At 44.9% G+C, this 54,611-nt stretch overlaps 1 protein-coding gene and 1 non-coding gene across 2 annotated transcripts; one reads left to right on the top strand and one right to left on the bottom strand.

The window, feature by feature from the left end:
• Positions 1-22,572: 22,572 nt before the first annotated feature.
• On the bottom strand, positions 22,573-35,114 carry Kpna2 (karyopherin subunit alpha 2). The gene is made up of 11 exons (XM_085695969.2): positions 34,958-35,114; positions 33,404-33,519; positions 32,852-32,989; positions 28,504-28,592; positions 27,782-28,050; positions 27,339-27,433; positions 26,982-27,245; positions 26,574-26,807; positions 26,067-26,249; positions 23,392-23,541; positions 22,573-22,908 (listed from the first exon to the last, which is right to left on the bottom strand). Exons 2-11 carry the CDS (start codon positions 33,476-33,478, stop codon positions 22,816-22,818), a joined length of 1,590 nt encoding a protein of 529 aa, XP_085552095.2. The 5' UTR covers positions 33,479-33,519; positions 34,958-35,114; the 3' UTR covers positions 22,573-22,815.
• Positions 35,115-53,274: 18,160 nt separating this feature from the next.
• Trnar-ccg (transfer RNA arginine (anticodon CCG)) lies at positions 53,275-53,347 on the top strand. The gene has a single exon. It is a non-coding gene; the product is annotated as a tRNA-Arg (tRNA).
• Positions 53,348-54,611: the final 1,264 nt, after the last annotated feature.

Here is a 54,611-nt window from a genome sequence, read left to right as displayed (position 1 = left end):
TTTTACTTCGTTATTCTTTCCATGCCAAGTAGTCAAAATACAAAGTGTATTTTTGTTTTGTTTTGTTTTTTCCCAGACAGGGTTTCTCTGTGTGACAGCTTTGTAGACCACACTGACCTCGAACTCACAGAGGTCCTCCTGCCTCTGCCTCCGAATGCTGGGATTAAAGGCGTGCGCCACCACCACTACCCAGCCCAACTGTGCATTTTTTAAAGATTGATGCTATTGTTGTTTATTTGTGTCTGTGTGGGTATGTGCGCATGAGTGCAGACACCCTCAGAGGGCAGAAGAAAGCATCAGATCCCCAGGAGTTGCAGTTATAGGCAGCTGTGAACGTGGGTGCTCGGAACTGAACTTGAGTCCCCCGCAAGAGCAATACATACTCTTAACTCCTGAGCCTTCTCTCCACCTCCCCAAAGTGTAACTTGAACTTACAGAACATCCAGTTTGGACCCACCACATCTCATGTGCACACATAACTGTGACTACTGACCTGTACACAAACATTTTCCAGGTAGAACAAGGGGCAAGTTGTGGAGTCAGTGCTCCGTTACCTTGCTTTCAAACCTCGGTGAAAAATGATTTAATATGTTGAATTTATCTCCTAGTCTTGGAAGGTTCTAATAAAACAGTGTTCATAGTCCACTTGTTTATGGTATGGAGTTTTTGGAAGACTTAAGTGAAATTATGTGAAATTGGGACCAGAGAGATGGCTCAGTGGTGAAGAGCACTGACTGCTCTTCCAGAGGACCCAGGTTCGATTCCCAGCACCCACATGGCAGCTCACACCTGTCTGTAACTTGAGTTCCAGTGAACCTAACTCCCTCATACAGACATGCATGTAGACCAAACACCAATTTGCATGAAATAAAAACAAATAACATTTTTAAAAATTATGTGAGCCGGGCAGTGGTGGCACACACCTTTAATCCCAGCACTAGGGAGGCAGAGGCAGGTAGAACTCTTTGAGTTTGAGGCCAGCGTAGTCTAAAAGAGCTAGTTCCAGGACAGGCTCCAAAGCTACAGAGAAACCCTGTCTTGAAAAAAAAAATATTTAAAACTATAGGGCTTGTACCACTGTGATATCCACTGACTCTATTTACCAACATGGATGTAATACATTTAAAAAATATATAATGGTAAGACTAAGGCAGTCGCTTCATTGGTAGGGAGCTTGCCTAGCATGCATGAAGTCCTAAATTCAATCCCCAGTGCTGCAAAAAACTGGACATGGTGACTTATGCCTGTAACCCCAGCACTGGGGAGGTGGAGGAAGGAGGAGCAGAAGCTCAAGGTCATTTCAGCTATACAGTAAGTTCAACCACAAACTATAATGTTAGATATTAATAGATGAATAGATGAAGGGTGCATGTATACATATATAGCAAAATTCTATCTTAAACAAATCAACAATAACAACAATAACCAAAAGCAAGGCTAAATCAGTTTTGTAGGCTCGGGATGCTGTAGTCCCACGATAGAGCACTTGTTTATGTATGAGGCCAGAGCACAAGTCTAACACTCTCAAAAATATACAAATAAACAAATGGAAAAGAACATTTATGCACATGCTAAGGGTGAGAAAGAAGCCACAATACCACTATGTATGCAAGCATCTACAGAAAACCCCACAGTAGTGGCTGGAGGGATGGCTCAGTGGCTAAGAGCTCTGGTTGATCTTGCAGATAACCCAGCACTGGTTCTCCATATCCACATGGTAGCTCACAACCATCTTTAACTCCAGTTCCATGGGCTCCAACGCTCTCTTCTGGCCTCCGAGGGCATCAAGCATGCATGCAGTGCACACACCAAGGAGCAAGCAAAACACTCATAAACACAGATGAACCTTAAAAAAACAGCAGCAGCAAACCTACAGCAGTCTTCTCCAGGTGGACACCCCAACGTCACATGCCCCCGATACAGCTGCGGGAGCCTGAAGGACACACAGTCACCATCACTCTGCATACAATCTTCTTCCAGGCTATCAGATGCTAGTTCTCAGAGGAAGAAGCATGGTGGGAGCTATCTCGCTTATGAATTTAGTTTGCAGGGGTGGGGCCGTTAAAGAGCTTGGACCGTTTCCTGGCGGTGCACACTGAGCCAGCCTGGAAGCCTCAGGCCCCAGCCCGGCTGACCAGGAGCCAGAGTCAGCTTCGTCCCACGCTTCCTGTCGAGTCCAAGCAGCCTGAGTTTCCTGGTGACCCTTCGCTGCACCCAGCTGATTCAAAGGCCTGGCAGGACCTGGTGCCAACCTGAAAATCAGAGGCAGCCTGGTTTCACTCAGATCCCTAAGCCCACAGGCTAGTACTCAGCTGCTACATGTGAAAGTGAAAACCAAGCCTGTGGGGGACCAGGATGGGAAGCTCCTTCCAGGTCACCGCAGATGACGCTCCATCTTAAGGGAGCTGACTTCACCAAAGTTCATCAAAACAGAAAACAAACAAAAAGCAAACAAACAAACAAAAAAAGGCAAGTGGCGGGAATGAAAAATGGTGCAACCATCGTCTACCCGTGCCTTATTTGTTGAGATAGGGTCTCGTGGAGCCCAGGCTAGCCCCAAGGTTGTTATATAATGACCTTGAATTTCTAATCCTCCTGCCTCAGCCTCCCAAGTGCTGTGTTTTCAAGCCAGTGCCACCACACCCAGTGACACAGCCCTCCGAGAAAAGAGTTCGATGGTTTCTTACACAGTTAAGCATGCACTTCCCATTAATGACACTCCTGGGTATTTATGTCACAGGATAAAAACATGTTCATTTACAAAAGCTTAGCCAGGTATGGTGGTGGCGTGGGCTCGTAGCTCCCTCTCCTAGGAAGGCTGAGGAAAAGGGGATCCACTGAGCCCACGAGCTTGAAACCAACCTGGACAACACAGTGAAACCCTCTCTCAAAAATATAAAATATAGAGTTAGAGAGCTGTCTCAGGGGTTAAGGGTTCTTCTTATTGTTGTGAAAGACCTGGGTTCGATTCTCAGCTACCATGGGGAGGCTCACCACCTCTTCAGATACCAAGCACACATGCGGTGCACAGTTGTAAACAAAAAAATAAATCTTAAAAAATATTTTTCGATATACATACATGCATTTTATTTTACATGTATATTGTATGTATATAGATGTTTCAAATATCTTTTGGTATACATACATGTATATTCATTTTCCATGTATATTGTATGTATATAGCTGAATTCGTGATGATAAATCCCAGAACATCGAACACTGAGGCAGGATTCCTGTGGGACCACGGTGAGTCTGAGGCACGCCAGGTTTGGGAGGGGACTGTGACTAACTAGTGACAGGAGTCTCTCAGTGGTGGTTGCTTAGATCTATGCCTGTGACAGTTTCATAGCATGTCACCGCCCTAACAATGACACAAAGAGTGGTGGTTTGGTGAGCACTGGTAAACTCCACACATAGCTCCCTCCACCCAACTCCAGGAACTGAACCGCAGGCCTGAGGATGCTGGCTCTGCCACTGAGCTACACTACCCCAGGGCAGCTCTCCGCCTGTGATGCCCCATCCTCATTAGTTTTTACTGTCAACTAAACACAGCCTAGAGTCACCTGGAAGAGGGACCTTCTATTGAGGAACTGCTCATATCAGATGGGCCCATATCTGTGTCTGTAAAAGACTGTCTTTTTTTTTTTTTTTTTTTTTTTAAAGACAGGGTTTCTCTGTATAGCCCTGGCTGTTCTGGAACTCACTCTGTAGACCAGGCTGGCCTCGAAGTCAGAGATCCCCTTCCTCTGCCTCCCAAGTGCTAGGATAAAAGGCGTGCGCCACCACTGCCTGGCCCAAGTTGCTTTTTGTAAGAATGTTTGCTCACAGCAGCAGTAAGTGGCATACACACCATACATGTTATTGACACTAGTCTTGTGAATACACAATTCTAGCCCCATTTTCTAGACAACGAAATGTTCAGAGAATCTAAGTAGACACGGTTGGACACACCGCGGTAAGCGGTGAAGCTGGAACTTCAGTTAAACCCGTCTGACCCCGGCGATTCTGGCCCTTTCTCACCCCACCTTCTACTACAGTCCCAACCTGCAAAGACCGGAGACTCCATGCTTCCTGTGAGAGGTCACCAGTGGCCCTGATGTCACCTCATACCACAGCTGAGACTTCCCCACTTCTCCTCCCACCATGCCCGGACCAAATAGCAGCTGCCCAGGGCCCAAGATAAACACAACGATCTGGTCTTGGAAGAGATGCTAAGAACTAACCGAAGGGTGAGAATTAACAGGTGGGGTGGTGCACATCTGTAACCCCAGCATTTGGGAGGGAGAAGCAGGCCACTGGGAGTTCATGGCCATCTGTCGTAGAACACCCACCCTGGATTACGCGAGAGCCTGTCTCAAAAATAGGGAGCAAGAGAGTGAGTTCCAGGTCAGCCAGGGTTACATAGTAAGAGACTCTGTCTCAAAAAAATAAACAGGAAAAAAAAAAGATGAAGAGGAAATGGGAACTGGAGATGTGGCTCAACGGTGAAGAGCCTGTACCGTTCGGTTCCCGGCACCCGTGTTGGTCAGCTCACGACTACCTGTACCTCCAGCTCCGGGGGATCCAATGACTCTAGTCTCCATGGGCACCAGCACTCATGTGCACATAGACTCACACACATGTACATAATTTGAAATAATAAAAACAGAAAGGGGGCTGGGATGTTATTCGGTGGAGTGCTTGCCTGGCATGCGCAAGATCCTGGTACAGGAAAAAAAAATAGTTGGACAACAGATGAGGCATTGAAGAACAAATGACAGACAGGCTCAGTTAGGACCAGAAGTCCCTTCTGAAGAACCTGAGACAGAGTTTGGGACCATTCTTCCTCATTCCCGTGGTAGTAGAGCCGGCTTTCTCATGGCCGGCAGTAGAGTGCGAGAGTCAACTACAAACTCGATCTGGAGTCGATCTGGAGCCTAGAAGTCGGTCAGGGAAGAGGCTTAATGTTTGCTGAAGGAATAAATATTCCTCAAGCTGTAGACTCAAGCTCTTTAAAATGCCGGGCAGACAGCAGCGATGAGGACTGGAGCAGAATGAGCAGCTATGTCCGAGCTAAGGGGAAAGCGGGCCGCTTATTGCTACATCTGATCTTTCCAGAGAAGCCGAAATCTGGATTTTTTTTTATGAGGCGCTCTTGATTTTTTTCACGTTGTGAACTAATTTTTAAAAATTCTTTTAATTAAGTGAGGACCAAATGAAACACATATGCTGGCTGAATGCAGCTCGGAGGACAAGGCTCAGAACTTCAACTTTGAAACTGCAGGATGGTCCGGAGTTTCAGATGCTTCGGGAATGGTGGGGCTTGTTTTTACCTGCTAGGCAGAGAAATCCACAACCTCTAAAGGAGACCCAGGTTCTCCAGCAGCCATGAGCCAGCTCCATCTGGATGTTCCCTTACCAGAGATCGCATCCAGTGATGCCCAAGGAGCCGTCAGGAAGTCTGAAGGTTGGAGCCATGGTGATGTGACTTACAGAACTCGGGGGCGGGGGGATGGATGTGTCTCTTTTTGAATGATCAGATTACTGTCATGCTGGTGCTAGAGGCACAAAGACCAGACAACCCCTAACGGGCAAAAGACGGTCCTACCAGCAGTCATATTGCAAGGCTTACTGAAGCCCTGATGTGGAGGTAAGAAGTCTCCACCTCTCACCCTCTAAACAGCATGGGCGACCTTTCAACCCTCCCTGGCTACCACGTTGTCTCTCGCCGACTGAAGAAAGCTCAGAGTGGCCCAGGTTCAAATCTCACCCCTCCCACGGCTGTGTGACCTCAGTCAGATGCCAGCTCTGGAATCCCACGTTCCCTGGCATCAAATATGGCTAATAGATACTGTTGCGCAATGAGACAGGGAATTCATCCCAGTCCTGACCTAAGAATCTGCTTTCCCAGTCTAATCGGGAGAGGACACCAGAAAAGAAAGGCAATCTCACTGACTCGGAGGAGACCTGACCACTCGATAAAACACAGTGACTGGGTCCTGGTTCCGATACCCGAGTGGGAAAGGAGGACGCTGGAGAGGGTCTAAGATGTAGCGTGCACATTGTGGGGAGCCAGCCTGCTTGCTCATCTGTAACCCAGAGCTTGAGAAGTGGCGGCAGGGGGATCTGGAGTTCAAGATGACTCTTGGCTACAGGATAAGCTGGAGGGTAGTCCAGGGGTCGGGAAAAAGACGGAGAGAGACGGGAGACGGGGAGAGACGGGAGACAGGGAGAGACGGAGACGGAGAGAGACGGGAGACGGGGAGAGACGGAGACGGGGAGAGACGGGAGACGGGGAGAGACGGAGACGGAGAGAGACGGGAGACGGAGAGAGATAGGAGACGGGGAGAGACAGAGAGAGACGGGGAAAATGGAACCAGAGTTCACTATGTGAAGCAAAATAATCCAGGTTCAGAAAGACAAATATCACTTTTTCTCACACATTCAGAATCTAGATTTAAAAGCAAAGAGGGTGGGGGGAGAAAAAGGGTCTATTAGCGGGGAGAAAAGGGATGAAGGAGTAGGGAGGAAAAGGGTAACTGGCAAGCTTATATGATCAAAATTCATTATTTATGGGAAACCGAAGAGGCTGGCAACCTGGGTTCAATGTGTGGAACCCACAGTCGAGGGAAAGAACTGGCGAGCCTGGCATGGTGGCACACCTTTAGCCCCAGCACTCGGGAGGCAGAAGCAGGCAGATCTCTGTGAGTTTGAGGCCAGCCTGGCCTGCAGAGTGAGTTCCAGGGACACCCTGTCAAAAAAAAAAAAAAAAAAAAGTAAAGAAGTTATCCTTTAACCTCCATGTTCACATCATGTCATGCTACACACACACACCACATCATTCACAAACACACATCACTTACATGAAAAAATTGGGGAGAAAAGTTAAGATCGCACACATATATACACACACAAATACATATACTCCATTTCTTGATGTTAGAATTTGAACTCAGGGCCTTTTGAATGCTAAGTGTGCACTCCACCACTAAGGTTCCCCTGGCTCTCCCCATTATCTTATTTTTTGAGATAGAATCTTGCAAAGTTGCCCATTCTAATCTTGAACTTGCAATTCTGCTTCAGCCTCCTGAGTTTCTGGGAATATAGGTATGCACCCCTGCAAATAATATCCACCATCTATCATCCACCTATCTACCCACCTACCTATCATCTCTCTATCACCTACCTACCTACTATTTACCTATCTCTATCTACGTCTATCTCTGTCCTTGATCTTTTTTTATGTGCACTGGTGTTTTGCCTGCATGTAGTCTGTGTAAGAGTGTTGGATCCTGGAGTTACAGATACTTGTGAGCCACCATGTGGGTGCTGAGAATGGAACCCTGGTCCTCTGGAAAAGCAGTCAGTGCTTTTAACCACTGAACCATCTCTCCAGCCTTGTCCTTGGTTTTTTTAAGCTGAAATTCTCTATTCCTTTTCAACTGTTTTTGAGATGTATTTGTCTTTATTTTATGGGTATAAATACTTTGCCTGCTTGTGCATCTGGTGTACTATGTGTGTGCCTGACGCCCAAGGAGGCCAGAAGAAGGTGTCAGAGCCCCTGAAACTAGAGTTACACATGGTTGAAAGCCACCATGTGGGTGCTGGGAGCGAAACAGTAAGTGCTCTTAACCACGGAGCTGTCCCTCCAAGCAGGGTCTCGCTACATAACCCCAGCTAGCCTGAACTTGCTAGGCAGACCAGACTGATTTCACAGAGATCTCCCTGCCTCTGTCAAACCCTGTGATTACAGGCTGTTGCCAACATGCCTGGTTTTATAGTCAATTTTTGTTTGTTTTTGTTTTTCCAGCAGGATTTCTTTGTGTAGCTCTGGCTGTCCTGGAACTCACTCTGTAGACCAGGCTGTCCTGGAACTCACAGAGATCCACCTGCCTCTGCCTCCCAAATGCTGGGACTAAAAAACCTCCCAGCTCAATTTTTTTTCTTTTTAAGAGTCTCTATATGTAGCCCTGCTGGCCTGGAATTCTCAATATAAACCAGGCTGGCATCGAACTCATGGCAATCCTCCAGACTCAGCCTCCTGGGATTACCAGTGTGACCCATAACACCCCGCTTCCCCCTAGAACTGTTAAAAATAAAACAGCAATACAGGTATGAAGGCCTGTGCACACGCGCATGCGTCCACACCTCTGTCGGCTCTGGCCCGGGCTGCTGAGGACAGACACCAGTTCATCTCAACAGCCGTGAGCACATTCCGCCCCCGGGACTGACTTCCAAACACCATTTTCACCAAACAGAACCAGGGTCCTTGGAGAGAACTGGTTGATTCCGTGGCCAGGACAGGAAAAAGACGGAGTAGCCTGGAACAACTTGAAGTAGAAAAGTCCAGGAATGATAGGTCATGGCAGAGTTGGCCTAGCAACCAGCTTGAACAGGTTTCCACTGGCCAAAACGGGAAGAACTCAGTTGCTAAAGTAAACAGTGAGAGTAACGGGGTTATAGCCCCACGGAATCCACGGGGCCCCTCAGACTTCAGTCTCCCGCTCAAGAGCGCAGGGTGAGGCGGAGCCACCAGTGACAGAGACTCAGCTTTCGTTCTGCTCTGGGGTCTTCATTTATTTTTTTTAAGATGTCATTAGTGGAAAGGACTTGATACACGGACCAAGCTAGTGTCCCGAAAGTTCCTAGACAGACCTTTCAGGACATACGAACTTTGGACCTTTGTCCAGTGTCTTTTCCAGCTTCCCCACTAGGGGAAAGGGAGATGCAGAGGTGTCTGTGAGGACCAGCTGTGAGCAAGAGGCGGACAGAGGGCTAGGGGAGGCCGGTCAGCCACCGCTGCCCCCCCCCACCCCGTGAGCTGTGGCCGGCACTGAGGGCCTCCACCAGAGAGAGGTGCCCCACATCTGGTTCACATTGCGGGGTAAAAACCAAAACAGGTGTGTCCGCTGGAAAAGGCCCAGTGGACTTGGCCAAGTCGTGCAGCTCGGACACCAGGGCCCAGCGTCACCCCTTCCACGGGTCACCAGGCCTGGCTGGCTCCCAAGGGTTTTGCAGAGGGAATGCAATCGAAAAAGAGACGGCTTTTCTGCATAGAACTTCATTATCTCGACCCAGCTCCGCCTAACGTACAAAACAGCTCCATGTGTCATCTGCCCAGACAGGCTGGTTCTTTGACTGGCGGGTGACTCATTTCTGCATGAGGCTGGGGCTGCACACAGCCCGTCCACTGTTGTCTACCCAGAGGGCCTCATCTGGTGTGGCAGGGCAGCTCATGGCTGGGGAGGCTGAGGGAGCTGTCTAAATGTCTCTGAGCCCATTTCCCCAGCAATTAAGGAGCATAATTCCTTCTTTATGGGGCCGTGGGAAGTCTGTTTAAGCGACTGAGCACAAGGCACAGCTATGCCTCAGAAAGCTCTCAGGCACATCTGCCATCCCTACCGGCCACTCGGGCACCAGACCTGTGTCTCCTATTGGCTCTGAAAATTTTTAGGAAGTAACACACACACACAGAGACACACACACACAAAGACCTTTTCTTCCAAGTTTTCTAGCGTCAGCACCATCCCTGGCAGAATTGGGTAGGGGGTGGACGGGTCCAGCTCACCTTGCCAGTCTTGCTGTGTGATTGTAGTAGGCTTTGTTAATCTCTCTGGGGCCTTTTTCTTCTTGCTCCTCCCCCCTCCAGGTGTTCATGGGAATTGAGAGGGCATATATGCCAGAGAGTGGCGCCCTTTGGGGTGAATACTATTCTCCTACCCAGCCTTATACTGAAGACCCAGAGAAAGCTGTTGTTAAGGGAAGCGTGTTGGGACTGCACCTTAAAACCAGCCTAGGCCCTTCAGTAAATCCGGAGCAGACAAACACAAGCTAGGTTGGCTGTGGGAACAGACCAAAGCCCTGGGTTCCCACCTGTCAGCACCCCTGTGGCCTTACTCTCCCAGTCCTCCCTCTCCTTTTGCTGTCATTAGATCTAAAGCAGTGCCACCATCCTCTGGCCAGGCACCAGCTTGTACCGCCTGGGCTCTGCAGAGTATTGGGGAGGGGGGCTCTTCAGGTGGGTGTATGAACGAACCCTTTATCAAAAGTCAAAAACCAGGAACCCCTTATGGATAAGATCCAGGACACTGCTCCCCTGGGGATTTGAGAATATCAGATAGCTTGCTATTCTTCAGCAAAACATCTGGTCTCATAATGGTCTGGGGTGTGTGTGTGTGTGTGTGTGTGTCTGTATGCAAGCAAAGGTCAATGGCCAATGCCAGGATTCTCCCTCAATAGCTACCTACCTTATTTTTTATTATTTTTTTAAAAGCCTTTTGTGGAAAAAGTATCTTGTGTTTGTATACATTGGATATATGTACAGGTATGTTCTGGTCATGCATGATACATATGTGGTGGTCAGAGAATAGTCAGGGCCAGCCGTCACCTTCTACTTGTCTGGTGAAAGGTCTCGTGTCCCCACGGGAGCATGGGGATTACAGCTGTGTGCTTCTCCACACAGCTTTACATGGGTTCTGGGGATTCACACTCAGTTCCCTAAGCTTGCATGGCAAGCACTCTATCCGTTATTCAACCCAACCCTCCCCGACCCTCCATCTTATCTGTGAAAACATTTCCCATCTACGCCTCCCCAGCGCTGCCATTACAGAGGCATACTGTCACATCTAGGTTATTTATTTGGTGTATGTGAGGGTGTGTGTGGGGGTACGTGTATGTTTAGACATGTGGGTACAAGTGTACCTATGCACACCCAGGATCCAGAAAAAGATTCCTCAGAACTGGAGTTACAGGGATTTGCAGACACTCAGCCTGTTACACGGGTGTTGCAATCTCAATTTAGGCCCTCAGGATCCAGCCGTTAGCGCTCTTAACCACTAAGCTGTCTCCAGCCCCAGCCCCAATTTTTTTTATTTTTTATTTATTTATTTATTTTTATTTTTTATTTTTTGGTTTTTCGAGACTGGGTCTCTCTGTAGCTTTTAGAGCCTGTCCTAGAACTAGCTCTTGTAGACCAGGCTGGCCTCGAACTCACAGAGATCCGCCTGCCCGAGTGCTGGGATTAAAGGTACGTGCCACCACCGCCCAGCTACATTCCCAATTTTTACATGGGTGTTAGGGGTCCAACCCAGGTCCTCATGTTTGCAAATAGAGCACTTTACCTGCTGAGCCCTCTCCCTGCCCCGACCTTGATTCTCTCACCTGAAGGAGGGCTTTTTGACATCACTCCCCCTACAGTGTTGCTTAAAGCAACGTGCTTCCCCAGAGGTTGTGCAAAACAGCGTCCAGAACAGAGGGAGGGCTGGTATGTGCTCAGTGGTATGATGCTGGCTATTGCCTTCATCTCTCTGGCCATAGAAATCCCTGTTGATGCTGAGGAGTACGGGTCCCCCCTCTGATTTCCTGGAACCACTAGGGACAGAGATCACCAACCTTGACATCCTCCACGAAAGCAGGAGTACAAGCTGGGTATGGTGGCCCAGAAGGTACCTGCAGGATTCTTAGGAGTTCAAGGTCATCCTCAGCTCAGTGGGGAGTCTGAGGCCAGCCTAAGCTCCCCGGTCTCAGAGAAGCAAAATAAGTAGGCCCCTCACTACCTGCACCCAATATGCTTTTCTGAATGAACCAGACAGTACACCTGAACCACACTCAGGTTCATTTGATGTGGTTGAATCAAATTCCTCTCACCTGACCTCCCAGCTCCCAACACACACACAATGTTTCTGCTCAAAAATATTGTATCAAGCCAGGTGTGTGTGTAATCTCAGCACCCTGGAGGCAGAGGCAGGTAGGTCTCTGGAGGTTCCAGGCCAGCCTGATCTACATAGCACGTTTCAGGCTAGCTATAGTGAGACTTTGTCTCAAAATAAATAGATAAATAGGGGGCCAAAGAAATGGCTCAGAGGGTAAGAGCACTGGCTGTTCTAGGAGAGGACCCAGGTTCAGTTCTGAGCACCCACATGGTCATTCACAGCCTCTGTGACACCAGTTTCAGAGAATCTAATGCCCTTTCCTGGCATCCACGGGCATCAAGCATGCATGGGGGGGCACAGATATACCAGCAAACAAATGGTTATGCATGTAAGATTTTCTTTAAAAAAAAAAAAAAAAGAAAACATTTTTCAGACAGGGTCTCATTATGTAGACCAGGCTGACCTCAGATTGATAAAGATTTGCCTGACTGAGCCTTCTAAATTCTGGAATTAAAGGCATGGCTAACCAAATATATATATTTAAAATTGTATAGAAAAGGTAAACGTCTCTTTCTGCTATCTTGCCTGCTGGGAACAGGACTTCTAATAGGCAAATGTGTCTGGAAGGCCGTGATGCAAGGCCATTTCTGTAAATGAATCCCTAGAACCAAAGAAAGCACATGACTCCTTAAAATTGAAGGTGTTCATGCCCAAGCTGAAACCAAATCCTGTTGGACAAGAGATGTGTTTATATGTCTGAAGCAAAAAACAGCAGCTGGAGAGATGCCTCAGCTAAGAGAGTTTATTGCCCTTGCAGACAACCTGAGCGAGGTTCCCAGCAGCCACGTGGGGTGCTGTACCTTGGATCTGCTGCCACTGGCCTCCCTGGGCCCCTGCGCATATGTGCACACGCTCACACACAAGCATACACAGTAATTTTTTTTCTAAGACAGGGTTTCTTTGTGTAGCCCTGGCTGTCTGAGAACTCATTCTATAGACCAGGCTGGCCTCAAGCTCACAGAGATCCTCCTGCCTTTGCCTCCTGTGTGCTGGGATTAAAGGCGTGCACCACCACTACCCAACATAAAAATAAATCTTCAAAAAGAAAACCCAGAGTGACTCCCTATGACAAACTGGACAGAGCCAGCACTCATATGGTGGCATAAAACAATCTGTGAGTCCAGGTCAGGGGACTCTGGCACCATCTTCTGGCCTCTGTGGGCAAGAGGTACAGTACACACACATGCACGTGGTTCACATACATATATACAGGTAAGCACTCAAGAGTGGTGGTACACACCTTTAATTCCAGCATCCAGAGGCAGAGACAGGTGGATCTCTGTGAGTTCAAGGCCAGCTTACAATCAGGAGAAAGGTAATGGGCCTAGGGAACAGTGGCAAGGTCTGGGTCAAATTCCTACGAAACCTCTCTACAAAGTCCACTGGACACAGAATCTACGTGATAGTGCACCCCAGGGCATTTAAGCTAATAGAAATAGATTTGTTGAGAGAGAAAAGGAAAGGAAGGAAGGAAGGGAGGGAGGGAGGAAAAGGAGGAAGGGAGGGGGGAAAGGAGAGAGGGAGGGTGGGAAGGAAGGAAGGAAGGAAGGAAGGAAGGAAGGAAGGAAGAAGGAAGGGAGGATGAGAAGGAAAGAAGGAAGAAGGGAGGGAAGGAAGGAAGGGAAAAAGAAAGAAAATGGCACTAACACATTGTGTACACCTGTAACCCCAGTACTTTGGAGGTGGAAGCAGGAAAGTCAGGAATCCAATGTTAATCTCAGCTACATAGTGAGTGCAAACTCAAGTTGTCGTGACCCCTCACCCCATGACTTTTTTTTTTTTAAACTTAATACTAATTGAGAGCTGGTGTTACTTATGCCCTCATTAGGAAGCGGGTACGAGTTTTATCTCTAGCTTGCAGAGCTGTGGTGCACAGAGCAGTTAAACAACTTGCTGAAGGCCACACAGCGGTCAGGTGTCCAACCTGAACTGCAACGTCAAAGCAACGGAAGAGTCAGGCTCTGAAGCCCTAAGCTCTACCGCCACCCTGTGGTGATTTTTCTAGTTGCAAGGGAACACAGCGGCTTTTAAACCCTTCCCTAGCTGAGAACACGTAGGATACATGGACAGACAAAACGAATGCATGAATAAAGAAATGAATCTCTAGGGGCTGTGTTCCCCGGCGGCTGACTCTCGACTTAGCCTGGGGTACCTCAAGGGTCAGGAAATGAGGTAGCTCTTGAATCCCTGGCCTCACGTGGAGACTCACACCCGTAACCCCACACTTGGGAATCTGAGGCAGGAGAATCACTGTGATTTCCTGACCAGACTGGGCTACAAAGTGAGAGGTGACACTCCACAATGAACAGCAACAACACAGAGCTTGTAACCCCCAAGCTATTGACATTTCTAGACTGGACAGCTCTTTACTCATAACATGCATTATGGATGTTTAGTGGCCCTGCCCTTCGTGTCACCAAAAATATCTCTGTACTGTGACATGTCCCCTGGGGGAGAAGGAATTTCAAAACCTGCCTTTAGAACCAACCCTTTAGCTGATGACTTTGTGTTTGTTTTTCCTTCTGCCGTCACCTGGAAGCCTGTTCCAACGCTTCAGTGACCCAGTTAGAAACGCCAGTCATCTGAGGCCCACTGGAGGCTGGAGCAACAGAGGAGGCAATTAATTACACATTGCCTAACTCGCATCTTCCCTGCAAGAGCTTTGGGCCTCCGGCTTCCCATCTGGCCACTGTCTGAACTGTTGTTGTGCAGGGTGGCCAGTCTATCTCAGAGCTGGCCGCCTTTTCATAATGGCAGGGTGGACTGTCCAGGCCTAATTAGCTCGGATTTGTAAGGTTCCTTAGGAAGCCAGGGTACAATGGAAGTCTGAGATACCAGGGTTCTCACAGCCACACGCTTAAAGTTAACATTCCCACATAAAGGAGCTGACTGCAGAGAGGGTGTGTGTGTGTGTGTGTGTGTGTAGGGTGAAGGGCCCTTGTGAACTGTGTTTGAGGTCAGAGAGAGACAGAGAGGCAGAGAGACAGAGACAGACAATGACAGAGAAAGAAAGACACAGACTCAAAGACAGAGAGACGCAGAGAGAGATCACTCTTTCCCAGTCCTCTGAAACTCCACCCCCACCCCTGCTCCCAGTCCCTGCAGCAGGAAATTATTTAAAGCATTTCCTGAACAGCTGAAGCACGCTAGAACCTGCCAGCTCTCCACATTAGCTCCAGGAAATGGATGTTGAATCATTTCTATGCAGGAAGAACTGTCTGAGCCCTGTTCCCCATTTTGCCTGAACGGACAGAACAGATCGTCACTTGTGGGAAGTACCCAGGATGGTGGCCTTTTTTTGAGACAGATTATCATGAATCTCAGGCTGGCTTCCTGTTAGTAGTCAAGAATGACCTTGAACTTCTGATCTCTTCTCTCCCCGGGACAGAGGCAGGTGGATCTCTGCGAGTTCGAGGCCATCCTGGTCTACATAGTGAGTCCAGGCCAACCAAAGCCATCATCAGGGGGTAAAAATGATTTCAGTTTCCTCTCTTTTAGGCAGAATTCTCGAACATGTCACAAGAAGAAACTTCTGCCCCATCGTATCTGTAGAGATTTGTTCTCTCCGTGCCTGCCTATATATCTCTCAGTGTTGGGGTTAGCAAGCATTGTGCCCCAGCAAGTGTGACCCCCTCAAGCAAACCTGTACTGGGATGTTGTTGGGACTGAGAGCCACCTGGGAGCCAGCTGTAACCTTAGCTAGAAAATTCCCCCAGTCTAGTTACCACAGCAGAAGCAGGTGAGGGGCAAGAGCAGGGCCAGGAAAGCAGGCAACTCCTTCAGAGAGGGACAGCTCTAGCCCAGGCTGGTGCTGCAATTGCTACACAGAAATCTTTTCCTCCCAGGCAGTGGGACTTGAGTAACTCTGAGGAAGTTACAGCTGCCTCTGAGGGACCTGGCTGTCAGTGGAAGGTTGAGGAACCAGATGCTCACCCCAGTGAGCTTCCCACCCGCCGGGACCTGCACAAGATGGTGGAGAAGTGGGGCAGGGGTGCGGGGGCAGTGCTGAACCTGAAGCCAATCCCCACACCTCCTCTTTCTGGGGAGACAAAGGCAGCTCAGAGCTTTAGTATTTCATCAACCTTTTGGAATGAATGTCAGTTGTCACTCTGACAAAACAACCGAGGTGATTACATTGTACAGAGTTTGTTCTGGCTCATGGTTTGGGGCCTCTGGTAGGGATATTGGATCACAATGGAAGGGGTTGTGATGTGAGGTTCCCCTCTGTATGCTGTGAATACCATTGGTTAATGAATAAAGCTGCTTTGGTCTAAGCAGGGCAGAATTGAGTAAGGGGGAAATTCGAAGCAGACAGAGGAGGAAAGAAGGCAGTCAGGGAGACTCCATGTAGTCACTGGAGAAAAAAGATGCCCATCCTCCGGTACTGCCACCACGAGCCTTGTGGCAAAACATAAAATAATAGGAATGGATTGATTTTTTTTTCAAGACACGATTTACTTTGTAGCCTTAAAGCCTGTCCTGGAACTAGCTTTTGTAGACCAGGCTGGTATCGAACTCACAGAGATCCACCTGCCTCTGCCTCCCAAGTGATGGGATTAAAGGCGTACACCACCAGCAACCAGCTGGAATGAGTTAATTGAAAATATAAGAGCTAGCCAATAAGAAGCGTGAGCTGGTAGGTCAAGCAGTGTTGTAATAATACAGTTTCTATGTGACTATTAAAGGTCTGGACGGCTGGGAAACAAATGAGCAGCCTCCGCCTACAGAATGGCACCCGAACAACTGGGGTTAACCCATGTGTCCAGACACACACTTCTGGCCCAGGTGCTCGCATTCCCACTCTGGGTTAGAAACAAAGTAGCTGAAAACAAACCTGACACTAAGCACCCTGGCCTGGAGTGGTTGGATCAGGTCTGGTAGGCGTGCACAGGCAGGAGAGCATGGCGGATTCCTACCATTATACAGAGGTATTTCCAGGCCATGGAGGCAGATTTAGCTTTTACTCAGATAAAAAGGGTTTACGTGCTGCATGGTGCTACCCAGAGTTGAGGTGGTGAGGACGACTCCCTCCTAGTGGTTCCAGAGCTGGCAGTGAATTACCTCTGCCATGTTAAAAGGCTGAAAGAGGCAGAGTCAGCATCCAGGGTAACAGTGACCACACTGCTTACCAAAATTAAAATGCATTTTGTCAGAAAAGGATTTCAGATACACAATAAGACACATTCAGATATTTTTTTTAAAAAAAAAAGCCTCTAAATGAGACACAGTGAGTTTTAAAAATGTACTTAGGCTTGAGAGAGAAAGAAAAAGAGTATAGAAAGTTATAAAAAGAAATAAATTGTGGCTGGGTGGTGGTGGCTCACACCTTTAATCCCAGCACTTGTAAGGCAGAGGCAGGTGGATCTCTGTGAGTTCAAGACCAGCCTGGTGGGGCTGGAGAGATGGCTCAGTGGTTAAGAGCACTGGCTGCTCTTCCAGAGGTCGTGAGTTCAATTCCCAGCACCCACATGGTGGCTCACAACCATCTGTAACAAGATCTGGTGCCCTCTTCTGGCATGTGGGCATACATGGAAGTAGAATGCTATATATATAATAAATAAATAAATAAAGACCAGCCTGGTCTAAAAGAGCTAGTTCCAGGACAGGCTCTAAAGCTCCAGAGAAACCCTGTCTCAAAACAAAACAAAACAAAAAAAGAAGAAAAGAAAATTATTTAAAAAAATAAAATAAAGTCTTTAAAGAGATAGAGTATAGACAGTCAGTCATAGATTAAAGGAATAAAGAAAAATGAGCAACGTAAAAATGGAATATACACAGAGAGTTTGGATTATGCATATGATGGTGTTCTAATTTTTGACTGCAGAGAGACATTTAATTCTGGGGACTGCTAAGTAAAACATATATATATGAAAGGTATCTTGACTTCAAAATTTGGGTCTAAGGATATGTTGCTTTGGAAAAGAGGTTCTGCTTTTGTTTCCACAGAGGATGAGAACCTGTGGATTCCTTCCAGACTAATGTGGTTTGGTGGACCAAGAGCCCCTGAAAAGTCCCTGCAAACCCCTAAAATTATTTTGCCCAACAAAAAGCAGAAGCAGGAAGCACTCTGGAGAGAACTACACCCAAATTCCCAAATATTGTTTATAAATGTTTGTTAACATTTAAAGGGGGATGTGATATAAAGATGAACACTTTGCATTGGTATGGATCTTGATCTATTGATACAAATTTAGGGTCAATTTTGTTATATGTATATTTCTGCTCTTGATTAAGGTATTGTATTTGTGCAGCTCATTTAAAAAATGTAATGTGTAATTAAGAAATAGAGATTAATAGAGAGTCATCTAAAATAGTCAAGCTTGTAGTCACGTTAGTTAGCTTTTCTAAACATACAGAGATATATTTCAGATGGATGGGTATTCTTCAAACCTTTCAAAGACTAGCAGAATGTGGTATTTAAATGTTTTAAGAACTTAAGACTTTTCATGACAGTGAGACTCATCTGCTCCTGGTAGCACCAATCTACTTCAAGAGGAAGATGGGTATCGAAAAGGCTCTTTTTGGGGTTCATTAGTCATCTAGGCAAGAAACTGCTTTTGCCTGGGACTGCTTAACTGGACATGCAGGACCTGCAGAAAAATGACTGCTAAATTTGCCAAAAAGTGAGATAGTCCTTTGGGGTTCCTACTTCTAGCCAATAAATAAACAGGAAAAATAATAATCTTAGGTGAGTAGGCAAAATCCATCCACATGGGGGCCTCTGGAGGGACAGAAAGAAGTTGTGCCTGATAAGAGGTTGGAAACATCTACCAGACTTAGGTGGCATGTTGTGAGTCACTATGTAGCCCTGGATGACCTGAAATGTAGATCAGGCTAGCCTCCCACTCACAGAGATCTGCTTACCTGTCTCTCAAGCACTGACTGGATTTTTGTTTTAGTCATTGTTGGCAGTACTTTCCTCCTTAGAGTTGGAGTCCCGTGAAGACCATGAACTTAGACATGGCTGCCAAACAGCAGTCCATCCCACAGCACCACAGTGCTTCCCAGCTCTAGCGCGAGACAGACACCCACCCCTGGGAGCCTGGAAGTGATCATGTCACTCACCATCACTGGTAGGAAACTGTCCCAAATAATGAGGAGGAACTGGGGGCTTGCAGACATTAGAATGATACAGTCAAACTATAGCAACGTGCCATATACCACACAAATGCTCAGAATTAAACTGTCCTCCCGACACCCTGCTTGAGAGCCTGGATGTTTTCTGTCATTTTTATGAGCTGAGGTTTTCATTTTTTCACTAACACTTAGGGGGGATATTGGAAGGGAGGATGGCATGATTCGGCCAGGATTTTGTCCATCACAAATTAGGTCAACAGCCCAATTTCAAGACGGCCCCACTAACATGATCCAAAGGCCAAAAGCAGCCAGCTGGGTTTGGGCAAACTCTTGCAGGGTGGAGGGAGGGAAGAGCCAACTACAGCCCTTCACAACCTCTGAACTTAAGTCATCCAGCTCACTATGTTTCTGGGTTTCATATAAACAAAAAAGTTTGGTGGGATGGAAAGAAACATAGCACCATGTTGGTGAGCAGCTTTGGTTTTGATTTACTTGGTTCTGGGAAGCTCAAAAAGGAGAAAGATAAGAAACTGAAAGCTAAATTGAAAAAGGTAAAAAAAAAAAAAAAAAATTGAGACAAGGTCTCTTTTCCCATGCTGACCTTAAGCTTGCCACGTAGCGGAGGATGACCACGAGCCCTACCTTGATCCTCCCACATCCAATCCCAAGTGCATCGCTGTCATAGTCAGTTGTCAACCCCCACAAGCGAGAAGAGAAAACCCCAACTGAGCAAAGCAGACTATCTGTGGGATAGTTTCCACAGGCAGCCCAGCCCACTGTAATTCCGTGGGAAGAAGGCTGCTGTTGAGCAAGCCAGAGAGAACAAGCCAGTGAGCAATGTTCCTATGTGTCTCTGCTTCAGGTTTGGTTAAAATTAAAAAGCCCTTTTCTCTCCAAATAGATTTGGTCATGGTATTTTATCTCGGCAACAGAAAATCTCACTAGGACAACCACCATGCTGTTTCCATGGTGCTGGTAGTCAAACCCTGGGCTTTATCCACGAGCTACATCCCCAGTCTGGCATGATTGTTTGGCAACAGTGTCTCACCATGTAACTCTGGCTGTCCTGGAACTGAGAAATCCACTGTCTTCTGCCTCAAGTGCTGAGAGCAATATCCTTTTTATTCAACAATTAATATCTACAGGGCTGGAGAGAGGGCTCTTTGGCTAAGAACACTGGCTTCTCTTCCAGAGGGCCGAGGTTCAATTCCCAGCACCCGCACAGCAGTTGGTAAATGTAACTCCAGTCACACAGGAATCCCGTTTTGGCTTCCAAAGGCACTGCATGCTTATGGTGCACAGACATACATACTGGCAAAGCACCATGCACATAGACAAAAAATAAAGCTTGAAATTTCTTAAAAATTGAATATTTACAAAAAAGGCCAGATGTGGTGGTGCACGCCTCTAGTTTCAACCCTTGGAAGGCAGAGGGATTGTAAGCAGAAGTTTCTGTACTGCCCAGTCCCACAGCCCAGCTGTTCAGTCCCAAATAAACACACAGATTTATATTAATATATAAACTGTTTGGCCTATTAGCTCAGGCTTATTTAACTTTTTTTTAATGTACATTGGTGTGAAGGTGTCGGATACCCTGAAACTGGAGCCACAGCTTCCTCGTGGTTGCTGGGAACTGATCCCAGGTCCTCTGTAAGAGCAATCAGTGCCTTTCATCTCTGAGCCATCTCCCCAGCCCCATTCAGGCTTATTAATGAGTTTTTACAACTTAAATTAACCCATAATTCGTATCTATGCTTATCCATGTGGCTTGGTGCCTTTTATCAGTAAGGCCTTCTCATCTTGCTTCTGGGTATCTGCTACAGACTGGGCCTTTCCTCTTTGCAGAATTTTCTTAGTCTGATTGTCCCGCCCACACTCCCTACCTGGCTAATGGCACATCAGTGTTTTATTAAATCAATATGTGGCAAATCTTTAAAGTGTACAAAAGAATTAATTTTATCACAGCATGGAATGATCTCTATGAGTTCAAGACCAGCAAGAACTACATAAAGAGACCCTGTCTCAAAAAAAAACAAAGATTTACAAGAAACCAGGACTAGAAAGATGGTTCAGTGACTGAGAACACTTTACTGCCCCAACACCCATAACTGGCATTCCAGAGGAGCAAACAACCCTCTTCTGGGATCTGTAGCATCAGGTAAGCACGTGATAGACAAAACACATGCATACAACACAATTGGTAGCAAGCAAACAACCAATTATGATACATCATAAACCTGTAGCAATTTAGACACTGTCAGAGGAGGACTGTGCGGTGTCTGTTATACTCAGTGGGTCTGAAGAGCCATTCTAGCAGAGTTTGACCCTCAGAGATACTGAACAAGAACAGGCTTCTGTGAACATCTGAGGAAATGCCAAAGCTACAGAGAAACCGTCTCAAAAAAAACAAAACAAAAACAAAAATAAAAAACACTGGCTGCTGTTCTGAGTTCAATTCCTAGCAACTACATGGTGGCTCATAACCATCTATAATGGGATCTGATGCCCTCTTCTGACGTAAATTTGGTCTTCTACAGAGCAATGTATTTTAGGTGTCTGCTATCTCCTGTCCATTACCTCTCTCTGCAGTCATGCCTGTAACACAGACCTCACATTTTCAACATGCCTACTACATTCATTCCTCTAAAGTCAGTCAGTAAGAGACCACCTTAAAGACAAAACAGTGTCAAGACTTTGTTGTACATTATTTCCCCAAAGTGAGGATTTTTGGACCCAGGAACCCAGGAGTTGAGACAAGGTAGAGGACAGGCATAGATGGGAAAGCTATCTTCAGTTTTGCTACACCGCCCCCCTTCCCTGCCCCAAGGTCTCTGCACAGGCTTAGTGACTCAGGGCCCCAAGCAAAGTGCCCTTGGCTTAGGCAGGGAGGGCTTAGTGTTCCATGTTAGGCACTTGGCTGTGGAGTGCTTCAAACAAACATTAGCCTGTGTTCTCCAACTCTGTACTCACGCTATATCATGGAAGGGACTTTAAACCCTGGAGCCTGCCAAAGGCAAAGTCTATGAGCATTTGCTCTTGATTTTCCACTAGTCAAATGAACAAAAATTGATTAAAGTACTTAACAGGTTCATTGTAGGCCAGCAATATGGGTCAGTAAGTACAGGTGCTTGCCACCAAGACAAGCCAGGAGAGATGCTTCAGCACCTCTTCCAGAGGACCCGAGTTTGAGTTCTAGCCCTTAAATGGTGGCTCACAACTGTTAACTGCAGATCAGGGGATCTGACTCCCTCTTCTGGCCTCAGGTAGCACCAGAGGTTAGCATACATGAACACAAATACCAACATACAGGAAAAAAAGATTTAAGAAATGGGTTAAGTTCAGAACTGTAATAAGGCACACTGCCTTTCGCAAAGGACACTGGCTTCCTCTTTTCTTGTGCAAGAGGAACATACTTGTGGCTGGAGCAGGGCAGTAATCCATACTGTACAGGCTCCTGAAAGACACAACCCCTTTTTTCCTAACCAAACTCTTATCTATCACAGTACTTCAGGTAACATACCCAGGGGTGAAATTGTAGCCAGGCTCCACTTGAATCCAGAGATTCATGATTAAATTTAGGTTTTTATCAGAACTCCACCAGCCAGAGACAGATGGTACTGGCTGCCAGTACTGTGGGGGATGTGAGGGCTGTTCCAGCCAGCCCTGATACTCATTATGTATTCTAGGGACAACCACCTCTCAAAGTGTCTGCAAGCAGGGCCACCTCTGGTGTCTGCAGAAAACTTAGGTCAACCTTCATTTCCAATAGTAATGGCCTAAAGTAAGAAAGCAGCAAGGCACAGAGTAAAGGAGTGGAACCTAATCTTTATTTACAGGACACTGTAGGATACGAAATTCCACATAGAAATAAGAAACGCAGAGGACAGCTTCATATAGTATGTACAGTTTACAACTGTTCAAGTATAGTTTCTTTGTAAAAAGTGCTACAATAACAAACCACATTTAAAAAGAGTTCTTAGAGAAAACAGTAAGACAAATTTATGAGAAACACAGCACATAGCTAACAACTTTGTGCCTCAGTTGGACATTAGAAGTTAAAAGTCCCGGGAGCCCCATCCTGAACTTGGAAGGCAAAGCCTTCAGAGGTAGCTTCTGGCACCACGTTTTGATCTTCGTCTTCCTGGAAACAGTAAGACAAGATATAACCATTAAGTGTGGAACATCTCAAGTAGTAATCCTATCTCAAAACCTGTACTTGTTGAACACAGTAGTAACCTTGAAGGGAAGGGAGAACAGGACTGGCTACAAAAGTTTAGGTGATTCATTAGCACCTGGGAGAAGGTTCTGTATATTCAACTATCTGTCTACCTATCACTGTATAATAGAAGACCTATCAAGCAATATAAGGCCCTGAGGTTGGTCTACTTCTACATAAACTCCCACCACAACACCCAAAAACTTCAACCTCAGAATATTCTGAGATGTCAAAGCCAATACCTGAGGAACAAATAGACATACAAAGCAAGCCCTTGCTGCACTGATGCCATTCTATGTAAGGGCACTGGGTAATATAAAAACCATACGCAAAGGATCAAAATCTAATGGGCTTGGGGATACTTGTGAATTCTTGTATACTTTCTAAGTTAACATGGCCATTACTCACCTCCACTGAGAAATACTTCTCAATCAAGCTCAATGAGGCTTTGTATACAGACTCATTTTCATGGCTCTGTAGTGCTTCAATTTTGTCCAAGCCTCCACACTCTTCAATCATCATGCTGAGTTTCTCTGTCTCACCTAGTTTCTCAGCAGCCTTAAAACAAAACGCAATTCAAGGTTACTACCATAACTCCATTTTTATAAGAACATCTATAAGCATTAATATCTACCAGACAAGGGAGGCTGGAGTGATGGCTCAGCAGTTAAAAGCACTGGTTACTCTTCCAGAGAACCCAGGTTCAATTTTCAATTTCAACACAAGTGTCTATAACTAAAGTTTCCACGGGATCTGACACCCTCACACCAATTCTCATTTAAAAAAAAAATCTATCAGACAAATGCCAACTCCTTTGAGAGGCATTTTAGTTGTTTTGCATATATTTATTTTGATCTGCCTGTCTCCGCCTCTCATGCACCATGCCTGGCTATTTTTCTCTTTTGAGACAGGGTTTCATTGTGTAGCTCAGTAGGACCACTGCAGCCCAGACTGGCTTCACACTCCTCCTTACCTCAGCCTCCTAGGACAACTTCGAAGCAGCACTACTTTCCAGTTCATTGTCTGTGACATGAACAGGAATATCTTGTGAAGCACCTCAGACTATCTAGTGGTCATGGTGGAGAATTATACAAAGACAGACAACTTTGTGACATTGCAACATGTCATTACCTACAAAGTTCATCATGCTCAAAAAACTGCACAATGAAAGCATAAAAGTTTCTTTAAAAAGCAACCAGGCACAGGGATAAGGATGCTCTCCTTTAATCCTGGTGACTGGGAGTTGAGAGTCAGGTAGTTTTCCAGAAACAGCTCAGCACTTAAATGCACTTATTCTTGCACACTAGTTGTTCACAACTGTCTAAATCTAGTCCCTGGGATCCAATGCCCTCTTCTCTTAAACTCCTCAGATACCAGACAGGAATGCAAATGGCAGGCAAAACATTCATACAGATAGAGATTCCTTCCAAATCCTCAATTTTTTTTTCTTTTTTTGAGACAGGGATTCTCAGTGTAGCTGACTGTCCTGGGATTTGCTTTGTAGACCAGGCTGGCCTCAAACTCAAAGATCCACCTGCCTCCTAAATGCTGGGATTAAAGAACTACATCGTCATGCCTAGAATCTCAATACCCAATTTTTAACAGATTAAATAACTGATTTGATTCAAAACAATGGAGGGGTTCAATTGAGGATGAGCAGGAAACCTGGCCACATGATACAAGATTTACACACAGGGATTAAGCACCACTGTTCCTTTCTCTAAAATCCATTTCTTTTGTAAAAGGGTCTCACTCAAGCCTGGACTGGCTTGGAACTTACTATGTAGTCCAGGCTGGCCTTCGATTCATGGCAGTTCTCCTGCATGCTAGGACTATAGGTGTATGCTACCAATTCCATCTTAGATTCAATTTAAAAAGTTCCAGAATCAGAAAATATATTAGTTGATGAACTGGGCTTGCTTACCCTCAATTACTATCACATAGTGCCAGATGCTGGCACACTTGAATCAAATAGGGGTAGAGCTGGGGGGGGGGGAGATAATTAACTTATTTAAATTAAATCGCCAGGTGGTAGTAGTACATACCTTTAGTCTCAGCACTCAGGAGGCAGAGTCAGGTGGACCTCTGAGTCTGAGGCCAGCCTGGTCTATAACAAAGCTAAACAGAAAAACCCTGTCTCAAAAACAACAAAAAATTCTTTGTGTGTATGGGTGAGAAGTGGAGCTACACATGGTTGTGAGCGACTATATGGGTGCTAGGAATCAAACCCAGATCCTCTCCAAGAACAAATGCTCTTAACCACTGAGCCACTTCTCTAACTCCCTTTAAGAATGGAGGGTAAGGGCTGGAGAGATGGCTCAGAGGTTAAGAGCATTGCCTTCTCTTCCAAAGGTCCTGAGTTCAATTCTCAGCAACCACATGGTGGCTCACATCTGTAATGAGGTCTGGTGTCCTCTTCTGGCATGCAGGCATACATGGAAGGAATGCTGTATACATAATTAATTTAAAAAAAAAAAAAAGAATGGAGGGTAAGCCGGGCAGTGGTGGTGCACGCCTTTAATCCCAGCACTTGGGAGGCAAAGGCAGGCAGATCTCTGTGAGTCTGGCCAGCCTGGTCTACACGAGCTAGTTCCAGAGACTACAGAGAAACCGTCGCGAAAAACAAAAAAAAAGGGGGGTATTCTTTGTGGTAGGAAATCAGGTAGCCTAGCCCAGCTTGACCATCCCCCCCATGTAGCTGAAGACATCCTTGAACTTCTTTCTGATCCTGTCGCCACCTCAGATGTTCTTTACCTCACTAGTCCCACAGGTTTTTTGTTTTGTTTTGTTTTATTTTTTGAGGGGGAGGTAGGGATTCAAGACAGATCCTTGGCAGTCCTGAACTAGCTCTATAGACCAGGCTGGCCTCAAACTCACAGGGATTCACTGGCTACTACTGCCTCCTGAGTGAAGGCGTGTGCCACCATTGCCCAGCTAATTATTCATTAGTAAATTTACATGGTGAGACTGCAAAACCTTCTGATTCTATGAACTGTTAGTAACCAAACTTACCTGTCCTCTCCCCAGTCCTAAATAGTAACTATCAACCCCAAATTTAAACAAACAGACTGGTTAGGACTTACCTGAAAGATATTTGAAATGGCATCAAGAATAACCAAAATAATTTTAGTATCTTTTGCACTTAAGAGGTTAGTCAAAGGTTCTATTATGCCACAATGAACAAGATACACAATCTGTTCAACTGTCCCACCACTGGTGTAGTTGGTTACAGCCCACACAGCTTCCTTCTGTGTTTTAAAGTCGGCCTGAGAAACAAGAGGAAAATGCTGTTAGTTCAGAAGTTCTAATGGTAAGACTCCAAAAGGTGGTATTCAGACACCAACTAAACTACTTGTAGATTCTCCCCAACATTAGAGGTACTATCTGTATCTAACAAAAGACTGTTCTTTAAACTCTTCAGTAGTTATTGCTGGGTTTTAAGACAAAATTTCTCTATGTAGTCCTGCCTATCCTAAAGCATGCTGTATAGATTCCGAGATCTCCCTCCTGCCTCTGACCCCCACACCCATGGATTAAAGACATATACTTTGTCATAAATATTAACCTGGCAAATCCTACACTCTCATTACCTGAGAGAGGACACCAACAAGAAATGGGACTAAGCCATGATTCACAACTTGCTGTATCTGGTCCTGGCGTCCAGCTGTGATGTTTGACATTGTCCACGTGGCTTCCTTTTGAATATTAGTTTTGGGGTTTGTCAGCAGGCTGGGAAAGACTGCAAGTGCTCCTGCATCTATCACAATTTGAGTCTGTTCGTCTGTCCCAGTGACAATATTCCCTATGGCTCTCAGTGCAGGAGTCTAAAACGGGAAAAAAATTTTTTTGATGCATTATTAGTTATGTTACATTTTTTCTATTACTGCTAAACCATTCCCTGTTCTAAAAATTCTGCAAAGTCATAGACAGTATCTCAATACTAACAAATGATTATGCTTCAGGACTGTTAAAGCACAAACACAAAGGTCAGCACCTACCACAATTGGCAATTCAGTAGCTCCCAGAAGCTTCACAAGTTGGGGCACAACTCCTGTCTTCACAACCATTTCAATGCGCTCGTTTGGGCCATCAGTCAAATAGGAGATAGCCCAGCAGGAATCTGCTAACACTTCTGGATCACTGTGATGTAGCAGACGAACTAAAGTAGGAAGAATCTGCTCAACTGCATCTAAGGGGGGTGCAGGATTCTTGTTTCGACAAAGGTTTGAAAGTGTCCAAGTAAGATTACGTAAGTAACCACACTAAGAAAAAGAAAAAGTAATTAGAAGGTTCACCTTTGAGTAGATGGAAAATAAGAACAGAATCCTATGTGACTTTATATAGTACTAACTTACCGCCAAGGAAGACAGGTCAGGAATTGCAAGAAGTGCCAACAGTGGGTCAACTGCACCATATTTGATAACCAGGTCTCGGAAAACTGAACCATCACCTGAAATAGAAAGCAAGATTAGTTGGGCATGATGGCAAACATTTAAATCCTGGGATCTATTTCTGTGAGTTCCAAGCTAGCCTTGTCTACGGCCAGTAGTATACAATGAGACCCAGTTTCAAAAAAGCAAGATGAATGAATCTAGCACACCAGTGTTCAGCTACTGAACGCACTGTCAGACACGCCCTAATGCTAACGTCTCTCCAGTAGCACTGTTAGACCGCTTCCATTCCTAATAAGGGCCTAACGCAAGCTCAAAGCTTGACACAGAAGTTATTAGGACTTCTAACACGGTCCTTTTCAATCACTCTGGATACATTCAGTTCAAAGAATTTTAAGTGCAAGTACCTGCAATGTTTCCAAGAGCCCACACAGCTTGCTCGCTGATGTGAGCATGGGGGGATGCCAAGAGAGAGATGAATGCTGGGATAGCACCTCCATCCACCACGGCCTTGGTCTGTTCAGATGTTCCAGAAGCAATGTTAGTAAGTGCCCAAGCAGATTCAAACTGAATGGGACTACAATCAGTTTTGCCCAAGAAGGACACAAATTTGGGGATCAAACCAGCCCGGATAATGTTGTCTATAGGAGGCTGTTTCTCCCTAGAAAGCAGTTTCCTAAGGATAAATTAAAAAAAAAAAATCAGAAGTTAAAGTTGATTTCCAAGGTGCCTTGAAAGGTTCTAAAAATCTGTACATAGCGGTTGACACACGTATAATGTCAATATGGGAAGGCTGAGGCAAAAGCAGTGTGTGCTTAAGATCAGCCTGAACTACATGAGATTCTGTTTCACATGTTTAAAGTGGGGAAGGGGACGGTGAGATGGTCTACGTGAGTACAAGTACTTGCCACCAAGCCCGACAACTATGTTCAGTCCCCAGGATTCACATGGTGGAGAGAACCCCTTTAAGTTGTCCTCTGATTTCCACAAAAATAAAGTAAAAATAGACCTAAGAAAAAATTCTCATGGAAAGCGGACTGGGTGGCTTTTCTTTATTCACCCCGTTCTCACTGCCCATCTGAAGGTTGATCTCTGAGGTCAGCCATGTGTGCAGAGCCTGCAGACGTACCGAGCAGCCTGAGTAGCTTGGAGCTGGCTTTCCAAATTGGTGCTGTTTATGCCTTTAACAATGTCCTCAACAGACCAGTTTACAGTGCCCTAAAAGAAATGCAGTATTTTATAATTATTATTATTAAATTCAAGTAATATAGTTTATACCTGCTGTTTTTGTTGTCAGTTTGACAAAACCTAGTCTACCAGAAAACAGAATCAACATAAAGAATTGCTTTGGTCAGATTAACCTGTGACCATATAATCTTGATGATTGATGTGGGAGATTCCAGCCTACTGTGGACAGCACCGCTCCCAGGCAGGTGGGTCTGGGTTGTACAGAGAACCAGTCAGTAAGCAGAAACACTGTACCCACTGCCTCATGGTTTCTGCTCAAGTTCCTGCCCTGATTTCCCTCATCAAGGTATTATAAACTGCAAGTATAAATCAATAAACTTATCCATGCTGCTACATTGCTTCTCAGTCAACAGAAAAAAAAAAAACTAATACAGAAGACATTGCAAATGTCTTTTTATGTATAGTCTGTTACTAAAAAATTAGCCTTACTTTTAATTTGGCCTACTAAATACTTTCATAGTTCTGCAATGTGGTACCATGACACTGGATTCTCAAGTCAGAGCACTTAAGCTATTGTCACTAACAGTTTAGGGCAAACTGAAGGTTATTCTTAGACAAGTCACAATCACTTTAACTCCAATATACTTTTAAGAAAGACATATGGGCCAGGCAGTGGTTGTGCACGCCTTTAATCCCAGCACTTGGGAGCCAGAGGCAGGCAGAGCTCTGTGAGTCGAGGACAGTCTATTCCACAGAGCTAGTTCCAGGACAGCAGGGTTACTACACAGAGAAACCTTATCTCAAACTGACCCCCAAGAGAAGTATATAGAGCTATAGGCAATGTCTCTAACTTTTTGGTTTTGTTATTTGACATAGAATCTCTCTGTGTAGACCTGGCTATTCTGGAACTCATTATGCAGACCAGACTGACTTAGAATTCACAAAAGATCCACTAGCCTGTCTCCAGAATCCACTGGGATTAAAATCAGGTACCACCACACCTAGTCTGTAGGACATTTCTTGATTTCTAGTTGATGCAGGAGGACCCAGCTCGCTGTGAGTGATGCCATCCTGGGCAGGTAGGCCAGGTAGCTTCAGGTGTGTTGGCACATGCCTTTAAGCTAAGCACTGAGTAGGCTACCCTGGTCTATATAGTGACTTCCAGGTCAATCAAGGGGTACAAGACAAGACCCAGACTTAAAACAAAAAAAAAACTGAGCAAGTCAGAGACTAAGCTCATAGGCAATGTTGTTCTTGCATTGGTTTCCTTGGGATATTGGACCTTAACTTGTAAGCCAACTAAACCCGTCCCCCACCTAAGCTGGTTTTGGCAGTATTCTATCATAGCAACAGAGAAACCTAACTAAAGAACTCATGCTCATCACAATTTGAACTACCTTTAGAAGGTTAGGTCATTTTAATACTTCATCATGCAAGGAGGAAGGGTCCATAAGACCCCACCCCTTTCACGGGGGACTACTGAGAGTTAGGGAGATGCATCAGCTTCCTCAGGAGTACAGCCACTGACAAGCTGTGCATGCTCCTACAGTAAACAAGCTCCTACCCATCCCCAAGCGGGCACCACAAACAAGCTCAGTGGGTCACAGATAAACAGACACAAAGAAAGAGGAAGACTTGTTTGAAAAAAGGGTGATGAAAAGGACTAAAATCCATTATATACATATATAAACATTCAAAGAGTAAAAACTAAGTTTGGAGCCATGATTTTAATTCCAGCACTCAGGAGGCAGAGACAAGCAGATCTCTGTGTACTAGAGATTAAAACTAAAGAAAAAAATTATAATAAGCAGGAAAGTCTAAGATATAGAATGGTAAAGGAAATCAAATGTTAAAGAAAAAGAAAAAAAAATGCTAGTAGGAGTCCAGCACTGCCTCACTCCTCCTGTAAGGTCCTCACTGGGAGGCTGAGACAGTGTTGTGAATAAGAGGCTAGCCTGGACATCTTGCTTCAAAAGACAGGATTAGAAAGTCTAAGATAGGTCCAATTTATGTGAAGGCCATCATGGAGCAGACTTTGAGCAGGAAAAACAAGGCATTAGCTGCCACTCAACACAGGATACAGTTTAAGAAATGAGTCTCATGAACTTTTGTTGTAGAAAGTTTCAGGTGCCTAGGCTATATAATACAAATCTATTCAGTTTCCTGGGCTACAAAGCCATGGAACATGTTTATACTGAATGCTGCAGGCTGTAGTCAAATGTGTAAATGTAGAGAAAAGTACATTAAAGGATAGCATAGAAGATAAAAAAAAAAAAACTGGGGGGCTGGAGAGATGGTTCAGTGGTTAAGAGCATTGCCTGCTCTTCCAAAGGTCTTGAGTTCAATTCCCAGCAACCATATGGTGGCTCACAACCATCTGTAATGAGATCTGGTGCCCTCTCTGGCCTGCAGGCAGATATTGAATGCATAATAAATGAATAAATATTTTTTTTAAAAAAAAAGGCATGTATAACCAAAGCACTAGGCACTTTTCATTAATGAAACTTCAGGACCAGAAGCTGCTCTGGGTCTAAATTGTTACATTAGACTTTATACTTGTGGTTCCTAACCTGGGGGGTGTGTCCATGGCCCTTTCACAGGGGTTATCAGAAAACAGTTACTTACATTATGACAGTAGCAAAATTTCAGTTATGAAGTAGCAATAGAAATATTTTTATGGTTAGGGATCACCATAACATGAGGATCTGTATTAAAGGGTTGAAGTATTAGGAAGGATGAGAACCACTGCTTTATACTGTATTAGCCTGGCATAGTAACTGCCACACACCTGAACTGAGTTTCCTGAACTGAGTTTCCAGACCAGGACAGGCTATAGAGGAATTCAGACCAGCCAGGGTTAGACAGCAAGACACTGTCTCACAAAAATAAAAAAGGAGCTAGCGAAATACATCATTGGTAGAATACATGCCTATTAAACACAAGACCCTGGTGTGATTCTAGTTCCCTAGTTATCAAACAAAAACTTTATCAATTGGAACTGACATGTCAAAATACTTTGACAGTAGCTAGAAATGCAGGCAGTTTGAGGGACGATCAGAACTAAAAAAACTTTGGACTGGAATATAGCTCTAGGGGAAAAGCTTGTTCAGAATATATGTGTGAAGGTTCTGGTTTTGATCTGTAGCACTTCCCAAAAAATAAAAAAATAAATGTGGCTGAAGATAAAGAGGACGCGGGTTCAATAGCCAGCACCCATACGGCAGGCAGTTCATAACTGTCTGTAACTCTCTAGGAGACCCAACATCCTCACACAGACATATGTTCGGGCAAACCACCAACACACATAAAATTAAATAACTCACTAAAAAAATACTAGTAACAAACTGGACTGGAAAGATGACTCAGCAGGTAAAGGTACTTGCCACCCAAGTCTGGTGCTGAGTTTGAGCCCTAGAACCCATGCAAAGGTAGAAGGAGAGAACCCACTCCACAAGTTGTCCTCTGACATCTACACACACTACTAGACACATATACTCAACAGTAGCAGCCAGGTATGGTGGCATACATCTTTAATCCCAGAGAAAGGCTGATTACCATGAGTTTCAGGCTACTTAGAGCTACACAATGAAACCTTTTTTAAATTAAAAAGTTAAAAAAAATTAAAAACCTTTGAATCAGCTTCAGTGTTAGAATAGCTAAGAAAATTCAAAGCTTTAAAAAAAATAATCACCGTGGCTTAAGAGATGGCTGAGCACTGATCCTACCTAGAGGACCCACGTTAAGCCTACAGCACCTGCATTAGGTGGCTCATAACAGCCCGTAACTCCAGTTTAGGGGACACAACCTCTCCCTCTGGCCTCCTGCACACACCAAAAACAAACAAAAAACTACAAATCTTATTAAACAATTTTCATATATTCGATCGTCAAAAGTAGAAGATTTCCAGGTGTGTCCAAGAATATTTAAATTTAACCAGCTGTGGTGGCACATACTTTTAATCCCAGCACTGAGGCAGAGGCAGATGGATCTGAGCTCAAAGTCAGCCTGGTCTATAAGAGTGAGTTCTAGGACAGCCAAGGTCACACTGAAATCCTGTCTCAAACCCCACCGCCAAATTCAATTTAATTTTCTAAGAAACATTTATCTTCGTGGGGTAGGGAGATGGTACACACCTTTAATCCCAGTACTCGGGAGGCAAAGGTAGGCAGATCTATCTCTCCAGGCTAGCCTGGTCTACATAGTGATTTCCAGGACAGCCAGGGAAGTTACACAGAATTAAAAACAACAACAACAAAAACCCATTCATAGGTGAACTCAAATCTATTTACCTGATTGTTGCGGTTTTCCTGCAAAGGAGAAGTAGCATCATCAGGGAATGAGCTGACGTTCCTCCTTTTCAGCATCTGGTCATCTTTCTTCGCTTTCCTCAGTTCCACATTAACTTCTATTCGGCGGCGCCGCATTTCCTGAAGAAAAGACAACACCTCATTTTATCTATTTCCTTATCTATTTCTTCCGTTTTTAATGACAAGTGATTTCACTTTTTTACATCCCTCAAAGGCTGGCAAGAGATGGCTCATGCAGGAAAGGCACCTGCCACCAAGTCCGAGGACTTCAATCCTTCAGAGCCAAGTAGAGGAGGGAACCACCACCTCCAGGTTGTCCTCTCACCTCTGCATTTGCACCTGGTGCATGCAAAAAATTTACACACACAATTTTAAGAGTTTTTCAAAAATACTAAGACTAGAGGCATAGAAAAGCCCACCTACCATGAGTGAGGCACTGGACTTGATCCCCAGTACCTCAGAAATGTGTTCTATAAATACCCCTTCTTATTTCCACTGGAAAGTATACACAGGGAAGCAACAGAAGGTACTCACTGTACTGTCTTTTCCCTTGTTCTTGAATCTGTTAAGCCGGGCAGCTGGTGAATTAGCATTCTCATTGGTCGACATGGTTGCAGGAATAAGGGAGTAAGCTAGTAGACAAGGGAAGGCTAGAAAAAAAAACCTTAATAAGAATACAGCAGAAGTCAATTATAGTAACAAACACCTTAAATCATAGCGCATGAGAGGCACAGAAAGGCATATATCTCTGTGAGTTTGAGGCCAGCCTGGCTTGCATAGAGTTCCAGGCCAGCTAGGGCTACATACCTTAAAAAGAAAAAAAAAAACAACAAAAAAAAACCACAAAAACCCCAATAAAATGTAAAGATCAACTATATACTTATTCCATCTGTATGCCAGAAAAAAACAAAAACAAAACAACAACAACCAAAAACCCCATAAGCTTAAATATTATGGCTACAGCATTAAGTCGAGGGATGGATTACTGCCCCTTCCGGCACCGGAACTGTCTGTCAATCATAAACATTTTTAAACAAACATAATTTAAGTTTTCCACTAACTCAAATTTTTAAAAGGCTAAGAAGAAACAAATGATATTTTAAGACTTTTACGCAAAATAGATAAAATATTTCCATGTCAGGAAGTCATCAACACAGAATGTCTTACTGTCGTAATACACCTTCAAAATCCTATGTGTAGTTTAAGCATACACAGCATCTCATTTCAGATTAACGGCTTTCAAAATCTCAATGGCCTTAAGCCTCTGGCCAGCACAGTATTAAGCCAGGGCTCTACATTCTAGACTCCACTAGTTCATAGAACACCGGCTAGGAGAACCCCGGCCGCCTTAGAGTTAACATCTACATCCTTACGGCAGTGAGTGCAGTTCTGGGTTCTGTTGATTAATGGCCAAAATCAATACATAGTGGTATCTTCTATCAAGGTCCACAAAGAACCGGTTCGCTACATTACAGAACCTTTCCTAACCACCGCTGTCAGCAAAAGTGACATTAGCACGGCATCTACAGCACTCGGCACCTCGCACACAGATTTCCAGCGAATGCATACAAGCAGGATGACATCAGCTGTGAACATCGTTATTTCACACGTGTGATCACCGCAAAGTGACAGGAATCAAAAGTCCTCTGACAATCTGCTAGTTTTCACCGCTTTATGTTCGTCCTCGACACTGACACGGGTGACCCGGGACAAGCATTTAACCCGGGGTGTCTTTAACTGCCACCTCCATCTCCGGCTCAGAGCCCCGTCCCCCTCCCCAGGCACAAGCAGCAGGGAAGCAGGGGCGGACAGCCGGGTACGCCCGTCTACGAGCCGGTCTCCCTGCCCCCGCCGACCCTCGGGACCGCGCCGCGCCGCCCCCCCGGGCCCGCCGCCCCCCGCAGCGACCGGGGACGCCAGGGCAGAGCCCGGTGTGGCGAAACCAAGCGGCTGGGTCAACCACCCCGCCCCGAGGCCTCATCTGGGCACGGAGGCCGAGCACACGCCCCGGCGCGGCCTGCTCCCGCTCCCCGCCCGCTCAGCCCCTCCGGCCGGCCGTTCCCGCCCAGGCCCCGGCTCGGCTCCCACCTGCACAGCGGGCTCAGGCGTCCACGAAAAGCGGTGTGGGTCTCGGAGACTGCGGTGTCGACGGCCCTCGAAACGTCCACTGCGCCTCAGCCCTCAGACTTTGTGCCTCGTGCTGCCGGCCGGCGCGATTTAAATTTCCCGGTGACGCCGCGTTCCGATTGGCCGGTTTGAGCCTAAGCTGCGCGTTCATTGGTGGATTTGAAAAACACGTTGGGGGGGCGCACGGACGCCGGGCCTAGGGGGAAGAAAGGTGGGGGCGGGGTGATAAGGAGGGTAGACTCGCGAGAAGAGGGAGCGGCCGGGCAATCCCAGAAGGCCTTGCACGGTGATGATTTCCTCGGAACTCCCCACGCAATGCTTAGGGGTGTGTGCGGTCTCTGCCTAGCCGGAGCGCTGGGCGCTACCCTGTTAGCTTTCTCTGTGACCTGTCCTTAAGCAAATACACGAAATTATTATTAGACGTATTATCTTAAAAAAAAGAAATTTAGCCTGGCGTAATTGGCGTAGGTTTTTTTTTTTCTTCTGGTCTTTCGAGACCGGGTTTCTCTGTAGGTTTGGTCCCAGTCCTGAAATTCTCTCTGTAGACCAGGCTGGCCTCAAACTCTCAGAGATCCGCCCCCCCCAACTCCCCGTCTCTGCCTCCCGAGTACTGGGATTAAAGGCGTGCACCACCACCGCCCGGCCCTGGTGTAGGCTTTTAATCCCAGCATTTGGGCGGCAGAGGCAGGAGGAATGCTATGAGTTCAAGCTTGCCTGATCTATATTTCGAGGTCAGCGAGAGCTACATAGTGAGACCTCCCTACCCCCTCTCAAAAAAAGCCACCAAAATATAACAAGAGTTTAACACAGATACATTGATTTGCATTTTTTTCACGTCAAAACGAATTTTAATAGGGATTGGTCACAGGCAGAAGGTAGTAAAGCAGATCTGTGTCTCTTTTTTTTTTAAATAAAAAAATGTATTTACTTAGAAGCATACAAAATGTCAACAAAACAGCTACAATTTTGTTATTGTTGTTGCAATTCCCGAGTTGTATTCAGTTAACAGAACAACAATTAACTTCGTATAAACTGCATCAGAAACAACTGAAGATAGGAAAAAAACCCAAAACCAAAACAAGAAAACCTACCGTCCCTATATTTAACTAAGTTGTGCTGTGTACCAACAAGTACCTACTTTAAAAATCCACACCAATTCACAGCCCCAGACTGTACCAGGCAAGGTTAGCAGCTTGAAATAACACCAGGATAGGGCTATCTCAAGATATTTTTCCGGTAGTACGTTAACTATACAAAACAAACAAACAAACAAACCAAAAAATTGAGTTGTGAGTTGTGTAAGGGAGGTTAAATGCTTTATAGACAAGAAAGAAACTGCACTGGAACCAACTTATTCATCATCATCTTCCTCATCTTCCTCTTCTTCATCCTCACACTTTTTAAAACTTCATTGATTCTGAAATTTAGAATCTCAAGCCTTTACCTAGACTTGCCAAATGGTAGCATTTTTGTCCCATTTTTCTTTGTAAGTAATATAAGTGTACCAATGTGGGGTTTTTGTTTGTTTGTTTTGCTTTTTTCTAGACAAGGTTTCTCTGTAGCTTTGGTGCCTGTCCTGACAGCTGGCCTCAATCAAATTCACAGAAATCTGCCTGCCTCTACCTCCCCAGTACTGGGATTAAAGGCGTGCGCCACCACCACCCGGCTCACAAATGTGGTTTTTATATACTAGTTTTTTTAGTCTTTTGATAGCTTCAAAATTATCTCTTTAGCCCTAAATATTCCAAAGTATATCTGCTAAGAAAAAAAATGTTTTCAAGCCAGACAGTAGTGGCACACGCCTTAATCCCAGCACTTGAGAAGCAGAAGCAGGTGGTTCTCTGCGACTTCAAGGCAACCCTGGTCTACAAAGTGAGTTCCAGGACAGCCAGGGCTACAAAGAGAAACCTTGTATCGAGGAGAGAAAAAATAAATAAATAAAAATAAAAAACCGCTCTCTTGAGTGCTGGAGAAATGACTCAGAATTAAGAGTACTTACTGCTTTCCCAGAGGACCCTGGTTCAAGTCCCAGCACCCATGCACCCACATGGCGGCTCACAGCTGTAACTCTAGTTCCAGGAGATCCTAAACCCTCTCACAGATACCAATGTATATAAAATAAAATAAAGAAAAACAATTGTTTTTTAAAAGAGATTCTCTTGTGTAAACACACCACAAACTCTCAAATTAAAGAAAGATTCAACTTCCACATTATCATCATCCTAATATTCATGTTTTGTGGTCTAATTATTTCCAAACATCAAGGATTTCTAAAAGCATCAGGATCGCGAGCCATTTTTTTGTATTCTACCTGCAATTTTTCTGGGTCCTTTTGGAGAGCATTTTAGGAGTTTTAGTGGTTTGTTTTGTACAAATAGATGCAAGCAGTAGGCTACGTCTATTCTCGCAGGCGTCCTGCCAGTTTCTCTCTTTCACAGGCAGCTGCTCCCAACCTGACCCGCTAAATGCAAGAATGTGGAAGGAATTCATTCTCAGCCAATCACCACCAGGCATTCTCTTGGCTACTGTGAATGGTTCAGGAGCAGGCACATGACCTAAATTCATCCATTTGGGGAGGCTATGTTCTTTGTTTAGTAGTTGGGGTAGGAACAACTTCTGAAGGGAGATTCAGTCTTAGGGACTCGGGGTTTGTAGAAAACAGTTGAGGATTCTGATCAACAGCAGCCTGCCCGACTTCTTAAAGCTGATGCTCTCTCCCTGCATTCCCACTTAGTGATCCGCCTGTTACAGGCATTGTGAAACTAAGCTTTTTTTCCCTAGAAACAATGAGTACTGTGTTCCCCAGTGTTGTGGTGCTATGCATATATTAATTGCCACAGAGAGTCTAATTCCATAATACTTGATTGTCCCAGGTTTACAGAGAAAACAAGTGATAGATGGGAGTCAAGTCCCACTGTCTACCACTTGAAAGGAAACTGAAACCCAAGTATAAAGTCAAAAGCTGCCTAGAAGACCAAGTGTGACAGAGCAATTAATCTGCAACCTAGAGGCAGAGACAAGTGACTATCTGTGAGTTCAAGGCCAGCCTCATCAGTGAAACCCTGTAGAGGACCTGGAGAGATGGCTCAGCAGTTAAGAATACTGCTGCTTGCCGGCATATGATGGTGGTGGTGTTGCTGGCCTTTAATCCCAGCACTCAGGAGGAAAGGCAGAAGGATCTCTGTGAGTTCAAAGCCAGCCTGGTCTACAAAACAAGTTCTAGGACAGTCAGAGCTACACAATAAAGCCTGTCTCAAAAACAAAAAACAAAACAAAACAGAAACAAAAAAAGAAAATAAAAAAGAAAGAAATCTATCTGATTGGTGGTGGTTCTCACCTTTAATCCCAGCCCTGGGGTAGGGGGTGGGGGAGAGGCAGGTGGATCTCTGAGTTAGAAGCCAACCTGGCTTACAGAGGGGATTCCAGGTCAGCCAGGGCTACACAGAGAAACTCTGTCTTTAAAAAAAAAAAAAAAAGAAAAGAAAAGAATTGGTGATGCTTCCTTCTGATGCCAAAAGACTCTGCATACATGTGACATGTGTGTCCCTCCCATAGACACATAAATAAAAATAATCCTTTCCCCCCAAAATAATATTTTTTTATTAATTATTTGGGCAGTGGTAGCATTCCTTTAATCCCGGCACTTGGGGGGCAGAATCTCAGTGAGTTGGAGGCCAGCCTAGTCTATAAAGAGAATTCCAGGACAGTCAGAACTGTTATAGAGAAACCCTGTCTCAAAAAAAAAAAAAAAAAAGAAAGAAAGAAAGAAGAAAGAAAGAGAGAAAAAGAAAAAAAGAGAAAAATTATTTGGGAGTTTTGTACCATGAAACTTGATCACACTTGTTTCCATTCCTCCTAGGGACACCCTCCCAGGGACACTCTCCCACTCTTGTGATCTCCTGTCCCCACCCCATCCCCCCAAAATACACCAAGTCCAATTTGCTTTAACCATATACTCACTGGAGCATGGTTAAACTTCCAGGGGCTAGACCCTTAAAGGTAACTGAGTCCTGTCCCACCCTCCTGCCAGATGCTATCAGCTGTAAAGAGCCAGACTTCAGCATCTTTATAACAGTGTTTTAAAATTTTTCTTTTCCTTCCTTCCTTCCTTCCTTCTTTCTTTCTTTCTTTCTTTCTTTTTTTTTTTTTTTTTTTTTTGTTTTTCAAGACATGGTTTCTCTGTGTAGCCCTGGCTGTCCTGGAACTCGCTCTGTAGACCATGCAGCCTTGAATTCATAGAGCTCCTCCTGCCTCTGCCTCCCAAATGCTGGGGTTAAAGGTGTGCGCCACTACCACCCGGATTTTTCATGGTTTTTAAGGACTCTCTTCAATAGCTTCCTGTATGAACTGTTTATTTTGGAAAGGGGTTGTTACAAAAGCCTTCAGTATTTCTCATTCTCGATTATAGTCTGCAATCATCGATACCCCTGCAAAAGAAGCTTCCTTGCCCATAATAGCTAGTGGCAGCTCAGATGGTGAAAGACTCTAAATGCATTTCTGAGTCCTCTCAGCTCTAAAGGCATTTCTGAAGCCTCTCAGCATTACACACCTTTCTCCTGGAGACGTGACAGTCACCCACACACTAATGTTGGACTTTCCATCTCCCTGTGTTCTTGTGGATATTCTCCAAACATGACTTTATTGAGGCAAGACAAACCACGGAGGTTGACTCCATTCCTGATGTATTGATTTAGTCACTGGAACAAGGTCAGGATGACCCACCAATGAGCCCCCTTACCTCACCCGATCACGCAGCTATTCTCCTGCCCTGGTGTAGACCAATCACTGCTAGTAGCCCTTTGAATAAGCCAATCCAATTAGTTGGAAAACAACCCTCAGGCTCCCTGCTTGTTTCTGTGGCTTTTTGCTTTAAAAACGGTACAAAATAGATAATTGACACTCTTTACTTAGCTAAAGGGTCCTGTCATGACAGAATTAATTAAAATCCTCTTGCTTTTGCATCGACTGTGGTGTCTGGATGATGTCTTAAAGCAACTCTTCCCTAGAGAGAGTTTGGCCTCCTAGTCCAACAATGATGGACATCAACCTGGTGCCGAGTAGTAACACAGACCGCAGCAGACATTAACACAGCCTTTGGTAGCAACACGGAGCAGGGACATCAGCATGGCCTCCAGCAGCAGGGTAACACAGAACCTGGCATGAGTTTACTTCTCAGCATGGGCATCAAGAGGTTCAAAACCACCACCTGTAATTCCAGTTCCAAGAATTGATGCTCCCTTCTGACATGAGAGGGAACCTGTATGCTTGTGGCATATGTGCCCCCTCCACTAGACACATAAATAAAATAAATAGAAATAAATATTTTTTTCTTTTTCTTTCTTTTTTTTTTAAAATCTGATTGGGGTGGTGATAGCACAAGCCTTTAATTCCTCTCTAGAGGCAAAGGTAGGAGGATCTCTGTGAGTTTGAGGCCAGTCTGATCTAAAGAGCTAGTTGTGAACGCCTTTAATCCCAGCAGAGGCAGAGGCAGGTGGATCTCTTTAAATCCAAAGTCAGCCAGGTCTACAAGAGCTAGTTCTAGGACAGACTCCAAAGCTACACAGGAAAACCCTGTCTTGGAAAAACAGAAAGAAAAAAACAGAAAAGAAGAAGAAGAAGAAGAAGAAGAAGAAGAAGAAGATGATGATGATGATGATGATGATGATGATGTTGGACTCTAGCGTCCAAACACCGAGAAGGAGTCACCCCCAGAGACCACCCATCACACCATAGCTGATGCAAATGCATGAGGATTTTATTAATTCTGTCATGACAGGGTCCCTCAGCATTCAGGAAGCTGAGAGACCCCGACTAGCTGGTACAGTCTACTTTTAAAGGAGAAGGCCACAGAAGCAAGGGGGGTTGTTCTTTGACCATTATGATTGGCTTATTTGAAAAGGGCTGATACCAATAATTGGCTGGAGAGCTATTGTCAGATCAGATGAGATAAGAGGTCATTTTGACCCTGTTTCCCAGGGGACTGAATCAAAACATACATGTATGAGTAATTGTTCAGGAACTGAGTCAACATCTTAAAGGTTATTTTGTCCCAATTTCTGGAGAACATATGTACATGTGTAGCTGTTAGGTCCTTGGTTCCCAGGGGAGGGGGGGAAGCACTAAGGCACAAAGGCTGAGAGGGTTCAGAATTGTCAAAAATGGCTTCAGAATTGTCTTAAAGTCTTACAAAGAAGAAGAAGAAGAAGAAGAAGAAGAAGAAGAAGAAGAAGAAGAAGAAGAAGAAGAAGAAGAAGAAGAAGAAGAAGAAGAAGAAACCATGTCTCTAGAGGTTAAAAAAAAATCCCGACTGAACTTGACAGATGGTTTAGTGGTTAGGGGTACTTACTGAAGACTTGGGTTTAGTTCCAGCACCCACATCATGGCTCACAACTCACAATTATCTATAACTCTAGTTCCGAGGGGCCAGAAGGCCTCTTCTAGGGTTCTTCTGGCACCAGGCATGATTATGGTACACAGACAAACATGTAGACAAAACATATAAATAAATATATAAATACATACATAAATAAATAAACAAACTAAAAACCAAATAAGTCTATCTTGATAGGAGCCTGTAATCTCAGTTGGCAAGTTTCAAGCCAAACAACTGGGTCTACATAATGAGACTCTGTTTTGTTTATGTCACTAATAAAAAAAATTGAGGTTGGGATAGCTAGGAGAGGCCCCAGGTTCAGTTCTTAGCTCTGAAAAACAAAAACAAAGTTGCCTTGAAAGATACAATGCCCTACAGGGAAGACATGCTTCTACCCTTCCTCCCCCTCCTTGGCTCAGATAGGATCTTAGTGGGTGGCTCTGGCTGGCCTGGAAATCACTCTAAACCAGGCTGGCCCCCACTTCACAGAGATCTGCCTGCCTCTGCCTCCCAAGTGTGTGCCATGACACCCAGCTTCTTCTATCACTCTTAGCCATGGTAGTCCATGTATTTGGTCCTTAGTTTTTGTTTGAGACCTTGTCTCACCTGACTTTAAACTCCTAATCCTCCTGCCTCTGTTCCTCACTAGATGGGGGTGGAGGAAGGCCCTTATCGGTATCCCATTTCTTTGCATGCCAGAGGAAGAGATCTGTTTGGTGGGTGCTCTGGTGTGAATGTATTGAACATAAGGGGCAGGGCTGGCAGCCGGTGAGGCAGTGTCCAGAGGTGATGGAATCTAATTGGGGGAGAAGAAGAGTTACATGAGGCTTGCCTTTTTTTGTTTGGTTTTGGTTTTGATTTTTTGTCTTGTTTTTTTTTTTTTTTTTTTTTGGTTTTTCGAGACAGGGTTTCTCTGTGGTTTTGGAGCCCGACCTGGAACTAGCTCTTGTAGACCAGGCTGGCCTCGAACTCACCTAGATCCGCCTGCCTCTGCCTCCTGAGTGCTGGGATTAAAAGCGTGCGCCACCACCGCCCGGCTGTCTTGTTTTTTTTGAGACAGGGTTTCTCTTTATAGCCCTAGCTTTCCTGGAACTCGCTATGTAAACCAGCCTGGTCTTGAACTCACAGAGATCCACCTGTCTCTGCCTACCAAATACTCAGATTAAAGGTGTGTGCCACCACCACCCAGCAAGGCTTGCCTTCTGATAGGAGTGGTGTAGTTTATCTGAGACCCTGGCTAAATCCTGAGAGGGGGCTATTAGGGCAAGCTTAGTGCTTGAATGTTTTTTTTTTGTTTGTCGCCTAACCATGTGATACTCTTTGAAAATCGCTCCTATCCTGACACCATCTGCCTTGTTACAATGTAGCCCAGCAGGCCTTCCCCAGGGCAGAACAGTTGGCAACCCGTAGTCTTTGAACCTCCAGAACTGTTAGCCACATAAAGCTCTCTCTCTCTTTTTAAAATCAGGTATGTGTTATAGGCACAAAATGGACTGAGATCATAGCGAAGACATTCGGATGCTAAAAACTGTTTGTTGGGGCTTCAGGTATAAGATGTCCTTTTCCTCCCCCAGACTATGCTGTTGCCAGATGTGAGCTTGGGAAGGAGCAACCCCAGAGAAACAAAAGGAGAAGGTGGGTCCTGATGAACTGCTGAAGACAGCTCAAGCCCAAGGCTCTGATGACAGCTTCATAAATCCTCCTATTTCTGAAGCATAGTCGGGTTAGATATTGAGTCACTGGGATTGGAAAGGTTTTTGTTGTGGGATATTTGTACACTATGTGAAAATGTATTGATCACAGCAGAGCAATACATTTTCACACAGTGTACAAATACCCCACAACAAAATACTGAGGGGTTGGAGAGGTGGCACAGTGGTTAAGAGCCTTGACTGCTCTTCCAGAGGACCTGGGTTCAATTCCCAGCACCCACATGGCAGCTCACAACTGTCTGTAACTCCAAGATCTGACATCCCCGCACAGACATATATGCAGGTAAAACACCAATGCACATAATTTTTTAAAAATATATTAATTTAAAAAAAGCTGAATGACCTGAAAAAGCTAAGGAAAGTCTGGACAGGGAGCCAGATGTGACTTCCTAGTCCTGTAGTCTCTCACGCAGGCCATTGCTCAGTGGAGTACAGAGTCATGGCTATGGGCCAGATCCAGCTGTGAGGGCCATGTGCCAGCACCATGCACTGAGTTGAACGCACACAGCAGCTTACATGGCAGTTTAAAATTGTCTCACACGGTCAGGGAACAATGCAGGTACTTAGTAAAGTCAGGTCCAGACCACAGAAAACCTCTACAAAGGTACAGTATGTTTAAAAATGTGCTAGATGCTAAAGAAAGAAAAAAAAATGGGTACAGACAGTCACAGGGAAAAAAGGAATAGTTTAAAAAGAATAAAGTCTTTCTTTTTTTTTTTTTTTTTTTTTTTGGTTTTTTGAGACAGGGTTTCTCTGTAGTTTTGGAGCCTGTCCTGGAACTAGCTCTTGTAGACCAGGCTGACCTCGAACTCACAAAGATCCGCCTGCCTCTGCCTCTCTAGTGCTGGGATTAAAGGCGTGCGCCACCACTGCCCAGCTCTAAAAAAATAAAGTCTTTAAAGAGAGAATAAAGTAACAAGAATAAGCCTCATAAAATGGGAAATACACAGGGTGTCTGGATTCTGTATGGTACTTTGTTGACTTTGAATATTTTAGATGCTAAGGAACAAAAAAACAGCTGTGGAGAGACACTGGATATGGAAACTGCTGAATTAAACCAGTCTATATATTTTAAGGATGCCTTAACTTCAAAATGGAAATCAGAAAATAAGTTGCCTTGGGGGAGAGGTTATGCCATTTTTTCCCCCCACAGGAAGCAAAAAGTTGTGGTTCTCTTCAAAATTAATGAAGATCAGATTTGATTAGGGGAGACTTCCTGAAAATCTTGGCTGCAGATTTGGAAAAAAAAAAGAAATAAACACAAGAAAGACTACAGAACAGAATGCAGAAGATCCCTCTATGATGGGAACAGCCATGAGACTAGATGAAGCATGATAAATCTTGTTGACTACAGAGTCCTCATGACTTATTACATGCCTTCCTTTCCTATGGTATGAATAGAGCTTTGGTTATACAGTACAAAAAAAAAACCTTCAAATTTGATAGATGCCTTTTACCTGTTCAAACAGAAAATAGAAAATCATCTTTAACTGACTTATACACACTACACATTTCATACTTGTGTAAATGCAAATATATGTGTTATGTTTAAACGTTTGAATGTTTTCAGAACAAAAGGACCAGACACCATTGAAAACAAGTAGCCTGGGTGATCCTGCCTCTCAGAATGCATCTGTAGCAGTTTTCTCAAAATTCTGCACCCAGAACAACTTCAAAGCTACCAGTTGAAGTGGCCCAGCCTCATGCACTACTCCAGACAGGACTTCAGGTAAGCCCTGCACTTCCCATCGGAGACTGGAAAAACAAATGGTACAACCAACTCTCCCAGGGTTTGACCATTATCTCAATTTTCAGGATCTCCTGGAGATTCCATCACTCCCAGAGAGCAGGAAGAAGTTTAGAAAATATAACACACACATTGCCAAGAGGTGGGGCGGGTGTGTTTTGGTCATTCAGAGGATTGTAGGTGTTTGTCATCATTTAGGTGGGTTGGTTGCAAGTTATTGGTCATAGTCAGGGAGGAAGTTAATCAAAGGAGATTAGATTCAGGGATCTTGTTCTAAAAAAGAAAAGGGGGATAGAGAGATGATAAGATAAAGGGTAGATTATTGAAAATACTTTCAAATTAAAAAACAACTACTAGTCTCAAATATTTTACATTGGTTTGGACCTGTGTATATTGATACAAATTTAAGGTTTTTTTTTAGAACACACTCTATATAATTTTTACTCTTATTTAAGATTGTTTGTGTATCGATACAAATTTAAGGATATTTTGTTACACTGTATACATGTTTCTACTCTTGTTTAGGGTGTTGTACCTATGCAGCTCATTTAAAAATGTAATGCAGGGATGGAGAGATGGCTCGGTGGTTAAGAGCACTGACTACTCTTCCAAAGGTCCTGAGTTCAATTCCTGGCAAACACATGGTGGCTCACAACCATCTGTAATGAGATATGGCACCCTCTTCTGGCAGGCAGGCATACATGGAGTCGCAAATGTTGTATACATAATAAATAAATCTTTTAAAAAAAAGTAAAATGTAATGCAAAGTTTTAGTCCTTGAAAGTTATTTAGGATACTAAAGAAATATAGGTCAGTAGTTAGTCATCTAACAATCAATTTATGGCCATATTATGTATGTTTTCAAGGTCAAAAAGAAATATATTTTTTGCTGAGCAGTGGTGGCACACGCCTTTAATCCCAAAACTCAGGAGGCAGAGGCAGGCGGATCTCTGTGGGTTTGAGACCAGCCTGGTCTACAAGAGCTAGTTCCAGGACAGGCTCCAAAGCTATAGAGAAACCCTGTCTCAAAAAAAACAACAAAACAAAACAAAACAAAAAAAACAAAAAACAAAAAAACACAACTCTGATTTTTGGGGGGCTGGAGAGATGGCTCAGAGGTTAAGAGCACTGGCTGCCCTTCCAGAGGTTCTGAGTTCAATTCCCAGCAACCACATGGCAGCTCACAACCATCTTCAGTAAGAGATCTGGTGTCCTCTTCTGGTATGCTGGAAATGCAGTATACACACTATATACTTTAAATAAATAAATAAACATTTTTAAAAATTTAATATTTATTTATTTATTATGTATACAATATTCTGTGTGTATGCCTGCTGGCCAGAAGAGGGCACCAGACCCCATTACAGATGGTTGTGAGCCACCATGTGGTTGCCAGGAATTGAACTCAGGACCTTTGGAAGAACAGGCAATGCTCTTAACCTCTGAGCCATTTCTCCAGCCCCCATTAAAAAAAAAAATTAAAAAAAAAGAAATATATTTTAGATAGACAGATGGTCTCCAAACACTTCAGAGACCTACAGAATATGACATTTAGGATGTTTTAATAACAGAAGGGTTTCTATGACAGTGAGACATGTCTGCTCATGGCAGCACCAGTTTCCTTCAAAAAAGGATGATGGACATTGAAGAGCCTCCATATGGAATCGCTTTTATTGTGGCAAAGTCAGCCACTGGACAAGAAACTGCCCTTGTCTCAGCTGCTGGACAAGCAGGACACAAAGGAAGACAACTACTGACCTTTGCCAAGACAAGGTAGGACAGTCCTTCAAAAACTTTCTGCTTTACAAAACATCTGAAGACATTCTATGTCTGTAGGCCAAGGATGGATGCCCCAGTGCTGTAGAGAAACCTTGGGTCACTGTCCAGGAAGCCAGCTGTTTCTGTCATTTCTATAGCTTTAGAAGATGTTTGCTCTGCACTTCTTGTTTACTCAGGTATTATTTTTTTTTCTGAGACAGGGTTTCTCTGGAGCTTTTGGAGTCTGTCCTAGAACTAGCTCTTGCAGATCAGACTGGTCTTGAACTCATGGAGATCCTCCTTTCTCTGCCTTCCAAATGCTGGGATTGTGCACTACCACCACCTGGTCAATAATTGTTCTTATTGTATATACTTTTACTGTATTGGAGTTAAAACCTTTCTTTTTTATTTAGACAAAGGGGGGAAATGTTGTGGGATGGTTGTATGCTGTATGTAGATGTATTGCTGTGATTGATGTAATGAAAACGTAAACAGTCGATAGATGGGAAGTATAGGTGGGACTTCCCGGTAGAGAGAGAACTCTGGGAAGAAGGCAGGGTCACCAGCCAGACACGGAGGAAGCAGCATGGGCAGTATGGAGAGATGAGGTAACAAGCCTTGTGACAGAACTTTCATAATTAATAAGACGTCTCTGTGTCATTATTTGTGGGCTGGCAGCTGACAAGGAACTACTACTCTAGTGTGTTAGCTAGGTCTCTTTGTTTTGCCATTTAAAATGGAAAATCATCTTTACTGATAGTTTAGGGTTATAATAGAGAGCTCCACAAAACAAAACAACAACCACTTCAAAGTCAGCTCTGAGACGGTGAGGTTGTAGCACGTGGGCAATCTCCATCGTCATTGTCTCCTTCGGCAACATCTGCTCGACTTTCATAATCCTCTGGGGTCTCAGAAAACTCTCCTTCCTCCACGTCTTCATCCATATACAAATGCAAAATGGCACACTTGGCATGCATGGTGTCAAACTTGTGGTCTGGGAGAACTGAGGCCTGAGCAGTGAGACTGTTGTGCTCAGCTCTCTGTACCATGGCCAAGCCTCCACTAGGTACCACAGTGCAAGGTCGATACCAACCTTGAAACCAATGGGACCCTGGTCCACAGAGTCGATGCTATGCTTGGCCTTGACGGTAGCCATGACAGCAGCAGCAGCATCTTTGGCCGTGACCACACCACATCCCTACAGTCCAGTAGGCACAGGCCTATTATTGGCAGCATCGCCCTTGTTTGTGATAAGCTGCTTGGGTAGAAGGGCGGGTGGTGGGTACCACTGCAAACTTCATCGGTGACTGTGGGCTCCACGTCTACAAACACTACCCTGGGGAGGTGTTAAAGGCGCGAGTCATCTCCCTCCCCAAATCGTCTTGTCAGTGGGCATCTGGTCGTCAGGCTGAGTGACATGTTCCGGGAAATGAAGCTCCTGGCATCCGCGCCAGTGTGGATACCGATGGAGCTGCACTAATGAAGAGCATCTGAGGAAACCAGGGGAGGATAAGAACCTCTCCTACTCAGGGTTAATAAGGCCTCTGGGTAAGAAACAGAAGAAAGGGAGACAAACTTGCAAAGTCTTCTAGGGTCTCCCACTGTGACAAGTCACCCTCGGGAACTCACTCAAAGCTCAGCACCGCCCAAAGGGTTGACCTTCCAAGGTCACACCGGCAGCTAGGGCTTCAGTTTGAGGGCTTGTGGGGCGGATACAAACTTTCCTGTTCTAAGTTGGAAATTGGACTTGAGCGGAGATGGAGAAGAAAGGGTTCATCCAAGGATGCTCTTGAACTTCTGCTCCCCTGCCCTCACCTCTGGGTGCTGGGACAGGCATTTGCACCCACCTAATTTATCAGAAATAAGGTCGGAAATTAATTATTTTGTTGTTAGCAGCCCAACCTCTCAAACTGAATGAAAGCTTGGCGGTAGACTCCAAGGGAAACGGCAAACTGTTGGGGTCAGCAACTGAGATGAAGCGAGAGGCAGGGTGGCTTTATTCACTGTGTCATGGGTGGGAGCGTTCCGGGGAATTCACTTGATGCAAATGAACAGGTGGCGTGACCCAATGAGAAGAAAACGCTGGGGATGGAGCAAGTCCAGCAGTGGAAGGATTTAAAGGGCAAAGGGCAAGCAGGCCCAAAGTGGGTGCTGGTGAGCTCTGCTATGGGAAGCTGCTCACGGTAGGCCTTCTGAGCCAGGATGACTGCCGTGTGTATGTATCCACAGGGAAGTGGGTGCAGGGCTAAGATATCAGCGTGGTTTGGAATTCCACCAGGTCAACATTCAAGGCTCTATCAGCTGTATGTGTGCCTTAGAATGACCTCAGGAGTGACAGATTAAGTCATGTGAATGTTTACCCAAAGGCCTCCATGGTGGCATAGGCTCTTAACATTCAGGTGGCTGTGGTGACCTCCTTGGTGGATGTTCATCTTCCTCTTGCTTTACAGGACCTGGCCGTGGTGGCAGAGACAGAGGCTAAACATAATGTCTGCAATATTCATTCCCTGCCACTGGGGCGGACTGGCTGCGTCTCCTGCTGGATGCCCACCTAGCATCTGACCTGGTACCTTGAGAGGGACATTCAGTTATCAGGACACTAAGTTTGGACTCTTACCACTATGGAGGAGACAAAAAAGAGATACTGAATCTAGGTTGGGACACATCAAGTTTCCATTAAGCCACTCAGCTACCAACATTGCCGTCTTTTCACATTCTAAAAAACATGACATTTTAAGGATTTTCTTTTAAACTAGGCAGTGGTGGCACACGTCTTTAATCTCAGCACTTGGGAAGCAGAGGCAGGTGGATCTCTGAGTTTGAGGCCAGCCTTGTCTACAGAGTTAGTTCCAGGACAGCCAAGGCTACCAGAGAAACCCTGTCTCAGAAAAAAAAATTAAATTTGGCTCAGTGGTTAAGAGCACTTGTTGCTCTTGAAGAATAGTTGGGTTCAGTTCCTGGTACCCACATGTTTCAGCTCACTTCCGTCCCTAACTCCAGGTCCAGGGGATCTGATGCTGTCTTCTCACTTCCATGGGTACCAGGCACTCACACGGTGCACACACATTTGTGGAGCTAAAACACTCATACACAGAAAATAAGTACATCCTAAACGTTATTTACTCGTGTGTGTGTGTGTGTGTGTGTGTGTGTGTGTTTGTGTGTGTAGTCACATGAGTGGGAGCCAGAAGAGGGTGTTAGGTGTCCTCTTTCATCTCTGCTTATCCTTTGAGGCACGGTCTCTTTTTGATCCTGGGGCTCACATTTTCTCAGCAAGGCTGGAAGCCTGCAAGTCCCAGCAATCCTGTCTCCACTGCCCTCAGAGCTGGAGTTATAGGCATTTTCAAGGATGTTCTGCTGTTATTTGGTTCTTAGATTTAAACTCTAGAATTCACATGCAGCAAGGGCTGCTAACTGCTGAACCATCTCTCTCCGCCTAAGCACAGCATGATGAAGGCAGTGAAATTTTTCTGTGTGATGCTGCAAATAGAGACTGCATAATAATGCACATTTGTACAAGCCATAGAACATACACAGAGAAAACCCTAATGTCACCTGCGAACTTTAGTTAACAATGTATAGCTGTGAGTTCATCAGTCATAACAAATGTACCACTTATTGCAAATTATTCATGGGAGAATTCCAGAAGGTGAGAATGTGTTTGAGGATTCTGTACTCTTCCCTTGATTTTTAACTTTATTTATTTATGTATTTAAGTTTTTTTTTGAGACAGAGTTTCTCTGTCTAAAAGTCCTGGCTGTCCTGGAACTTGCTCTGTAGGCCTGGTTGGTCTCGAACTTACAGCGATCTGCCTGCCTCTCCCTTCTGAGGGCTGACCTTAAAGGTGTGTGGCGCCACTGCCAGGCTACCTCAGTTTTTTAAAAGGTCTGTATGCACTGTGGAAAGCCTGTGCCTAGTGTAACATGAGGGCCAGCTTGTTGGGGTTTCTGTCCCGCCCAGTACCCCAACAAGCCAGCAAGTCCCAAGGAGAAATCACGCACAAGACTCCATAAGGTTATAAACTGATTGGCTCATTAGGTCAGGCTACTTATTAGCTCTTATAACTTATGTTACCCCATTATTCTTATCTACGTTAGCCACATGGGCTCATTACCTTTCTCAGTGTGACAGCTTACATGTTGCTTCTTCCGTGGTCTGCACAGGAGTGGCAGAGGAACTTCCCTGCTTCTCAGAATTCTCCTGTTCTCATTGCTCCACCCCTACTTCCTGTCTGGCTTTCCCGCCTATACTGCCTGCCTGGCCAATCAGCATTTTATTAAAATATGATTGACAGAATACAGACAATTCTCCCACACCAGCCTAGTGCTTACAGAGGTCAGAGAGGGGGTCAGATCTCTTGACAACGGAGTTATTGATAGTTGTGAGTCATCATGTGGATGCTAGGCATCAAATCCAGTATGCAAGAGCAGCAAGTGACGTGGGCACTTAGCCACTATATTTTGGTCTGAGGTAGAAGTAATTGATGCATCCTTCCCAGATTGTCAAAATACTAAAAATATGTTCTCAGAAGTCGAGACTTAGGCAGAAATACTCTAGCACTCTAGCCCAACTAGTCTACCTAAAAGAAATAAAGCAACAGGCTGAGCAGTGGTGGCACAAGCCTTTCATCCCAGCACATAGGATGCAGAGGATGATCTCTGTGTGTTCGAGGCCAGCCTAGTCTACAGGGCAAGTTCCAGGACAGGCTCCAAAGCTACACAGAGGGGAGAAAAAGAAACGACATAAAGAGTTGAGACTTAGCCAGGTGTGATGTTACAGACTTAAAATCCAACTCTGGAGAAGCAGAATAGGATTGTCACGTTTGAAGCCAGTTTGAAGCTAGCCTGATCTGCACAGCGATTCCCAGGACTTGTAGGACCACATAGAAGAAAAGAAAGAAACAAAGCCTGAGGGAATTAAGTGAAGCCATGTCTCTCCGTGTGGGGAAGAGGGTTACCACTGTAATTGGGAGGCAGTTTCATCCACTGCTGTTAGACGCCATCACTGTTAGACGCCATCACTGTTAGACGCCATCACTGTTAGACACCGTCACTGTTAGACGCCATCACTGTTAGACGCCATCACTGTTAGACACCGTCACTGTTAGACGCCATCACTGTTACACGCTGTCACTGTTACACGCCGTCACTGTTAGACGCCATCACTGTTAGACGCCGTCACTGTTACGCGCCGTCACTGTTACATGCCATCATCAAGGCAAATTACAACCACTAAATAATAACTTGGTGCCTAAGAAGAGCGTTTCCCAGATGCACAGGGGCTCACAGCCTACAAGTAACCAAACAGTAAATGACTTTTCATTCAATGAAATGTGGAAGCCACACAGGCACTCAGTTAACAAACTCCAGGTGGTAAACTTAGCAGCATTTTTAATTTTCTATTTGATAGCTTATTTACTTTTCCTGCCGTTGCTACGAAATACTAGGAGAAAAGTGATTTAAGAGAGCAAGATTTTATTTTAGCTGACAATTCAAGGTACAGTCAGTCCATCACGTGTGTGTGTGTGTGTGTGTGTGTGTGTGTGTGTGCTTAACTCAAAGTTCAAGGTACAGTCAGTCCATCACGTGTGTGTGTGTGTGTGTGTGTGTGTGTGTGTGTGTGTGTGTGTGACCGCAGCGGGAACTGGAAGCAGCTGATCAGCCACAATCAGTAACCAGAGATAGTGCCGACTGCTCCATTACTGAGCCCCTTACTGAGTTTGTTCCTGCCTCCGACAGGGACCTGAGAGTCTTCCCAGGCAGATTTAGGTAATGAATATAATTCCCCACAGACATTCCCAGAGGCCCGTCTCCCAGGTGATTCCAACCTGAGTGAACAACACTAACCAATACATTTGAATTACTCATATACACGTATTCTTACATTGCAAAGAAGGGGGATTACCTATCCATGAAGGCAGAAGCTCTGAAAATGTTTTTAAAACCTACAATGTAGCATTTTACACGCAGTAAACAAATTTCATGAAACCAGAAAGTCAGTTGCTATCCGATATCTACCTTTAGGGTAAAAAATAAAAAGTACTAGTTTGTATTTAGAAACCGTGTTCATTTCCCTTTAATGTAGGTGGGAAGGTGTGGGGGTGTGTAGTCAAGTGGACGTAGGGGGCAGATTATAAATTTCGTTGGGCTGGAAAAGCCTGTTCACCCTGGAATCTGCCAAGAGTCCGCAGCACATAATAGGTTATCAAATCAATGTTTGCTGATAAAAAGCACGAAAGAATGGGGAAACGGGGATGGAAAGCCCAGGGAGTTTAAGGAGGGTGAGACAAAAAGGGACCTTTGGGAAAGGCGGCTGCTGCGGCCCGCCCGAGGCCAGTGAATACGAATGCAGAGCACAGCAGGGGCTGTTCTTAAAGTTTCTAGGAGGAGCCTAACAAAGTCAATATCAAGAGTTTTCCCCCCCAAAAAAAAAAAAAACCCTCTGAGGAGGCCGGACGCACGCTCTCCCCTGCCTTACAGCGCCAAGTATCGTCCAAAATCAGGAGGCCCCACCAGACCGCAAACCCGGGCGGCGGCGCAGGCGCACTGGAAGTTCCTGCCGCGCAGCAGTGAGTGCGCAAGCGCACTCGGCAATCGCACGTTGGCCTACAAGAAATCGGAGCTTAACGGGTGTGTCCGCGATGATTACATCACATAAGGAGAGGGAGTGAGAACCCGGATCTTGTGGTGACCCAGTGGCCTAATGGATAAGGCATCAGCCTCCGGAGCTGGGGATTGTGGGTTCGAGTCCCATCTGGGTCGCATCAAACTCTTTTTGTTGGAAAAAAGAGGAATAATATAAAAGTCGATTGTTTCTCGTGCTGCTGAGTATTTTAAAAATTACGCAGAACTTTTAAGGAAAAGATTTGTCCTTTAATCGTACGTCTGTTCTTTTAAAACATTTTTGTCTAATTTTGTTAAAGTATAATGAACAAAAACTATAGATTTAAAGAGATTTTACTCTTTGTTTTTCTTCTCGATACTGATTTTCAGTTGTTTTTCTTTTTTTTTTCTTTTTGAGGCTTGAATTTATTTCTGAGACTTTAATGAAAAATAAACTTGGCGTGATGGTGCATACCCTTCATCCCACCACTCAGGGAGGCAGAGGCGCGCGCGCGCACACACACACACACGCACGCACGCACGCACGCACGCACGCGCGCGCGCGCAATCTAGCACAAACTGGCAAGTAGACCTCTTAGGGCTTCCTATAGGCATCAGAGTTCATAACGCTCCTTCCCCATCCTGACTCCAAAGGAAAGCAGCAATGGCAGCACACAAATGTAATAGACATAATTTAAAGTTCTATCCTCGGAGTACTATGAACAATGAAATGTAACTAGGGCATCGTTCCAGTAACTAAAAAAAAAAAAAAGAAAACCAGGTGGTGGAGAAGCACTCCAGCACTCGGGAGGCAGAGGCAGGCAGCTCTCTGAGTTCAAGGCTAGACTCGTCTATAGAGCAAGTTCCAGGACAGCCAGGGTTACACAGAGAAACCCTGTCTCGAAAAACAAAACAAAACAAAAAACAGAAACAAAAACATTTATTTGTGTGTATCGCATATGTATAGTGCCCTCGGACGCCAGAAGAGGGCACAGGATCCCCTGGAACTGGATGCAGGTGCTGGGATCTGGTCCTCTAGAAGGGTTACCAGCTCAGCGTTACTGTTGAGATCCAGAAGCTAGGAGCTCATTTTGTTGTTGTTTTAAGGTGTGTGATCTACAAATCAGTGAAACTAAAGAAACAAATAAATCAAACTTAAGCTTTGTTCACCATTATCTAGAAAAACACACTCTTCTTGATTTCTCCTGTGCAAAAGGAAAGTTCACCTGGACCCCAGTCAGTGTGCTTTTATTATGTTGTGTGGGGTTGTTTTTCTTTTGTTTGTTTGTTTGTTTTGGTTTTGGTTTTGGTTTTTTTTTTTTTTTTTTTTTTTTTTTTTTTGAGAAAGGATCTTATGTAGCCAGGCTGACCCAGGAACACCTGTCCCTCCTAAGCCTGGGACTGCTGGTGTGTGTCACCCTGT

Source organism: Myodes glareolus, chromosome 9 (genome assembly GCF_982192425.1).
Source record: "Myodes glareolus chromosome 9, mMyoGla1.1, whole genome shotgun sequence".
Classification (NCBI taxonomy): domain Eukaryota; kingdom Metazoa; phylum Chordata; class Mammalia; order Rodentia; family Cricetidae; genus Myodes; species Myodes glareolus.
Note: the sequence above shows the minus strand (reverse complement) of the source record. Positions and strands in the feature narration are given on the sequence as shown.

Excerpts from the sequence above, each read along its gene's own strand:
- Kpna2 (XM_085695969.2), bottom strand. The coding sequence starts at position 33,478 with ATGTCGACCAATGAGAATGCTAATTCACCAGCTGCCCGGCTTAACAGA. Across the intron at positions 27,434-27,781 it reads GGCTCTTGGAAACATTGCAG|GTGATGGTTCAGTTTTCCGA; the intron begins GTACTTGCACTT and ends TTTCTATTTCAG. Across the intron at positions 23,542-26,066 it reads CCATTTCAAATATCTTTCAG|GCTGCTGAGAAACTAGGTGA; the intron begins GTAAGTCCTAAC and ends TTTTGTTTTAAG.